This window comes from Aotus nancymaae, unplaced genomic scaffold (genome assembly GCF_030222135.1).
Source record: "Aotus nancymaae isolate 86718 unplaced genomic scaffold, 86718_ANA_hifiasm-v0.15.2.pri h1tg000022l_1, whole genome shotgun sequence".
Classification (NCBI taxonomy): domain Eukaryota; kingdom Metazoa; phylum Chordata; class Mammalia; order Primates; family Aotidae; genus Aotus; species Aotus nancymaae.
In genome coordinates, this window is record NW_026988435.1 from 44,191,142 (window position 1) to 44,262,205 (window position 71,064).

The 71,064-nt window shown below is 50.4% G+C and overlaps 1 protein-coding gene across 3 annotated transcripts; it reads right to left on the minus strand.

Moving 5' to 3' along the window:
- Positions 1–2,777: 2,777 nt before the first annotated feature.
- Positions 2,778–47,024, minus strand: TMPRSS2 (transmembrane serine protease 2). 3 transcript variants are annotated; one of them, XM_064380169.1, is made up of 14 exons: positions 46,951–47,024; positions 37,101–37,171; positions 34,019–34,241; positions 29,166–29,252; positions 28,060–28,179; positions 19,851–19,977; positions 16,125–16,235; positions 13,594–13,637; positions 11,428–11,599; positions 9,979–10,154; positions 8,819–8,914; positions 6,561–6,703; positions 5,899–6,051; positions 2,778–4,334 (listed from the first exon to the last, which is right to left on the minus strand). In XM_064380169.1, exons 2-14 carry the CDS (start codon positions 37,113–37,115, stop codon positions 4,323–4,325), a joined length of 1,479 nt encoding a protein of 492 aa, XP_064236239.1. In that variant the 5' UTR covers positions 37,116–37,171; positions 46,951–47,024; the 3' UTR covers positions 2,778–4,322. The 3 variants fall into 3 exon arrangements, with proteins under 3 accessions (XP_064236239.1, XP_064236240.1, XP_064236238.1); XM_064380170.1 differs by lacking the exon at positions 46,951–47,024 and adding an exon at positions 38,466–40,298; XM_064380168.1 differs by lacking the exon at positions 46,951–47,024 and adding an exon at positions 37,270–37,345.
- Between the last annotated feature and the right edge of the window lie 24,040 nt (positions 47,025–71,064).

Sequence of the window (71,064 nt, forward strand, 5' to 3'; positions counted from 1 at the left end):
GAGTATGTCTTTATCAGCAGCACAGAAACAGACTAATACAGTAAATTGGTACCAGTAGAGTCGGGCACTGCTGTAAAGATACTTGAAAATGTGGAAGCGATTTTGGAACTGGGTAACAGGAAGAGATTGGAACAGTTTGGAGGGTTCAGAAGAAAACAAGAAAATGTGGGAAAGTTTGGAAGTCCCTAGAGACTTGGTGAATGGCTTTTTAAAATTATTATTATTATTTTTTGAGATGAAGTCTCACTCCATTGCCCAGGCTAGAGTGCACTGACAGGATCTCAGCTCACTGGAACCTCCACCTCCTGGGTTCAAGCGATTCTCCTGCCTCAGCCTCCCAAGTAGCTGGGATTACAGGAATCTGCCATCATGTCTGGCTAACTTTTGTATTTTTGTAGAGATGGGGTTTCACTCTGTTGACCACTCTGGTCTTGAACTCTTGACCTTAGGTGATCCACGTGCCTTAGCCTCCCAAAATTCTGGGATTACAGGCACAAATCACCACAACCAGACTTTTGAATGGCTTTGACAAAAATGCTAATGATATGGACAATAAAATCCAGACTGAGGTGGTCTCAGATAGAGATGAGGAACTTGTAGGGAACTGGAGCAAAGGTGACTCTTGTTATGTTTTAGCAAAGAGACTGGTGGCATTTTTCCCTTGCCCTAGACATTTGTGGAGCCTTGAACTTGAAAGAGATGATTTAGGGTATCTGGTGTAAGAAATTTCCAAGCAGCAAAGCATTCAAGAGGTGACTGGGGTGCTGTTAAAGGCAGGTTCAAAAGGGAAACAGAGCATAAAAGTTTGGAAAATTTGCAGCCTCACAATGCAATAGAAAAGAAAATCCCATTTTCTGAGGAGAAATTCAAGTCAGCTGTAGAAATTTGCATAGTTAATAAGGAGCTGAATGTTAACTTACAAGACAGTGGGGAAAGTGTCTCCAGAACATGTCAGAGGACTTCACAGAAACCCCTCCCATCACTGGCCCAGAGGTCTAGGAGGAAAAAGTGGTTTCATGGGCCAGGCCCAGGGTCCCCATGCTGTGTGCAGCCTAGGGACTTGGTGCCCTGCATCCTAGCCACTGCAGCCATGGCTAAAAGGGCCAACATAGAGCTTGGGCTGTGGCCTCAGAGGGTGCAAGCCCCAAGCCTTGGCAGCTTCCACATGGTGTCGAGCCTGCCACTTCACAGAAGTCAAAAATTGAGGTTTGGAAACCTCCGTCTATATTTCAGAAGATGTATGGAAACACATGGATGCCCAGGCAGAAGTTTGCTGCAGAGGTGGGGCCCTCATGGAGAACCTCTGCTAGGGCAGTGCAGAAGGGAAATGTGGGGTTGGAGCCCCTACACAGAGTCCCTACTGGGGCACTGCCAGTGGAGCTGTGAGAAGAGGGCCACCATCCTCCAGACCCCAGAATGGTAGATTCACTGACTGCTTGCACCAAGTGTCTGGAAAAGCCACAGACACTCAATGCCAGCCCACGATGCAGGCAGGAGGGAGACTATACCCTGCAAAGCCACAGAGGTGGAAACGCCCAAGACCATGAGAACCCACCTCTTCCATCAGCATGACCTGGATGTGGGAGATGGAGTTAAAGGAGATCATTTTAGTGCTTTAAGATTTGACTGCCCTGCTGGATTTTGTGCAAGGGGACTGCAGCCCCTTTGTTGTGGCCAGTTTCTCCCATTTGGAATGGCTGTATTTACCCAATGCCTGTACCCTCATTGTGTCTAGGAAGTAACCAGCTTGTTGTTTTTGATTTCACAGGCTTATAGGCAGAAGGGACTTGCCTTGTGTCAGAGACTTTGGACTGCGGACTTTTGAGTTAATGCTGAAATGAGTTGAGACTTTGGGGGACAGTTGGGAAGGCATGATTTGTTTTGAAATGTGAGGACATGAGATTTGGGGGTGTAGAGGCAGAATGGTATGGCTTGGTTCTCTGTTCCCACCCAAATCTCATCTTGTAGCTCCCATAATTCCCGTGTGTTATCAGAGGGACCTGATAGGAGATGATTGAATCGTGGGTGTGGGTCTTTCCCGTGCTGTTCTTATGATAGCGAATGGGTCTCACGAGATCTGATGGTTTTAAAAATGGGAATTTCTAGCTCAGCGCAGTGACTCATGCCTGTAATCCCAGCACTCTGGGAGGCCAAGGCGGTGGGATCATCTCAGGCTGGGAGTTTGAAACTAGTCTGGGCACATGGCAAAACCCCGTCTCCACTAAAAATACAAAATTATCCAGGGTGTGGTGGTGCATGCTTGTGATCTCAGCTACTCTGGAGGCTGGGGCAGGAGAATGGCTTGATCCCAGGAGGTGGAGGTTGTGGTGAGCTGAGATCGTGCCATTGCACTCCAGCCTGGGCAACAAGAGTGCAACTCTGTCTCAAAAAAAAGGGGGGTGGGGATTTTCTGTGCACAAGCTCTCTCTTTGCCTGCTGCCATTCACGTAACATGTGACTTGCTCCTCCTTGCCTTCTGCCATGATTGTGAGGTCTCCCCAGCCATGTGGACTGTAAGTCCAATAAATCTCTTTCTTTTGTAAATTGCACAATCTCAGGTATGTCTTTATTAGGAGCATGGAAACAGACTAACACAATAATAATGAGTCATTCGAAGGACCTCTCCAATAGGACAGGCTGCAGGAACTGAGGGCACCAACCAGAGGCGTGTCAAGCCCAGCCTTGCCTCACCTTGGTCCTTTGACCAGCAGCCTCAACATCACCCCCTTCCGAGAAAACACAGGCTGGTCCTGCTTGTCTGGCAGAACCCCAAGTAATTATTTGGAAAAAATTGCATAATTTATTTGCATGATATTCATTTTCATAATTGAACTTTACAGTTTAAAAAAGATACAAAAAAGACAAACAGTTGGTCACATAAATAAAAAGGGGCAATAAAGAAGGAAGATGTTTTCACCATTACAACGCTTTTTAGGATGTGTCTTGGGGAGCAGGCACCTATGATGCCACCTGTTTCCAAGGTCCCTGGGAATGCTGCCCTCTGCAGAGGCACGTGCACAGACGGATCCTGAGGATGGGCCTGCATGACCTTCCATGTCAAGGTTAAGTCCTAGCAGTATAATCATTCATTTCATTCTTGCAAACCAGCCTACTTGGCCAAGAGGCAGAACCATGGTAGAGTCATGCTTATGGTTATGGCACTTGGCAATGCAAGAGGGACCCTTCCCCCGGTTGGAAACCCATGGCATTGGAAGGGACCACAGAGAGTCCAAAATAAAACACATGTTTCTCTTCTTCACTGCCGCCACGGGCACTATCCTTCAGCACATTCATTTATAGAACATTGTCAGGAGCCAGTCATTTCGTCAAAGTAGCTCAAATAGGCCACTGCTCATACTTGGCAAGGATGATACAGTTTCAAAGAGTTTAATGTGGGTGAACTAATTGGAGACATCAAACGCTAAGATTCCAGGAGCACTGAGGTAGCAATGTGTAGAAACATACCATTGAAACAGTGTACCTTAAACTGAACATCCTGGATTTCCCCCATGGACCTCAATTTCCAGTGACTAGCAGGCCTAAAGAGGCCAACATGGTGCCAGACTTGGCATCCTGCCAGGACCAAGGGGCATGTGCAATCTCCAGGGTGGTGGGAGCAGGGCTGGGGAGGATGAGGAGGCGCCCCACTGGATGTGCAGGTGGAGACCTGCACCAGGAGTGCTCAGGGCACGTACCTTTGCAATGGCTTCCCTTGCACCAAGGGAAGACACTGTCTACACTCTCACCCGGTAAGAACAAAGAGGTTTCTGTTCCCCTTACAAGTGACTACCGCATCACCACCCATGAGGGGCTGGTCCCTTTATTTCGGGCCACCATCTAGGGCTGCTAGGATACTAAGAACCAATCAGCAGAAGTCCCTTGTGGAGAGCTAGGCAGGGGGGTGCTACCCAAGTGGCCCCAGAGGGCAGCCGCTGCAGGTGCCACCTGGCTGTTTCCCTTCCCATGTCTTTCCTTTTCCATCTCAAGCCGTCCAGCAGCTGAGAGGCAGCACCCCCTGGAAAGGATTCCGCAGGAAGATCCCAATGGGGCAGACTCCACCCCTCTCCTCCACACTTGGCTGCCATGCCCACAACCAGCTGGCCATCACCCCTGTGGACAAGGAGTTAGGGAGAGCAGGCCGGGCAGGGGAGCCACTGCAGCCTGCACAGAATGGCAGAGAGTGCCAAAGCCAGACACGCTGACTGATTGATAAAAACGAAGTGACCTCTGAATCGTCTTGAAGAGTGAATCATGCATGTGGAAGCCAAACCAGCCCCTTTGTTTTCTTGCAGAACCGCGTCGGGGGACGAAGATGATGCGGATTAGCCGTCTGCCTGTTCAAATAGGAAAAAAAAAGTGTGTTATTTTCTTAAGACAAACAAAGGTAGAGAATATTTTTTTCCTTTAGATTCACATGAAGTGCTTAGAAACCAAATAAGCAAGTTTGATAGCACAAAGGGATCGTGTTTCTCTCCAGTGTGGAGGTCAGAGTCAGGCTGAGCATGGCGGGACAGGAGCTGTAGGAGGAGCGGGCAGCGCATGCAGAGGCAGTTTGAGGGGCATCTCTTCAGCAGAGTCTGGGCTTCCCCCTCTGCTCTCCTGCCACACAGCCCTCCCCTCCCCGCACAGCCATGGGACTCACCTGCATTCGCCAAACACACCCACTCATTTTCTAGCTCCAACCTGGCACGAGTCCGCCCCTCAGCCTAGCTGACTGTCTCAGCCCTACCAGCTTTCCTCCTGCCCTGCCGCCCCTGGGGACATCTGTTTCCAGCACTGGGCCCTGTGCCCGGTGAGGCCCAGCTGGGTCCCTGGGCATGGGAAGGCCCTGAGTCCCATGTATCATCTGAAGGAGACACAGGTCGGGCCCTAGCAGGAAATGCTCCCTGGCTCTGCTCCTCCTTCAACAGACTGGGCATCTTGGGAGACTTGAGAGGAGACAGAATAGAGCGTTTTCTTCCACTAGTAGCCCAGCCCTGGAAAGCATAGAAATCTGAGAAAACCACAGGTCCTGAGGCCCCTCAGATGAGAAGATCTGGTTCTCACCTGCTATCTGGGCAATGCCCAAGGCCGGGGCTCTGCTAAGCAGAGATGTCCATGAGGCGCACATGGAACCCCTGGGACCCCCCCTCGTGCTCGAGTCTGGAGCACCAGAGAACTCTGGGTGCTCCTGACATTGAGGGCTGCCCAGGGGCCACTCAGTAGCCCCAGAAAAGGGTGGGCATAGTCAGCTCTTTCCTCTGCTCTCTATAAATCAAAGGTTTCATGTGAGGCCAGGGGCAGTGGCTCATGCCTGTAATCCTAGCACTTTGGGAGGCCGAGGCAGGTGAATCACCTGAGGTCAGGGCTTCGAGGCCAGCCTGGCCAATATGGAGAAACACCGTCTCTACTAAAAATACAAAAGTTAGCTGGGCGTGGTGGCTCGTGCCTGTAATCCCAGCTCTTCAGGAGGCTGCGGCAGGAGAATCGCTTGAACCCGGGAGGTAAAGGTTGCAGTGAGCCAAGATCGCGCCACTACACTCCAACCTGGGCGACAGAGTTAGACTCCATCTCAAAAAAAAAAAAAAAAAGTTTGATGTGAGGTGGTCTGGGTGGAATAACTGAGTCAGCCGAGCCAGCAGTAAGTGTGGTCGGCAGAGCACAAAGGCGTTTCACACAAGCCGAGCCCAGCGCTTTCATCCAAGCACCAGGAGAAATATGCAAGTGAAGCCAGAGAGAGGCCACGGGTGATGGGTAGGCACAGGATGGGGACGGGGCTGTGGCTGGAGGAAGCAGGATTTGGTTCACGCCAACCAGTGGTCAGCAGTCAGCTTCTGGCAGCAGAACCACGCCTAACAGATGTCTGGCTTTGGCTCAAGGAACTAGAGAACACAGTCAGAAGGAGGACGGGATAGTTACCCTCATTTGTTGGTAAATCCAGTCCGTGAACACCGTCACATTCCCATACACTCCTGGTCTGTAAGCCTTGGCACAGCCAGATCCCCAGCTTGTATCCCCGATCAGCCACCAGACACTGTTCTTCAAAGTGACCAGAGGCCCTCCACTGTCACCCTGGGGGACATAGCAAGGTACGAAGAGCAGAAAATCAAGTCACAATCCATTGGACACCACTGACCAGGCCTAGAGGATGTGGGGGCGTGGGTCACAGTGTGAGTTACGAGTGATTGTGTGGGCTTCGAATCCCCACCAACAAGGGGTGACGGTAATAGAGATATAACCCCCAAAGAGACAACCCCAGCTGTGAATTTTAATCTGTACACGCTAATAGTTACTAAATAAATTGCTGTTCGTAATTTAAAATGGTCTAAATACTTGCTTCTGCTCCACTGACACTTTTGCTAACTCCGTTTTTCAGAGAGCGCGTGGCGCGCAGGCTTTGCTGGTTGTACCTGCTTCTGTCACCGAAGCGTTTGCCCTGTTTGTGGCCATTGCTTCCCATGGCTGCCCCAAGCTGGCTCCGTGTCCCTGAGAAGGCTCTGCTGACCCCAAGAATGCCCTGCCTCTCAGGGATTTCAGTAGGATCTGGCAAGGCGCAAAGTAGAATAAAAATGTTGAATGACCTGGCAGGAATCGACGGTCCCCTGCAGGAAGCCGGCACAGATCATGGCTGGCGTGATGAGGTTGTTGTAGACGTATCTGCTGTTGCATCTCTGCGGGTCAATGAGAGGCACCATGGCAGCATTCAGCACATCTGAGGTCTTCCCTAAGGACAGGGGGACTTGGTGAGCTCCCAGTGTTGGCAGCAGCTCTCTCAGGAAGAGTACGCTTCCCTCCCTGAGACCTCCACACACACTATGCAGGTGGCCACACAGCTCTCTCCAGCCCTGCCCTGCAATGGGCACACCCCTCTCTCCAGCCCTGCCCCCCGTCAGCCCATCCTAGCACCAAGCCCTCTCCTGGGGAACCTGGATTCTCCTTACCACTGGCAGTGCCTGTGTTGAGTGCAGCTCTGGAGTTTAGCTTCAGGGAATGAACTTCCCAGCTCTGAAGCTCCAGGGCTCCATCAGTGCCATGCAATCCTCCTCTCATTCACCTGATGGCTTGGTTCTACTGAACCACTTTCCTGCTCCTCACTGAACCCTACCCAGGACACACGGGCTCCTGTTTCCCCTCTGCCACACACCCTTCTGGAGCACACACGACCCTCTCTAGACCACCTGCTTCTCGGCTCCGCTGCACGTTAGAACTTCTCAAGACGCGGCCTGCGCCTGCTGCCTCCGCATCTGCTCTTGCTTTGCTGATCCCCCCGTGGGTATCTCCTGGGTACCATGGGCCTAACGTGCCAAACCAGAACCACCCATCGCACCCTCTCCCACCCTAAATTCTCACCAACCCATATTCCCTGGCTTGGAAAAGGGCACCACCCGCCACGCTGGGGCTTCAGTCACAGAGTCGAAAGCCATGGTCCCTGACTTCTCACCCTCTGTCCCACAGACATGCGACCCATCAGCAAGTCTGGTGGCTCTACCCCAAATGCACCGTCATGTCTCCACGTCCATGCCCGCACCTGCCTTCCTGCCTCAGGAAACCACAGCAATGGCCTCGTCACCGTCATCATCTCATCCATTCATCCTCACCCTTCCTGTGACTCCCTGTACAGCTGCCAGATCACGGCACTCCCCTGTTCACGACCTCCCTAACTTAAGCAGATGAGAAGTTGATGACTTCACCATAATCCATAAGTTGTGCAATCTGGCCTCAGCCCACCTCCTTGGCCCCTTGATCACCACGCCTTAAGACACATGCACTAGCCTTTTCGTTCTGTACACATCTCTGCCATTTGAGTCTCAGCTCAAATGCCACCTCTTCTGAGAAGCCCTCCTTGACCACCCCTTTAAAGTAGCCAGGTCCATGCAATCCTCACCCTCAGGTATTGGGAAGAACCTCACTCAGTTGTTTGTCTCCTGTCTGTCTGACCACACCTGCCCCTCCCCACATCCGCAAGGGACTTGAAGCTCTTGAGAGCAGAGTGTCTGTTTTACTCTGTTCACTTCTGCATTCCCGGCACCTGAGTAGCACTTAGCCCAGGCTAGGCGCAGGTGCGCACAAATATTTGCTGATATTCCTTCATCTTGGGTTCCACAAGGCCTTGCCCAGCCTGGGCTCCACTGCAGTAAGTTTCTGCTGATGAGGTGCCAGGATGCCCCCCACTACCTCCCCCGACACTCCCCCCAAATCACCCAACCTTTGTACTTTCCCCTTGTTTGAAAGGATTTGTTGTCTGTCTGGTCTGGACGCTTTTGAGAAGGATATAAACGTTGTGTAAAATGAACCTTTGTGCCTGCCGCTGGGCACTCCCAGCCCTCCATAAAAATGAAGCAGCTGGGCTCCCTTCATTTGAATGTGTCAGAGAGAAACACAGATCCCAACTGAAGGGCGCTGAGCGGGCCCCTCTCTGTGGTTATCAGGGCAGAGGACAAGGCTTAGATGTGGCCACCACAGGTCCAGGAAGCCCATCCCCACCAAGCCCACGGTCACTCAGCCGTGGAGGCTTCGGTGGGATTTCCGGGGCAGCTCTTAACTCACAACGGGTGCAACACGGGAGACCCTGCACCTCTAACCTCGTGTGACCCAGATACTTCAGAAGCCGTTCCGCATGCAGCTCCATTTGGTCGTAATAAGAACACTGTGTACTAGGTAGGCTAGGCAGGATTTCTGCCATTTAGCAGATGGAGAAACTGAGGCACAAGGAGCTGGGGAATCACCTAAAGTCATCCAATCATTGAGTAGTAGAACTGGGATTAAAACCTGGGCCTCCCACTCCCGAACCCCATGCTCCATCTGTGGCCCTGCAGACCTGCATGCGCGGGAGCCTCACCTTTCTCCTCAGTGGCCCCCCACCCGGAAATCCAGCAGGGCTGTTCTGGATCCAGATTCATGCCTGGGTTGGGCAGACACACTGGTTTTACTGCGTCTGTTTCAAGAAGAGGAAACACAGTGAGCCAGGCCGGTCTCACCCGAGGCCTCAGCCTATGTCTCCACCTGGACTTCCCACATGCGGCCGCTGGGCCTGGCACCCTGACCACCCTGCCCAGAGGACCCTGCATCCCAACAAGCCCCGCACTTTCACTTTCTGCCCCTGCCAGACCCCTCCTTCTGGCAGGCAAGAAGTTATGCTACTTATAAGTGAACTTATTTTCTAGTTCTGCCTATAAGTGGAATTATTTGCTAGCTCTGCTCCTAAAAGTACACATTTCCAGGTCACCAAGATGGAAAAGACACACAGGAGACAATAGCCAAAATGGCGATGGACTCCGCTTTCTCCCCAGAGGCCCGTGCAGGACACCACACCGTTGCTCATGCGTTTGCTTTTCTATACGTGAACCATTTCCCAATGTGAATACCGACACGTTATAGGGAGGGGTGAGGTTTTGCTGTTTCTGCATCCACATGGGTCTAGAACATTCCAGACCCTTGGATGGACCAGAGTGGGACTGAATAAGAAGCTAAGAGAAAGCATGTTTGCTCTAAATTAAGCATCTTGCTTTAAGAATGTATCTTTAAAAATCAAGGATCTTTACATATTTTAGGCCAGTCGTTCTCAACTGGAAGTGACTTTGCCTCAAGGGCGATGTTTGGCAATGCCAGCAGACAACATTGGTTGTCACAACTTGGGAGTCACTGGCCTCCAGTGGGTGGGGGCCGGGGACGCTGCTAAACATCCTACAAGGTACAAGACAGCGCCACAGCAGAGCCGCCCCGGTGCTAAGAGTGCTGCAGTGGGAAAGCCCGGCCCTAGCCTTTTCCGCATCTGGCTTGAGTCACTGCCACTCAGAACAGTACAGAACAGATGTAGCGGCTGCTGCCTCCCCCAGAACGAGGCAGGTGCTCTCGGCCTCTTCCAGCCTCTCCCATGGGTCACCCGCTGCACGCCACCCTCGCTGCTTCCCTCCCATTTAGCATAGCAAGAGTGTCATTTCCAATCGACACCTCCTAAAGACTCGGCCGACTTGCTTGCCAAGCCCGAGCCACGCGTACCACTGAAAGTCAGAGACGTCTGCAGCTTCATCAGCGCAATGTCATTGTTCTTGGTCTGGGAGTCGTAACTTGGATGAGAAATCACTTTTTCTACTCGGTGTCCACTTCCATAGAACATGAGAGATTGGCTCAAAATCCCCGCAAATGCCGTCCAATGCCGAGGATTGTTAAGAGGTCTGGAAGAGAATAAGACTCAGTATCTCAGAGCCACAAACAGGGAGCCCTCGGCGGATGAACTTCCAACATTAGAAGCTGGAGGCGAGACACCCAGAGGCAGGACGACTCACCAAAAACCACACAGGGAGACGGTGGAGGAGGGGACTCGGCCTCCCCTGCTCCCCGACACTCCCCCCGCCCAGAGTCCCTGCCTCAGCCCCCAACCTCGTCCCTCTTTCTGGCTCTTGTGTCACCTTCGAGGAATCTGCACCACTCACAATGGGGCCGACATCCTTCCCTGGGCTTTCACGGCCATCTCCAGCAGGACTGGCCCTTATTTTCCTTTATATGTCAAAGCATTTCCTGGCACAGGGTAGGTGTTTAATACATGGGTACTGATGAACAGGCTTGAACTTCACTATCAATCAAACCATTTCCTTTATCCAGGTGTTTCCCTCTTAAGAGAATCCCAGCTCCTAGAGGGCCCAGCGCACCCGGGGATGTGAAGAGGGGGAGAGGAGGGAGCACCCTTGGGTAACAGTCCTTTCTTCCTCCACCTTCACGACAGCCCGAGAGGAGGAGGGCGCACCCACCTTATGGGGCAGACGCCACGGATCAGAGACGTTGAGTGACTCGCCTAAGGCCTTGCAGCCAGAGCGGACTGGGCCGAGTCAAACCCGTTCAGCCTCTCTTTAAGGCAGAAAAATACATCCTCCGAGTGAGGCCTCCAGAGCAGCATGTGACCAAAATCATTATGTGTTAAAGAAAAAGGGGAGGGGGTGGTAGCTTCCACAAATGCTAACGCTAAAACCGCACAGGTAGTCTCACCCCTGCCTAACCCTCTGCATGAGCTGTGCTGTGGGTCAGAGCACTTCACCCCAGGGACCTTCCAGCAGGGCGGCCTGAGGCCCCTGCGCCCGTCTGAGTGTGCTGTCTCAGTCTCCTGGGACTAGCGTTTCGGAGAGAGGAGACCTCGGGGGCCGGGACTTCACTCAAGGGCAGGACAGTGGCTGGAAGGAAAGCGGGTCACGGCAACCTCGTGGAGAATGTCCCACCTGCACCTTCACCCCGCGTGCAAGGGACACACAGTGCACACGTGCTGAAGGATGACACAGCCGTGCACTGCCCAGCACGAGCGCACGTGGTGCCCCACAACTCTAGGAAGCAGGCGCAATACTCTCCCCATTTAAACACTAGGACCCCGGGCTGCAAGGGTGGAGACCCTGCTCAAGGTCACAGGGCGGCAGGAGGCCAGCCTGGAGCCCCCACCCAGCCCGCACCGCCCTGGCATACTTTTCCACGCAGTGGGCGGCCGTCACGATCCACTCGGGGGTGATGATGGAGCCTCCACACACGTGGACGTCCTGGACGTGCAGGCTGACCTGCCAGGGCCACGCCCCCTCGACGGCTCCCACACCACCCACGATCCTGCTCTGGCGGTTTGAGTTCGAGGTGACCCCGCAGGCTGAGGGTGACAAACAGGAGGCCAGTGGGGTGAGAACAGCAGAAGTCACCCAGTCACCCAGCACCCTCCCCCCTGAGGGTCTCCCCTGGTGCAAGGACAGGGCGGGTGCCAGGGGCACCACTGCTGGGGGCAGACACAGGGGTCTCTTCTTGCTTGGGGAAGGGAGGACGCCCCTCCAGCCTACCCAGACCCAGAAGCACACATCCCTGAACACTCCTGTGACCCAACAGAGCCTCCTGGGAGCCAGGTGGGGGTGTCCTGGATAATGAGGTCTTGGGGGCTCCTAGGGTCTTGGACTGACACCGCCCAGGGGCCCCAGATTCCCACACAAAGAAAAGGAGGATGGGAGGGACAGGGCTGGGAGTGAGTGAGGGGGTGAGGAGACCAGGGGTGAGTGAGAGGGTGAAGGGGTGAGTGAGTGAGGGGGTGAGGGGCTGAGGGGTGAGGGGATGACAGGGTGGGTGAGAGGGTGAAGGGGTGAGTGAGGGGTTGAGGGGCTGAGTGAGGAGGTGAGTGAGGTGAGTGAGGAGGTGAGTGAGGAGGTGAGTGGGGGTGAGTGAGGTGAGTGAGGGGGTGGGTGAGGTGAGTGAGGGGGTGAGTGAGGAGGTGGGTGAAGGGGTGAGTGAGGAGGTGGGTGAGGTGAGTGAGGGGGTGAGTGAGGAGGTGGGTGAAGGGGTGGATGAGGGGGTGAGTGAGGAGGTGGGTGAGGGGGTGAGTGAAGGGGTGAGTGAGGGGTGAGTGAGGAGGTGGGTGAAGGGGTGGGTGAGGGGGTGAGTGAGGGGTGAGTGAGGAGGTGAGTGATGGGATGAGTGAAGGGGTGAGTGAGGAGGTGAGTGAGGGGGTGAGTGAGGGAGTGAGGAGGTGAGTGAGGAGGTGAGTGGGGGTGAGTGAGGAGGTGAGTGAGGGGGTGGGTGAAGTGAGTGAGGAGGTGAGTGGGGGTGAGTGAGGAGGTGAGTGAGGGGGTGGGTAAGGTGAGTGAGGGGGTGAGTGAGGAGGTGGGTGAAGGGGTGAGTGAGGAGGTGGGTGAGGTGAGTGAGGGGGTGAGTGAGGAGGTGGGTGAGCGGGTGGGTGAGGGGGTGAGTGAGGAGGTGAGTGAGGGGGTGAGTGAGGGGGTGAGTGAGGGGGTCAGTGAGGAGGTGAGTGATGGGATGAGTGAAGGGGTGAGTGAGGGGTGAGTGAGGAGGTGAGGGGTGAGTGAGGCCTGCCACCTTCCCTGCTTCCTCTGTGTGAGTGTCTTCTCCACCGGGAGGTGGGTGCACGGGCAGAGGGCAGGGTGGGTGCCATGTGCCCTTGGGGCTGTGCTGGACCCCCACTCAGGACCTAAAGAAGACCTGAGCCCAGCCCTATAGGGAAGTGACTGTCAGCACCTTCCACCTCTTCAAATGAAAAGCTGAGCTCAGGACCACGGCCCCAGCACTGGGCCACCCCAGAGGATGAGAGGGACGGTGGCTTCCAGACTTGCAAATGGTTTAGAAACTGTAAGCACTCCAGAGATGCGGACGCCCAAATCTAAGCCCCCGTCCAAAATTCAGGAGAGAAGACACAAGAGCGTGCTTGATCTCTGGGCTCGTCCCTCCTCCCGGGTCCCACTGGCTGGTGAGTGCCTGGTGGCCACACCACGGTGCTGGACCGCAGCCCTGCAAATGCTCCAAGTCCACATTCCGCGGCTGCCAGGGCTCACTAACGCCACCCCCTTCACTCTCAGCTGCCGAGTCTCCAGCTCACAGGTGGCACAGAGCGTAGGGCCTTGTCAGCTTCCTGAGCATGCCTGACTCAGGGGGTGTCCCTTGGACCCAAGACTGAAGGTGTCTACTAGCCATCAAAATCCAAATCAGAAGCTCCTTGGACAGAGCCAGAGGCTGCCAGGCACATCCTGACCCCTGACCCCACCTCCTTCCCTCTCCATGCCCCCAGAGACACAGGGAGTCCTGTTCTGAAGGTAGAGAGTGTGTCCTAGTTAGAAGTATCAAGAGAGGGAATCCGGACGCACTTACCTATACAGCGCAGAGAAACCACTGCTTTTGAAGAACAGGCATCACTACAAAAGAACAGGGGAAATTCAGGTCACCATAGTGAGTGAGGGGTCACCTGCCTCTCACGTGCTTAGAGATCAGTCGTTTCTTCCAAACTCCCTCTCCTGTCTTCTGAGACGTAGAAGGGTCTGCTACTTACAGCTCCAATAAGGTAAGTAAATCCACAGAGGGACAGTAGCAAAGACCAGACACTGAGCCAAGGTACGTGGCTCACATCCCCGCCGTGTGACCTTGGGCAGGTTACTTAACCTCTCTTAAAACTATACCAACTCCTAGGGCGGTTCTGAGGGTCAGCATACAATAACGCTAGTTTTCATTCTTCCTCTTAGAATTGAAAATCATCTTCTAATTTTGTAAGGAAGTCACTTGGAAACTTCTGGGCTCATATGACTGCTTTACATTTGGAGTGTTGAAAGCAATGGAAGCAATAATTTGCCTGCGATTAGAAGAAAGATAAGTTACTCATTTGGGAGTCAGACATCCCAGGTCATGGATGAAGAGGAAGTAACGGATACATTCTGTCCTGCTCTGACTTTCCTGGGATCTGCTGAGAAGGAAAGACGCAGCCCCCGACACGCAGAGCTGGCCCGGCCCTGACAGCTGGACCGCGCGTTCTGCAGAATGTGAACAATTTCACTGAGCACCGCATCAGACTAGGCTGCTCCATGGCCCAGATGGGGCGAGACACCGGGAGCCTCCTCCGAAATGATGTCTTCACAGACGGAACAGGAACCTTGTCAGAACCACAAAACCACGACCTGACATCCATCTCCTCCCGTCCTGGCTAACTGGAGCGACGGACCTGTCTTTACCAATCACAGCCTTAGCCTAGCCTCATTCCAACCTCCTCCTAGAAAAAACATCATAAGGCAGCCATCACAGAATTACCCTTGCTTCCCAAGAGCAAAGTCCTGCTTCCTCCAACTGCCCCAAACCACCTCGCAGGAGCCCCAGCCTGGCAATAAGTCCTTCCTCACACCCTCTTATTGAGGCTCACCCCCCAGGTCCCCAGTGACAGTAGGTGCATTCCAGGTGGACTCTGGCTCTGGGGCAGTGACATGGCCAAGCAAAGACAAGTTCCCTTTAAGAAAAGACATTTTCTAAGAATCCTAAGGTCAGCAGAGACAGCCCTGTGTGGTCATAGCACCAGGGCACATGTGGTTATTCACAGAAGCCTGACAGGAAGGAAGCCAAGAACTCAGGCATCAAAGGGCAACTCCTGTCCAAAGAGAGGAAAAGAGGTGTCCCCGCCCCTACCGCCACCGTGGAGACAGAAGAGAACCCACCAGACAATGGCCTTCTCTTCTTTCTTCCAAGCCCTCCAGCTACCTTGTGAGTTCCCAGTGCTCTTGCCAAGGGATGGCGGCACCTCCTCCCCTCCCCCTGCCCCTGCCTGGCTGGACTTGGAGCCCTGCCTCCGTGTGTAACCCAGGAAGACAAAGAACCACTCAGCATTTACAAAGTGCCCAGGCAGCTGTGTTTAGCTTCTCCACAGAGACAAACCGCAGCCCTGCCGTTGTTACAGGTACACCTGGCTGTGCACGGCCCTCCCCACTAGGCTTGCCTCACCACATTCCCCAGGACAGCAGGCTGCAGTGGAAGTCAGGCCCCCAGACACCTCTGCCAGCGGCCCCCAGGAATGCAAACCTGCCCCAGCCTCCCACTCAGAGGAAAGGTGGCACGGGGTGATTAGTGCATCCTCCCTGAAATGCAGCACCTGGCACCTGGCAGGCAGGGAGGTGACGCCTAGACACCAGGGATGAGCTCTGCAGACCTGGGAGGCAAGGAGAACCCATGGGCAAAGGACATTGTGTATCTTTCACATCATTAAACCCTCATAACAGCAGCAATCATAGCCAGACTGCAAACGTCTTACCTATGTGCAAAGCAAAAGGAATAGCCTAAGTCCATCCCTTCGTCATCATTCATCACGTGACCTGCGTCTTGTGCCCACCTCCGCCCCCGGGACAGACCACGACTCCTTCCCAGGTCGCCAGAACGCTGCCCACCCCTGGCAGAGCACCCTCCGACACTGCTGTCCCAGGGCTGGGGCTAAGGGGACCAGCCAGCCCCTCTGCCTGGAGCAGAGCAGGAATTTCCTTGCTGGAACTGGCAAAGTCCCTGGCAAACTGGGATGAGTCAGTCGCCCTAGCTGGGACCCTGAGATATTATTCTGGATTCCTAGAGCCATGCCCCGACACAACAGGTACTCTCTAAATGTCTGAAGAAGCAAAGGGAAATAGAGTTGAATGTTGATGTTGCCATGTTATCCGCTACCAACGAGGGCACACGGTAGAGCCTGAAAATGAAATAGCAGAGAAACCTCAGCCACTTCCTACCAGTCCTGGTCAGACTTGAATCTCCTCCCCATGCAAAACCCATCCAGACGGAGCACTGCAGCTTAGAGAAATCAGACTCAGGACAGCGGTTCCCCATGGCGTCTCCTAGTCAATTTCATTCCAAAATTTTTCAAAGAAGGGACCACGTCATACCTGTGGTAGAGTTTTTTGTAGATATCAACATTGCCGGCACTCGTGTTCAGTTTCATAAAGCTTGTGGCCCCGCTGTCATCCACTATTCCTTGGCTAGAGTAAAAACTATTCCTAAAAGAGACAGAAAACTTTATCTACGGTAATGGTTAAGGCATAAACAAATACAAATCCTGTACTGTGTCATAATACCGCTCCTATCACCTTCAGAATAAGAGGGGAAAACCTTAGCATTTTCGGGGAAAAAAATCACAAGTTCTAACCAAGTGCTACAATATTGTAACGATTTTTCGATTTAATAACCCTAAAGTATCAGGTACGATTCCTCTACTGATCGTGTTTCTAATCCAGGCAAGGATCAAGAAATGGTGAGAAGGTCACAGGGATATGCGGTTGTACATACATTTAATATAATACAAGGTAGTGCTGTTAATATGTCCCCAGTTACCAATTCCACGGGTTCCTGGGCGATGATAGGGACTTTGCTGTGTCATTCACCCCTGCCATTTTGGGATGGCATAGCTAAGACACCAGCTTTCTCAGCAAGTGGTAATTCATTCTGAAAACGGGCATGTTGAATACCCTAAAACTGCACAGAAATCACCTGGGGACCTTCCCATAGAAAACAAAGTGCCAGTAGAATCCTGCCTGCCTCCCCCCAATGCCTGAGGCCTGTCCCAGCCTCCCCACAATGCCTGAGGCCTGCCCAGCCTCCCCACAATGCCTGAGGCCTGCCCAGCCTCCCCACAATGCCTGAGGCCTGCCCAGCCTCCCCACAATGCCTGAGGCCTGTCCCAGCCTCCCCTCAATGCCTGAGGCCTGCCCAGCCTCCCCATAATGCCTGAGGCCTGTCCCAGCCTCCCCACAATGCCCGAGGCCTGCCCAGCCTCCCCACAATGCCTGAGGCCTGTCCCAGCCTCCCCTCAATGCCTGAGGCCTGCCCAGCGTCCCCATAATGCCTGAGGCCTGTCCCAGCCTCCCCACAATGCCTGAGGCCTGCCCAGCCTCCCCACAATGCCTGAGGCCTGTCCCAGCCTCCCCACAATGCCTGAGGCCTGTCCCAGCCTCCCCACAATGCCCGAGGCCTGTCCCAGCCTCCCCACAATGCCTGAGGCCTGCCCAGCCTCCCCACAATGCCTGAGGCCTGCCCAGCCTCCCCACAATGCCTGAGGCCTGCCCAGCCTCCCCACAATGCCTGAGGCCTGTCCCAGCCTCCCCTCAATGCCTGAGGCCTGCCCAGCCTCCCCATAATGCCTGAGGCCTGTCCCAGCCTCCCCACAATGCCCGAGGCCTGCCCAGCCTCCCCACAATGCCTGAGGCCTGTCCCAGCCTCCCCTCAATGCCTGAGGCCTGCCCAGCCTCCCCACAATGCCTGAGGCCTGTCCCAGCCTCCCCACAATGCCTGAGGCCTGCCCAGCCTCCCCACAATGCCTGAGGCCTGCCCAGCCTACCCCCAATGCCTGAGGCCTGCCCAGCCTCCCCACAATGCCCGAGGCCTGTCCCAGCCTCCCCACAATGCCCGAGGCCTGCCCAGCCTCCCCACAATGCCCGAGGCCTGCCCAGCCTCCCCACAATGCCTGAGGCCTGTCCCAGCCTCCCCCCAATGCCTGAGGCCTGCCCAGCCTCCCCACAATGCCTGAGGCCTGTCCCAGCCTCCCCACAATGCCCGAGGCCTGTCCCAGCCTCCCCACAATGCCCGAGGCCTGCCCAGCCTCCCCACAATGCCCGAGGCCTGCCCAGCCTCCCCACAATGCCCGAGGCCTGTCCCAGCCTCCCCACAATGCCTGAGGCCTGCCCAGCCTCCCCACAATGCCTGAGGCCTGCCCAGCCTCCCCCCAATGCCTGAGGCCTGCCCAGCCTCCCCACAATGCCTGAAGCCTGTCCCAGCCTCCCCACAATGCCTGAGGCCTGCCCAGCCTCCCCACAATGCCTGAGGCCTGCCCAGCCTCCCCACAATGCCCGAGGCCTGTCCCAGCCTCCCCACAATGCCCGAGGCCTGCCCAGCCTCCCCACAATGCCCGAGGCCTGTCCCAGCCTCCCCACAATGCCTGAGGCCTGCCCAGCCTCCCCACAATGCCTGAGGCCTGCCCAGCCTCCCCAAAATGCCTGAGGCCTGTCCCAGCCTCCCCACAATGCCCGAGGCCTGCCCAGCCTCCCCACAATGCCTGAGGCCTGTCCCAGCCTCCCCTCAATGCCTGAGGCCTGCCCAGCCTCCCCATAATGCCTGAGGCCTGTCCCAGCCTCCCCACAATGCCTGAGGCCTGCCCAGCCTCCCCACAATGCCTGAGGCCTGTCCCAGCCTCCCCACAATGCCTGAGGCCTGTCCCAGCCTCCCCACAATGCCCGAGGCCTGTCCCAGCCTCCCCACAATGCCTGAGGCCTGCCCAGCCTCCCCACAATGCCTGAGGCCTGCCCAGCCTCCCCACAATGCCTGAGGCCTGCCCAGCCTCCCCACAATGCCTGAGGCCTGTCCCAGCCTCCCCTCAATGCCTGAGGCCTGCCCAGCCTCCCCATAATGCCTGAGGCCTGTCCCAGCCTCCCCACAATGCCCGAGGCCTGCCCAGCCTCCCCACAATGCCTGAGGCCTGTCCCAGCCTCCCCTCAATGCCTGAGGCCTGCCCAGCCTCCCCACAATGCCTGAGGCCTGTCCCAGCCTCCCCACAATGCCTGAGGCCTGCCCAGCCTCCCCACAATGCCTGAGGCCTGCCCAGCCTACCCCCAATGCCTGAGGCCTGCCCAGCCTCCCCACAATGCCCGAGGCCTGTCCCAGCCTCCCCACAATGCCCGAGGCCTGCCCAGCCTCCCCACAATGCCCGAGGCCTGCCCAGCCTCCCCACAATGCCTGAGGCCTGTCCCAGCCTCCCCCCAATGCCTGAGGCCTGCCCAGCCTCCCCACAATGCCTGAGGCCTGCCCAGCCTCCCCACAATGCCTGAAGCCTGTCCCAGCCTCCCCACAATGCCTGAGGCCTGCCCAGCCTCCCCACAATGCCCGAGGCCTGCCCAGCCTCCCCACAATGCCCGAGGCCTGCCCAGCCTCCCCACAATGCCTGAGGTCTGCCCAGCCTCCCCACAATGCCCGAGGCCTGCCCAGCTTCCCCGCAATGCCTGAGGCCTGCTCAGCCTCCCCAGGCAGTGCTGATAAGTGACCAGCACCCTCTGTCCCAGCTAGGAATCACCAACAGGGGACACACATCCCCTGAAGCCTTCCCACTTTCCCTCAGAGCTACAAGCAGGAATGACATTTTTAAAGTATACATCTGATTGATTGATTCTCTCCCCAGTTCAAAAGCCTTCCATGGCTCCCGAATGCAGTGAAACTGGCACAGGATTCATCTCTGCTGCTCTCCCCAGCCCAACCCTGCTTGCCGGCTGCCCTGGCCCAACCTCTACCCAGGGAGGTGAATGGACCCTGGCTGAGAGGCACCTTGGAAAAAGAGGCACCTCATACTCTCAGCCTGCACCCCTGACACAGTGACCACAGCACCGGGCACTCCCAAGCAACCAGAGGCCAAGGAGGAGGCAGGGCAGGGCGGCAGTGAGCCGAGGGCCCTATGCTGGGCACAGTCCTAGCTGGATAAGTTCCACCTGCTAGTTACAGGGCTCAGCTTTTGGAAGGTGACAACTGTCCTGAGCACTCATGTGCCGGCGCTTCCACAGGGAGGCAGAGAGAGGGCGTTCTCGTGTTTCTGCTGTCTGTCCCTGTCACTGGCGATGCTGCCCCGTACTCACTTGTAGCCCATGTCCCTGCAGGCCGCCCGCCCGTAGTTCTCGGTCCAGTCATCTTGGCACACGGGGTGCCAGGACCTCCTCTGAGATGAGTACACTTGAAGGATGAAGTTTGGTCCGTAGAGGCGAACTGCACGAGAAGGAGGAGACTCCGTGACTTTCATACAGTTGTCCCGAGTGGGTCCTACCCAAGCCCCACGCTCCCCCACGGCTCTGGGGGTGGCAGCACAGAGTTCGCTCCTCTCAAGATACTGACTGCACACAAAGGGAGACCACAGATCTATTCTTTTTCTGCTAAAAAGTGCTCTCTACACAAAATAATTGAAAACAGGCGTTGGGTTAAAAACTTGTACGAATGTTCACTGTAGCCCTCTTAAAACAGCTTAAAAAGGCGAAAACACTCCAAACGCCCACCAATGGCTGGGTGAGCGGAATAGGATATGTCCAAGTATACAATGGAATACGATCCAGCCAGAAGAGGGAATGACATTCACACACAGGCTGCCCATGAGTCCTGAAGCCATTACGCTCAGTGAAAGGAGCCAGACACATTGCATGATCCCCGCCACATGGAATCCGACTCACATTGCAGGAGTCCACACACTGCATGATCCCAGAGTAGGAAATGGAATGCCTAGAGTAGGAAATCTACAGACACAAAGTAGATGAGTGGATGCTTAGGAGGGATGGGCTGGGAGGAGGGATATGGGTGATAGTTCAAGGGTCTGGGGTTTCTTCATGAGCTGATGAAAATATCCTAAAATTGGCTGTGGTGATAGTTGCATGTATTTGTGAATATATAAAAGCCAGTGAATTCTATATTTAAATTTTATGATACATAAATTACATTTCAATAAGCTGTTTTATATGAAATAATGTATCTCATTAAGCTATTATATATATGTTTTAAATACAAAAAGCACTGAATTATATACTTGAATTTTATGGCATATAAATTATATCTCAATAAACTGTTTTTAAAAATAAATAAGATAGGTAAGGCGTGGTGGCTCACACCTGTAATCCCAGCACTTTGGGAGGCCGAGGTGGGCGGATCACCTGAAGTCAGGAGTGGGCAAATCACCAGCCTGCCCAACATGGTGAAACCCCATCTCTACTAAAATGCAAAAATTACCCCCTTGTGGTGGCACACACCTGTAATCCCAGCTACTCAGGAGGCTGAGGCAGGAGAATTGCTTGAACCTGGGAGGTGGAGGTTGCGGTGAGCTGAGATTGCATCACTGCACTCCAGCCTGGGTGACAGAGTAAAACTGTGTCTCAATAAATGAATGAATAAATAAATAATCAATAAGATAAAAGGTTTTTTAAAAGTGTTCTTTAAGAGATCACTTTGAGCAACAAATTGTCCAGGAGACTCGAAATTAATCAATATTCTGCTAAAATGATCTCAGCTCTTTTATTTCAAGAAACAAAACATTATAAACACCATTGAAGCCACTCCCTATTCCCGATCCCTTCCCTCCCTCCCTAGAAGTAACCACCATCCAGAGTTTTGGGGAACTTTTGGCTGGGCAGGATAATACATGGGTTGGACGTATCCACAGAACAGAATCCCATGCAGCTCAGGCATCATGAACAGGAAGAAGCTTGAAAACGTGCTGCAGGAAAGAGAGCAAGTGCTAAATGATGCGTTCCGTATGACGTGATTCATGCAAAGCAGAAAAGCACGGAAACAATGCTGTGTGGTTTGGGAGAAATATACAAGGGCTTAAAGTATAAAGTGAGGACGTGGTTGTGCTCTGGCCTCTCTTCTCACTTCCTGCTGGCAGTCTGACTCACTGGACAGTCTGGTACCTGTGGGCTTGTTCCCCCATGAAATGACTTGGGTCTGATTATTTTCTAATGCCTCGGTGGTGAGTGATTCCACATCCTACCTGTGAGTTGGTCACAGGTTACACGAATGGATAAACATGGTGCTACATCTGGACAATGGAATGTTATTCAGTGCTAAAAAGAAATGAGCTATTGGCCGGGCACAGTGGCTCACGCCTGTAATCCCAGCACTTTAAGAAGCCTAGGCGGGAGGATCACAAGGTCAGGAATTCAAGACCAGCCTGGCCAATATGGTGAAGCTCAGTCTCTACTAAGAATACAAAAAAGCTGGGCACAGTGGCTCACGCCTGTAATCCCAGCACTTTGGGAGACCGAGGCGGGTGGATCACGAGGTCAAGAGATCGAGACCATCCTGGTCAACATGGTGAAACCCCGTTTCTACTAAAAATACAAAAAATTAGCTGGGCACGGTGGCACGTGCCTGTAATCCCAGCTACTCAGGAGGCTGAGGCAGGAGAATTGCCTGAACCCAGGAGGCGGAGGTTGCGGTGAGCCGAGATCGCGCCATTGCACTCCAGCCTGGGTAACAAGAGCGAAACTCCATCTCAAAAAAAAAAAAAAAAGAATACAAAAAAAAAAATTAGCCAGGCATGGTGGCACATGCTTGTAATCCCAGCTACTTAGGAGGCTGAGGCAGGAGAATTACTTGAACCCAGGAGGCGGAGGTTGCAGTGAGCCAAGATCACGCCACTGCACTCAAGCCTGGGTGACAAAGCGAGACTCCATCACAAAAAAAGAAAAGAAAAAAGAAATGAGCTATCAAGCCGTGAAAAGACATGGAGGAAGCTTGAGTGCATATTACTAAGTGAAGGAAGCCAGCTAAGTGAAGGAACGTGTGTGCAGTGAAGGCTACATACTCCGTGGTTCCAACACGACAACCTTCTGAGGAGGCCAGAACGGCGGAGGCACTAACAAGATCAGTGATAGCGGGGGTGAGTGGGGAGGGAGGAACAGGGGCAATGCAAGAGATTTTACTCCGGATGTTACCATCGCGGTGGCCGTACAGCATCACGCATTTGTCAAATCCCACAGAACTGTACAAGAGAAAGGGTGAAGTCCATGACTGTGGTTCATCATGATGTACGCGTCTGGCTCATCAGTGTTAATGAACGTTCTGCACTGATGTGAGATGTCAATCACAGGGCAACTGTGTGCTGGGGAGGAGTACGCGGAGCTCGCCACACTGTCTGCTTCATTTCCTGTCAACCTAAAACTGCCCTAAAAAATAGTCTGTTCACTTTTTTAAAAGTAACTGAAATGAAATACACTTCTATGCTTAAAAACAAAACTGCCACTGTGGCTCAGTAAAGAGAAGGGAGACACTTCCTTCTTGGTTTGTGGGTAATTTTAGGGACTGTCTTTCCCTTCCAGCTATCTGCATTCAAATGCTCTCAGGAAGAGATGGCAGCTGATAAGCCAGAGAGCTGGAAAACGTCTCAAGCTGGTCCTTTCCTGGTGCCGTGGCTCATGGCTGTCATCTCAGCATTTTGGAAAGGGGAGGCAGGAGGATCACTTGAGCTCAGAGTTCGAGACCAGCCTGGGCAACATGGCAAAACCCCATCTCTACCAAAAAAAAAAAAAAAAGTTAGCCTGGCATGGTGGTGCACGCCTGTAATCCCCAGATTTTCAGGAGGCTGAGGGTAAAGGATGGATTGAGCCCAGGAGGTTGAGGCTGCAGTGAGCCATGATTGAGCCACTGCACTCCAGACTGAGCAACAGAAGGAGATCTTGTCTCAGACAAAACCAATTGCACACGTTTTAGGTGTACAGTGTGATGATTTGATATCTGCTGTGAAATTCTCACCATAAAACAGCTCATTAACATATCCACCATCACCTCACATAATTACCATTTTCTTTTCTCTTTTATGGTGAGAATGCTTAAAATCTGCCCTTCTAGCAATTTCCAAGTATATAGGGCAGTATTGTTAACTAGAGTGAACAACTTAGTTTTTCTTCTGAGATTTTGAGAAAGAGTCACAGAAAGGATAGCTTCAGAAGTAGAAAGTGAATTAATGTTAAAATATGCACACACACACCCCCTCGGGAAGAAAGCTCTACACACATTTTTGAACGTTCTCCATGGAATGGGTAGTATTCTTCAGTCTCCTAAGTGCACATCTCAGCAAAAACAGCATCTACTCTACTAAATGGACAAATTAAAAGCACACTGTATGCCTGTTCTGTCTAATATAGAATACCTGCACAACGTTATGTTCGTCTGTTTCACTTTATATGAATAATCGACATGGAAACTGGATAAAAGCGAACTGAAGAGGGTCTCGGTCTGTCAAGTTACAGATCCACACACCCTCTGACCTAGCAATTCTACTCCTGGAAGCGTCTCCTACTAAGCTCACACAGTTGGAGCAGTGCGTGTTGTAGCAAAAGGTGGAAAAAAAACATAAAGTCCAAAAGAAGAGACTGGGGCAATAATGGTGCGTCCATGCAAAGGACCAACTGGGCCACGGTGGGAAAACACAGGGGCTCATTTCCCTAAGAAATGCTGTCCAGGATGGTGTGCAGTGCAGGAGAGTGAGCTGGCTAGGAACCACTGGGAAGTGGAACCATGACAGAGCAGACTATGTGTGCTTCTTTATGCAAAAACTCTCTGGGAAGAGAAGCAACTCATATGAGTTATGATACAAGTCGCCCCAAGAAATGTGATTGGCTGGTAAACAGGGGGGCGTGTGTGTGCATGTGTGCGTGTAGGCGTGTGTGTGGGCATGTGTGTGCACGTGTGTGTGTGTGCGTGTGCGTGTGTCTGTGTGTGTGTATCTGGGGTGTGTGTGTGTGCGTCTGTGTGTGTATCTGGGGTGTGTGTGTCTGTGTGTGTGTGCGTGTGCGTGCGTGTGTGTCTGTGTGTGTCTGTGTGCATGTGTCTGTGTGTATCTGGGGTGTGTGTGTCTGTGTGTGTGTGCGTGTGTGCATGCATGTGTGTGCATGTGTGTCTGTATGTGTCTGTATGTGTGTATCTGGGGTGTGTGTGTCTGTGTGCATGTGACTGTGTGTATCTGGGGTGTGTGTGTCTGTGTGCGTGTGTCTGTGTGTGTATCTGGGGTGTGTGTGTCTGTGTGCGTGTGTGCGTGTGTGTGTGTATCTGGGGTGTGTGGCAGGGGTGGGGGATAGGTAAGTAAGCAGAGCAAGGAAGATGAGATTTTTCACCACATACCCTTTTGTACTTCCTTGATTTTGACCTATCTGGGTGTATAACTATTAAAGTATTTAAATAAATACAACTTAAATATTAAGAAGAGAGAGACTGTTCAGGTAACATAAGGACTTTGCTGGTGTTTATTCACCGACATGTGCACATAGGAGAACATGAAAAGCCATTCCAGGCCAGGCGCAGTGGCTCACACCTGTAATCCCAGCAGTTTGGGAGGCCAAGACGGGAGGATTGCTTGAGGTCAGGAGTTCGAGACCAGCCTGGGCAATACCAAAGAAACCCCATTTCTACAAAAAATATGAAAATTAGCCAGGCACGGTGGCGAGCACCTGTAGTCCCAGCTACTTGCGGGGCTGAGGCTGGGAGGTTGCTTGAGCCCAGGAGGTTGAAGTTTCAGTGAGCCATGGTCATACCACTACCCTCCAGCCTAAGCAACAGAGTGAAACTCTGTCCCCTCCCCCTGCCAAAAAGAAAGAAGCCATTCATGTGCTATCTTAACCAGGCATTACTCAACCTCAAAAACTCCCACTTTATTTAAGAAACTCACTCAATAAAGCACAACAACTGTTTAATCAGCAAATGCGTCATTTTCAAGTGCAGACCCTCTCCTGGGAGGCAAGGCCGTGCTTAAAGGCACCAAGAACACGGAACACTCGAGCCGGCTTAAGGCGGGCACAAGGGCCGAGCTCCAAGGGCCAAGTGCTCCTCACCAGGAAATTCCACAGCCAGGACCAGGCGGCCAGGACTGACAGTGAGGGCTGACAGGAAACCTGTCCCCACCAAGGATGGCCCTTAGGAGATGGGGGATTACTTTAATACGGAAAACTCTTTTTCTAGAATTCTCAGCCAGCTCTGAGGCTTCTGGTTTCTACAGAAAACCCCAGGAGGTTAGGAGGTCACTTGAGGGAGGGAAGAACTGTCTGAGATTTCTGGTGAGTCCTCTGACTCTACAGTTCTGAAATTTCTATTTCTAGAAAAAAAAAAAAAAACAACGGTTCTAGTGTAAACATGTCAGAGTGTGCTGAGCGGGAAGTAAGATGTGAGCGGGCACACCACCAGCAACGCTGATCCACGGGCCTGGGGTACCTGGCTGTGGTTGGGAAATAAGGTTTTGTTGTTGTTGTTGTTTTTCTGTTTATGTTTTCTTTTTGCTTTCTTTTTTGAGATGGAGTCTCATTCTGTTCCCTAGGCTGGAGTGCAGTAGTGTGATCTCAGCTCATCGCAACCTCCGTCTCCTGGGTTCAAGCAATTCTCCTGTCTCAGCCTCCTGAGTAGCTGGGATTACAGGTGCATGCCATCATGCCCAGCTAATTTTTGTATTTTTAGTATAGATGGGGTTTTGCCATGTTGGTTAGGCTGGTCTCGAACACCTGACCTTGTGATCCCAAAGTGCTGGGATTACAGAATTGAGTCACTGCGCCTGGCCGGGAAATAAGTCTTAAAGGAAAAGGAAAAAAGTAAAAGGCGGCCCTTAAGGAGAAACAAGCCAGCTCCATGCCAGCTGTGGAGCCCAGTTCTGTACACAGCGGGCAGGATGGGGATGATTAGCACAGCCCTTATCCTCAGCCACTGTTTCCCTGTTACAGCCACTAACTACCCTTGAAATCACCCTCAAAGATTAATGAAAAATAGAAAGAAAAATGCCAATGAAAACCACAATGAGGTATCCTCTCATACTTCTTAGAATGGCTGCCATCAAAAAGATGGAAACTGACAGGTGTTGGTGAGGAGGTAGAGGGAGCAACGGAACCCTTGCGCCCTCGGGGTAGGAGTGGACACTGGCCTGGCCATTATGGAAAACAGTATGGAGTTTCCTCTGAAAATCAGAAACAGAACTGCCAGATGATCCAGCAATCCCACTTCTGGGTTTATAACCAAAGGAAAGGAAATCCGCGTGTTGAAGAGAGGCCTGCACTCCCATGCTCACTGCGGCACTGTTCACAACAGCCAAGAAATGACATCGACCTCAGGGTCCGTCAGTGAACGAAAGGAGAAAGAAAACGTTGTGTATATGCACAATGCAATACTATTCAGCCATAAGAAAGAAGGAAACCCTGACATTCGATGACAAATGAAACTGGAGGACATCGCTCTAAGTGAGCAAGCCAGAGACAGAGACACGAACACTGCATGAGGTCACTTACATGTGGAAAGTAAAAGCATCAAACTCATAGAAGCAGAGAGTAGAATGGCAGCTACCAGAGGCTAGGGGGGTGACAACATGGTCAGAGGTCACAAACCCTTAACTAAACAGGAGGAATTAGTCCGAGAGATCTATTGTACATCACAGTGGCTACAGTTAATAACTATATATCGTGTATTTGAAAATCACTACAAGAGTAGGTTTTATGTGTTCCTAATAAGACGTGTATATGAGCTAATGCCCATGTTCTAGCTTGACGTAGCCATGCCACAGGCATACGCGCATCCAAACCTGTGGTACGCCATAAACGTGTGCAATGCTTCCCTGATCGTTAAAATAAACAGATAAACCACGGAAAATAAAATAGGTGAGCCCACTCTGTAACAAGAGATAGACCTTTAAAGGCAGCTTATTACAACATAGCGCATCTCCAACTCCACTTTTATTTTGTTTATTTATTTTTGAGACAGTCTGGCTCTGTTGCCCAGGCTGGAGTGCAGTGGCACAATCTCAGCTCACTGAAACCTCTGCTTCCCAGAATCAAGTGATTCTCCTGCCTCAGCCTCCTGAGTCGGCTGGGATTACCACCACCTGGCTAATCTTTTTGGTTTTTTTGTATTTTTAGTAGAGACAGGGTTTCACCATGTTGGTCAGGCTGGTCTGAAACTCCTGACCTCAGGCGAGCCACCTGCCTTGGCCTCTCAAAGTGCCGGGATTACAGGCGTGAGCCACCGTGCCTGGCCTGCATCTCCAACTTTGTAAACAGTTTGCTCATCTTAACTGACATCCTGTGGCAGTTCAGCACACACGTGGCTCCCATGACGCAGTCCTCAGTGACCCTTTCTCTCCCTACCACCTGCTGTGTGAGGTTGGGCTGGAAACACAACCCCTCCGAGCCTCAGGGCTCAGCCTGGAACAGGGATTCAATGATATCATGTGTCAGCATGCTGGACGCGGGCCAGGCCCAGTCACCCAAAGGGCCACAGACCAGGCTGCTGTCTCTAAGGTAGGCAGAGCAGTTCCTTCCCAAGGCAGGACTGACTCACCACACTGGTTCTCGTCCTCCCCGCTGGGGCAGTGTGACACGCCGTCGCACCAGTTGGAGGGGCTGACGCAGGTGCCTGAGGAGCCGCACTCTATCCCAGAGGCGGAGCACTTGCTCTCCGCTTGCAGAGAAAACAGAAGGGAGGTGCCCGTCAGGCTGAGGAACCAAATCAGCCTCACGGAGTGAGGAACACGGTGGCATGATTGCAGCTCTCTGCCACCTTCAACTCCTGGCCCCACTTTTTTTTTTTTTTGAGACCAAGTCTTGCTCTGTCACCCAGGCTGGAGTACAGAGGCACGATCTTGGCTCACTGCAACCTCCACCTCCTGAGTTCAGGTGATTCTCCTGCCTCAGCCTCCCAAGTAGCTGGGATTACAGGCGTTTGCCAACATGCCTGGCTAAGTTTTTGTATTTTTAGTAGAGATAGAGTTTTGACATGTTGGCCAGGCTGATCTCGAACTCCTGACCTCAGGTGGTCCACCTGCCTTGGCCTCTTAAAGTGCTGGGATTATGGGCATGAGCCACCGTACCCAGCCAATACCCCACTTTAATCAGGAGGAGAAGTGTCCTCACCACCAGCAAGTATAAGCAAAATTAGCAATGGGGCACCTTACTTTCGTGGGGCCAGTGGGAAAGACCCTCTCTGTGTGTGGGTTTGGACGGCACTCACACGTCCTCTCTGCCACACTTCAAGGTAACTTTAAGGATCCACAATGATGCATGGGTCTGCACCACCCCAGGCTGATGGGAAAGGCTCAGGCTGCAGCTGCAGGAGGTGGGACAGGGAGGGGCGGGCCTGGCCCCCAACAGCCACTGCTATGCAGTGAGATACAGGTAACCGGGTGTGGCCTCGAGGTAGGAGAACCTGTGATCACAGTGCTGGGCGGCACCAAGCACCCCAAAGCACTGGGCACATTCTACATGCTTCTCCCATGATGTGTCAATACCATAGCTAAACAAGAGAAGGGAAGAGAGACAGCCTCGTTATGTAAGAGAGAAGCCTCACGGCGGGCCTCGGGAGGTCTCAATAGCCCAGAGAGCGGGGTCTGTCTCAGCGCACCGGGGACTGACAGAGCATATGGCAGAAGTGAGGCTCCTTGCACTTACTGAACTTCCAGAGCAGGCCAGCGGCCAGCGCACCTCCTGCGAGGACGGTCCCCAGGGCCAAGGTGATACACAGCGCTTTCTTAGTCTCTGGAAGAAGGAGGGGAGCGCACCATTCAGACCAGAGTTGTTTAGAAGTCATGCTCTCAAATGTTTTCCATTATTTTTATAGAACACCATATTAAGGAATAATTATTTCATATGCACTTAAAAATGTGACTTTTAATTTTAAGAAATATCACGGGCGATCCTACCTCTCCCATAACACTAAACCTTACCTCATGCTTTTTGAAGACCAGCAGGAGGAAGCTGTGATCCTCAGTAAAGCACACGGAGGTTAGCCCTTTCAAAAAGTGTGGTGTGCTTGGCCGGGCGTGGTGACTCATGTCTGTAACCCTAACGCTTCAGGAGGCCAAGGCGGGTGGATCACCTGAGGTCAAGAGTTCGAGACCAGCCTGGCCAACATGGTGAAACCCCGTCTCTACTAAAAATACAAAAATTAGCCAGGCGTAGTGGTGGGTGCCTGTAATCCCAGCTACTTGGGAGGCTGAAGTAGGAGAATCACTTGAACCAAGGAAAAAGAGGTTGAAGTGAGCCGAGATTACACCACTGCACTCCAGCCTGGGCGACAGAGCAAAAACTCTGTCTCAGAAAAAAAAAAAACTATGGTATGCTAAAAGAAGGTCTTAAAATAGGCAGATGATTAGTGTAAAAAAAAGGAGGACTAAGACATCATCTTGGTAATTACAGGCATAAGCAAAATAATAATACTGTCCTCAAAACTATCATCACTCTCAGTGGTACTCAGAGCAGAATAAATTGTCTCGCCCAAGGCTGTTTAGCGAATAGATGCTATAAACAAGCCCCCAGTGTCCCATTCAGACAGCCGCTAGCTGCATGTGGCTATTTAATTAACATTCCACGAAATTCAGTAAAATGACGTAAATTCAAGTGTTCGGCCATCACATGTGGCCAGTGGCTACCATGTCAGACAGTGCAGCTGCAGAAGCTTCCCATGGCTGCCCTAAGTCCTGCTGGACAGCGCCAGCACAGCCCTTTGGTCCAAGGGCAGAAATATCAAATTCAGAGGAAAGGCGCATTTCAGAAAAAAATAAAGGAATTTGGAAAAGGTCACTGATTGTCTCTAGCCAGACATAGCATAGCATTGTCGGTCCAAGGGTTAGCCAAAAGTCACACAGAGTTCAGAAGATAGCTACAGGGACCACAGAGGCATGGCAGAGTCAGACGCTGCGCTCAGCCAGCTCACGGGCTAGGAGCGAGGGCGTCCATCCCTATCACCCCAGTGATGCCCAGCAGCCCCAGGTCCAGGAGCTCCCAGGAGCTTTCCCTGAAGAAAGGTGGAGAGGTGGAGGAGAGGGGAGGGGAAGGCATTTGAACAGACCCTCCCAGGCTGGAGAGGTGGCGTGACAGCTGGGAACTCCCTACCTGGCCACGCCTGTGCCTCTGGAGGTCTGCCAGGGTGAGAAGCTCAGAGCTGACCCATCTGCTGAGGGCTCAACGCCACACCTCTCACTTGGTGACAACATTCTGATAATTCTACAATCACTCTCAAACTGTTACAGGCTTAAAAATTACCTGGGGAATGTGGTGGTTCGCATCACCAGAGGTTCTATTTCAGTTGGGGGTCAGGCACGAATCTGCATTGCGCTTGTTTTCTTTCTTTCTTTTCTTTTTTTGAGACAGAGTCTTGCTTGTTGCCCAGGCTGGAGTGCAATGGCACAATCATGGCTTACTGTGGCCTCCGACTCCTACGCTCAAGCCATCCTCCCACTTCAGCCTCTCGAGTAGCTGGGACCACAGATGTGCACCACTATGCCTGGCTAATTTTTGGCAGATGAGGTTTCACCATGTTGCCCAGGCTGGTCTCGAACTCCTAGGCTCAAGTGATCCACTCGCCTCAGCCTCTGGGATTACAGGTGTGAGCCACCACACCTGACCTGAATCTGAATTTCCAACAGGCTCACAGGTGAGGCCAGCACCACGGGTCTGAGGGCCGTGCCCAGGCACGCAGCGTTCTCGTAACTCAGCTGCAATGATTATATGTGATGAAGGCAGGCTGGAGCCAAGGTTGTTCACGGGAGAAACTCCAGATGGCCTCTCTGAGGCCAAGGACGCTTTCCTCCGTAGATGACTTCCCAAGTGCCATTTTATCCAAGATAAAATAACTGGTCTGCTGAGTTGAGGGCTATTCCATTAGGTATCCTGAACCTCACATGGAGCATGTGGTGATCTGCAGGGTTCTCACCAGGAGCGTGTGCAAAGCAGGAAGCCCCCAAGTTTATTTTGCTGGACAGGCATTTGGAGCCAATGCATGGTCAGTACAGACATCACTGGGTCCTGGTTGATCATGGCTGCTGTTGCAGAGTTTAATTACAACTCACCAGCCTGGCATGGTGGCTCACATCTGTAATCCCAGCACTTTCACATCTGTAATCCCAGCACTTTGGGAGGCCGAGGCAGGGGGATCACCTGAGGTCAGGAGTTCAAGACCAGCCTGGCCAACATGGCAAAAGCCCCATCTCTACTAAAAATACAAAAATTCGCTGGACATGGCGGTGCACCTGTAGTTCCAGCTACTTGGGATGCTGAGGCAGAAGAATTGCTTGACCCTGAGAGGCAGAGGTTACAGTGAGCCAAGATAGTGCCACTACACTCCAGCCTGGGTGACAGAGCAAGACTCCATATCAAATGCACACATGCACACATGCACACACACACAACTCACTATCTATTTCCCTCCATCATGACCAACTTACGGCCGTCAACTCAGCCCTGAGGTTTCCCGTGTCCACTGTTTGCTTCACGTGCACATTTGAAGGACTATTGACCTTCGATCCTCCAAAGCCTAAGCTTTCAGCTGTGTATTCGCTCCTATTCCATCATCAACCTTCTATGGCTGTTGCTAAAGCAAGTAACTACATTAAGTCTAGAGAAAGTTCCTTATGCTCCTGATGGGTGCTTCCGAATCTGTGCTACTGAATGACTGGTAGAAGAGCTTCAAAGCCAAACATTACACTCCAAATGTATACATTTCTGTATATTAGATGCCAAGTGTGTTCTTAAAAATAATACCAAGGTAAGTTCAATTAAATTACTAAATTGTTTTGAGTTTATGAGTTTTATAATGCAAAATCATACATGCAGGTTCATATCCTTCCCTTATAAAAGCAACTGAGAAGGGACTCATCTATCCCCATCCGACGCTCTGTCATCATCTAGTCTTTCCTAGGAGAAGTGGAAATGTGTCCTTCAGGTGTGCCAGGAGTTCCTTCGCCCTCCTGGTTTGGCTGTCACCAGCGGGAACACCCCCATCTAGAGGTGCTGACTTCAGGAGAGGACTTTCACTGCCATTTCTTTGGGAGGTAGCTCACACATAGGTCCTTAACCCTTTCACCTTGGCTTCCTTCCATCCCCACAATGGACAAAGACCGGGAGTTTGCAATCTCGACACTAAGCGGTATTTTGCCTGGAGGATTCTTTGCTGTCGGTGGGTGAGGAAGCTGTCTTGTGCACTGCAGGAGGTTGGGCAGTATCCCAGGTGCCTACCTGGGAGCAGCACCCCCTCCCCATCTGTAACCACCCACACTGTCTCCAGACACTGCCAATTGTCTCTGGGGGTCCAGACTGTCCTGACTGAGAACCACTGGCCTTGACCTACCCAACCACCCCCAGAAGAACATCAGTGCAAACACAAGTATCTGTTTGGTGGGGAACATCGGAAGGAGGGAAAGAGAGAAACAGAGAAGGGAGAGGAGGAGGGATGATTAGGAAGGAAGGCTCATGAAGGGGTAGAAAACTCAGAGAGAGGAGGTGGCAGGAGAGGAGCAGGCAGAAGAGCCATTTGTGAAGGGCGAGGGGGTGAGAGGAGGGGCAGAAACTCCAGAGCAACAGCACTTTCCCTGAGTGGGAGAGAGGTAGGGGCAGACAGACGGGGCTTCACAGAGCACTGGCATTGACCACGTCAGTGACTGATGATGTGACGTGGACACATGGAAACTCACATTCTGACGAGTCTCTAACTGTGCAAGTTGTATAGACAGGATACACAGTTTGCAAAATAAAATTAAAACACTATCAATTAAAGGATCAATTTAAAAGACCTTTGGCATAGCCATTGCTGTGCAAGTCCCACCTGGGCGATTCTTAGCACTGAAACCAGCCTGAATTCAAAGCTGGGAGGGAGCGCAAGAGGGAGCGGTCTGGAAAGACATGAGACCACATGAAATGGCAAAGAAAGGAGATGAATGGGAGGGTGAGGAAGAGGAAGGACTGAAGTGACAGCAGAGATAATTTAACCTGCAGTCCTCCCAGGCTCACTCCAGCCACCCGCAGGACCGTGAAGCCCGCTGGGACAGCACAGGCACTTCTGTGCTGCAAACACACCAGCCAGGACACTCAGTGAACATGAAGTAACACGGAGCACCTTAAACATGACCTGTCACATTCAGGGGACAAAGAAAGGCAAGGTCGTTGATTTCTCCTCTTGGAAGCTTGCCATTTATTCAAGAGGATACATCCATAAACCACACAGCCAAGAAGCCCAGAGAAGGTGATCACGAAAGCCTACGCCGAGTGGAACACCAGAGCTGTACAGGAGAGTTACGGAAGACAGAGGTCTCTGCAGGCCCTGGGCAAGAGGACAGACCTGGCGGCAACAGCTTGGCCCAGCAGGAAGAGAGTGGAAAGGCGTGAAGACGGACTGGCTCCAGCAGATGGAGGAGCAGGGTCAGACCAGGAGAGCTGGCGACAGAGCTGGTGGGAGCAGAGGGCCCGCTGGGGAGGCAGACCCAGGACCTCGGGTTTATCATAGGAAATAAACACAAAGAGAATCCTACTTGAGGTGCACACCCTCCCCGATGGGGATTTGGGCTGCGTGCTGACGACAGGGTTGGAAGCATACGTCTGGACCCTCGGGGCGTACTGGGGTAGCGGGGACGGGTAGTACTGAGCCGGATACCCCGTGTAGACATTGGGAGCCACAGCGGGCTGTGCGAGATAGGGGTTTTCCGGTTGGTATCCATGGTTTTCATAGTAAGGTCCAACGCCTGGCGGTGACCCCTAAACAATTGAAAAGAAGATGAATAAGATAAAACTCTCATTTGCACTAAAGGGTTAAATATAAAATATCACATCATCTCACAGCTATATCAATGATCTTTTAAGTTGATAATGTTTTTATTTTACTTTGTGAAATGTGCATCCTGTCTGTATAGCTTATACAGTTAGAGATTAACAACAAAGTGACAAGACACTGAAAAGGCACCATAGATTCTCCCCAGGTGCCTACAACTACGTCACACATTGAACTTATTCAGAATAAAAACTAACCACAACTTTCAATTACCAAAGCTTTTTTGTTTCATTTTGTTTTTTACTATTCGTTCGTTTTTTCTTACATGTCCATTTATTAAACAGGAGTTCCTTCATGACAATTTAATACAATATTTATTAACAATTAAAGCCGATATATACAAAAATACAGATTTGTCTGGGTGCAGTGGCTCATGCCTGTAATCTCAGCACTTTGGGAGGCTGAGGTGGGTGGATCATGCAAGGTCAGGAGTTCGAGAACAGCCAGGTCAACATGGTGAAGCCCCATCTCTACTAAAAATACAAAAATAACCAGGCATGGTGGCACCCGCCTGTAGTTCCAGCTACTTGGGAGGCTGAGGTGGGAGAATCACTTGAACCCAGGATGCAGAGGTTGCAGTGAGCAGAGATCATGCCACTACACCCCAGCCTGGGTGACAAGAGAGAAACTCCTTCTCAAAAAAAAAAGTACAGATTTGAACACTATAAAAACAATCAAGACAAGTACCATGAAAAATCTGTCCTTCAAAAGAAAGAAAGAGGGAAAATTGAGGTCAATGAGAGGCCTGTCTGCTGTGGGGGACGAATCAACACAGCAAAGCTCTGGGGCCCCTGACCCACTCCAGATGTACAGACCCAAACCTGAGGGCCACCCAAGCCAGGGAGATCCACCCTAGGGCTTCTGTGTCCACTGAAAAGGCAAACACACAAACTCAAGTTTGCACAATGGGCTATTTATTCTTTGAAATAATTTTTAAAAAGTGGCTGACATTGGGATTTAGTAAAAGATAGTAATAATTTTAAAAAGTTGTGTAGAGGTCTGGGGTTAGAATCCATTAAGCCAATATTCTATACTTTGAATTCCTCCCATCTTCTCCTTGAATATTGATATACAAAATTACGGACTAGCAATATCAGAATTAGAATGAGAAGAATAATAGCTTAACATTGGAGAACTCACCGGCCGCCAGGCCCCTGTACTTACAATCTCCTTCAACACTGACCCTAAACTGGCAGAGGCACGAATTAATACAACCATGCTGCCAGGAAAAGACTGAGTTAAGAAATCTGCCTAAAGGAGCATACTCTCCGTGTTACCTGCAAATACCTCTCCACGTCCTCTCCTGTGTAAGGAATGGACCGTCACTTACTCACCGTCTCTTATTACTGGACATTTAAGTGGCTCACAGTGTGGGCTATTAGCAGCTCTGCTGCGATAAACGTCTTTACACAGCACGTGCATTTTTGTGCAGAGGATAGAAACGTGTAGCTACATCCCTTTAAATGAAATTTCTGGGTCAGAGTGTGGCCATCATCAATGTGAAAGGAACTGCCTGGACGTCACATTTTATTCTCTGCTCTATCCTTCAGCTGCTGCCTCTCTTCCTAGAATGCCCGTCTCTCCTTCCTCAGCCTACTTCAAAATCGCCTTCCCAAGGCGTGCCCTGTCAAGACTCACCCCGAACAGGCTGCTCTGGGCCCCACCAGCTCATATCTTCCCCTTCTTCCAGCTCTGCCCAGTCGCCTGTTGGCTCGGCCACTCTGGGAGGCCACGTTTTTCCTCCTATCTGTATCTAAGGGCCCCCATGCGAAACTTTTTCCCATTCATTAATTCCTGCCCCGTGTCTCTGATTGACCTCAGAGAACGACAGCAAGTTTGTCCTCATCGGACAGGTGTTCTGAGCAGAGGCAGCCCAGCCCTTAGAACTGCAAATGGGGCCTCCGGGGAAGTTGATTATAACTGGATGAGCCAAGCAAGGCTCCCAGAGTTCCCCTCCACTTAGTAACTCACTCATGCTATCTTCAAAAGTCCGAAGACTACAACTCTGAACCAGAACAGCGCACAGAGGGAAAACACAAGGTAATCTCTCATCTAAATGAGGGAGCCAGAGGCTGCAATCTCGGTCATCTAAGACCTTACCGTCCACCAGCCAGGCTGCAGTAGCGAGGCGGTTTGTCCCTGAAAATTCCTGAGCAGTGGACTTGAAATTAAACGCAGACCCAGTAAAAAATGAATATCGTAACAAATCAAGGGGAAAACACGGTCTAGTTTCCAGATATAGAATCTAAGAAGTGTTTAAAACTCTTTACTAAATGCATTTATGTTAGGTACAAGGCAAATTGATCAGTTACAATGGGAAGCAGAGATTAACCATATTTGTCTCCAAAGGGTGTGGGCTCCAGGGAGAGGGCGGCTCGCCAATGCTTCATGCAGTTGTGACTTTTCCCAGATTCTCAGCTGGGCACCGATGGGACCCCACAGGGGTCTCTTCTCTGGGACATACCCCTGTTATTGCCATCTTGCTTCACCTGTCCCCACACCTCTTCCCTGCCCCCTGTCCTGCAAAGCAGAAAGGGACGGGGTGAAGGTGAAGATGTACATCACCCACATCTACCTGACAGCCACGGCATTTGCGACTCACCTGGACAGCTGTGTGGCTGCACCCCTGACTCACTCTTTCTAGAGGACGCCTTGAACAGCATCAGCCTGGCCCACCCTTCCCTACAAATAGCCCTGGCAGTTACTGACCCACAAACACTGTTGGGAATAACAGAAGGGACAAGGGAACAAAGAGAAGGCCAGGAAGGTAATGATTAACCACTTACTGAGTTCAAAGCCATCCTGATTTTATCAACGGCATCGAGTAATGATAGGTATCTGGAATGTTCAATCTGACCTAGAAGAAAGAATTACAGGACTGTAATATCTCCATACCAGTTAGTTTTTAGAAGATAAATCTGGAAAGAACCAGAAGAATCTCTGGGTGAAGGTTACCTAGAACAAGCAGCAGCATTTCCTGCTGACCTTTGGCCTGCATCTTCACCAAATCCTTCCATTTGGACTTTGGGACCCACTCATACCTCAGAGGTTATAGCAGAAGCACTCTCCTCTGGGATCAGAGTGGGTAGGAGGATGGGGTGCAATTGTAAGTGCTGCGGCCAGGACAGCCTGACCAGAGAGAAGAAGGAACAGACTCAATGGCTCAGACATCCATCGGGAAGGGCTCTCAGGGGACTGCCTGGGGCTTATGGCCACTCACACCTCCACCACCATCAAGCCCAGGCATCCTGCTGGACTTAACCTGGTTCTCAGCAGGCAGCTGGGATCTCCCCTTTACAGAACATCTCCCCAAGGGAGACTCCATGGGGTAAAAACACTGAAGAAATGACAAGGTAACTAAACCCATCAAGGTCGGCAGAGGTTAAGGACAGGATGGACCCAGGAGGCAAAGACCTGGGCCAGTTCCTGGCAGGACAGCTCCCTGGAAGTGTCAATGGTGAGTTACTGAACCTTGCTGAAATATCAGGGTCCTCATGGGAAAACAGACAGAGCAATCACCACAGCTGTGTTAAGCTGAGGGTTCCAGGAGAGTGCAGAAGGAGTGCCTCGTGGTGCCAGGAACTGAGAAACAGCAGGTGCAATCACAGCAGGTGCAATCAGACCGTCTCTCCCCGAACGTCCACAGGTGTTGCCGGGAGCCCCAAGCCGCCCAGCAGGTGGTCCAGAGCTCAGCGCCAGAAATATGTAGTTCACAGTTGACTTTTTTAAGTGGGCCATGTGGGCCCTCCCAATTTTTAATAGATACATATATTTAAAAATTCATAAAACACATCGATGACCACTCCACTTACTATCCCAAACCCAAAAAAGAAAGAAATTCAGAGCCAACCAATTCGACCATTTCTAAGATTAGCAGTAATAAAAAGAAGGCTCTGGGCCATTTCGTTTGTTGCCGTTTGTGAACAGTTAACAATAATAGCTAGAGATGCCAACAACGTGAAATGCTTTATAGTAAAGCCTCATTCTGACATCACTCCCCATGGACAAAGGTTCTTTGCTTGATCAAGCTTAGGCTCCTGAAGCTTCCAGGCCATCTGTGCATTTCCTTGTAAAATCCAGTTTTAACAAAAAACCTTGCTCAGTCAGTTTAGCCAGAACCTCCCACACTCGTATCTGATGACTTCCAATACCTGATCGGGTTCCTCAGCCTCCACCGTGCCACAGGTGATGTCTGATCGCCCAGCCTGTTTTCAGCAAGAATCCTGTTCGGTTGGTTTAGGCAGAATCCCCCTTACCCTCGATGTTTTCTCTTAGTGATTTTTCCACTCATACCAACCCCACCCTGAGCCTTGGTTATAAATTAACTCCCACTTGCCCATGCTGTACTCAAGTGGATCCCAATCTCTCTCTCCCACTGCAGAATCTGCTAGCTTTGGTCCCTGTACCTGTCTCCACGGTCCTGAATAAACTCCGCCTCACCACCTTTAGCAAGTGTCATTGAATGATTTTTTTTCTTTGACACGCACTTCGTGAGCTAATAAAGGGCTTTTTTCCACCCCTTCTCGCTTGGCTTTAAATGACCAAAGAATATTCTAAGAAACGGTGTTCAAGATTATCCATCCATGAGACCACATTCCCAATGAGGGAACAAGAGCTTAGAGGAACTCTGGGCTTTGGGGCTGGCCAGACCAGGGTCTGCTGCCTGTGACATGCCCAGAGAAGAATATTTCCCATCTGCTGGTACACAGCAGGTGCTCAAAGCACAGCAGACAGCACCGGGCAGGGGTTCAGCCCCTGACCTCTGTGAATAGACTCTGGATCCAAACTCAGCCTCAGCCATTCACTATCCATGACCTGGAGGAAGCTATCCACTCTTCTGTGCCTCAGTTTCCCCATCTGCAAATGCAGAAAATAGGAACACCTACCTCCAGGGCATTAAATGAGTTAATCCTAATGAAGTGCTTTGTGCTTAGCATAAAATGAGTGCTACATAAATTTTCATTAAATAAGGGGAATTATAAAGCTGACACACATTTAACAACCTGCTGAAGGAAAAGAGGGCTGTCTTGCGACATTTGCAGATTTGCATTCGGTAAGTACTCCCGGGCGACCAGCATGAAGCCCACCACGGAGCCACGTGCAGTGGGGCCAGCATCAGCACACCGTCGCTTTCCCATGTCCTTGGCGGAACCAGTTCCTGAATCACTAAACTGAAAAACCCAGCAACCTGCCATGAATGAAAACGAGTATGGCTTTCTAGTCCTGAGAAACCTCACCAAACAGGTTGCAACAAACACGCACACATCATTTATTTACTCTTCGCGTACAGATAAAAATATAAGAACCAGGTCATGTCATAGCTTCGAGACTTTTTTTTAGGATTAAAACTAAAGTTCACACCTTCCTGGGTATGAGGAAAGAAAAGTGACTAATATACAGGTGGGAAAGATCACCATTTAAAATGTATCGAAAACACTTAAGCCTTTTAGTCACATCACATAATAGACCTTGCCTATGTCTGCTTTGCGAAGACAGAGGATCCTCAGGCCTGACCAACACAATAAATCCCGCGTTCTTGTCTCATAAGCAGGAAAGAACTCAGTACCGTCCTAAGATTGCTTTCAAAGAGTCCTGCCTAACCAAACACATTCTCACGCCTCTGGTTTCTCGGCTCTCCTATCTCCCCAGTTATAGGTTTGGTTGAAGTTTCAGGAAGTGAAAATTCGATCCCATTGGCGGCTCTCCCAGCTCAGAAGCCCTCTGAAAGGAATAATGAATCAATGCTCAAAACCCACATTTGCTATTCATTCACGATCCCTAACAAGGAAGCCAGGGAAGGAACACCGGGAGCCACTGCTGTGAACTGTCAAATAAAAGCCACGGGACCCAGAGGCAGTCCCGGGATAATCCTCTCTCTTCCAGCAACCCCGCAACCCACAGAACATGATAAACAAAAATATTAAGTGTGCCCGAATGAGCTACTATGGACTTTGGAATGGAAGACCAATCACATTCTCCAGCTGAGCCAGGCACCGTGGCTCACGCCTGTAATCCCAGCACTTTGGGAGGCCAAGGCAAGCAGATCACCTGAGGTCAGGAGTTCAAGACCAGCCTGGCAAACATGGTGAAACCTCATCTCTACTAAAAATACAAAAATTAGCCGGGTGTGGTGGCAGGTGCCTGTAGTCCCAGCTACTTGGGAGGCTGAGGCAGGAAAATCACTTGAGCCCAGGAGGGAGAGGTTGCAGTGAGCCGAGATCAGGCCCCTGCACTCCAGCCTGGGTGACAGAGAGAGACTCCGTCTCAAAAAAGAAAGAAAAAAAGAAAAGAAAAAAAAAACTATTCTCCAGCTGAGAAGGAAAGAAGGCAGGAAATACCCCTCCCTGGCATTAGATCTGAAAGGGGAAGCACAACTGTCCCCAAGAGACCAGGACATCACACTCAGCCCTGTCCATCTTCAAAACGCGCCTTTCCTCGCCCTCACAAGCTTGTACATCTCGTTAACTGGTCTCTGAAAGGAGCAAGAGGAGGAGCATCAAGAGGAGGATGAGGAGAGCCCACGCTGCGTAGCAGACGTTCTCTCCTGCCTTTTAAACCGGGACGATGCTTCTCAATTCTGGAAAGCCAGCCGCCATGAACACTTTGGGAAATTTTCCTTTACGTGCAGAAGCGCAACAGTGGGTGGCACTCAGGCCCCACTCCTGGCTGGCAGGGAGCGCCAGGTAGTGTCAGCCACCTGAATCTCACGATGGCACGCAGCTGTTCTCGGGCTGTTTTGGTCCCTCCTGGACTGAGAGCTGAGTCAGCCCGTGAGTCACCTGCCTGGCCACCACACAGCAGGACGACGCTGTGGCATCGTATCAGTGTCTCCTGACATGACGAAGTTACTGCCAAAACAAGAATCATTTCTCCTAGCTTCTCTCCTCTGGAGATCTCAGGACACGTTTGCCAGAGACTTACTTTCCAAACAACCAAGTCAATGCGAATGAAGTCAGGCTCATAGACACTGACTCCCACCCACTCTCTTCAGTGAAGAGAATACAGACTCCACCGGCCACCACTGTGCACGGACCTGCTCCTTCCCAAAGCCCCCACGTGTGACCTGTACTGTTCGAGGTGCTGGAGGAGTGAGATGAAACAGGCCAGGCGCTGACCCAGGACCTCTTCTTCAAACTCCTGACAACACTACCACCATCCACCATCACATCCCAGTCAATGACCAAATGATCAAAAAGAGCCCCTTACGCCAACATAACTGCACCAACACCACATTACACAATGAGATGTCCTGTCCTCTCAAGGAAAGAAACGCGACTAAATGAAAGTTAACCGACAGTGGATTTACGTGGCAGTTCAGCAGACACTCATTTATGTATAATCAGGTAAATTGCGCACACAGTGATTGGCACAAGGGTTCTGCTGAGAGAGAGAGGTTGAGTGAGAAGCAGAGAGATCACCTCGGGAGAGGATTGCCTGCATCATCCAAGTTTCCTTTTCTGTGAATGACTCACTGTCCCCAAGAGATTACAAACTTTTTAGGGCAAAAATCAGGTCTGGTTCTTTCTCTCTCTCTCTCTCTCTCTCTCTCTCTCTCTCTCTCTCTCTCTCTCTCTCTCTCCCCCCCTGTTTTTCTAAATCTAGCTTTGTAGTTTACAAAGACAGAATTTAAATATTTTTGAGTTCCTACCACCCACCCAAATCTGTTGTGTTTTTATATACCAACAGCAGATCATTGGAAATGTAAATTTGAAATACAATACAATTCACAGAAAAAAAATTTTTTTTTAGTTCCACAGGCCAAATGAGTAAGATGAAATTTAGCAGAGAGAGATGAGATTCCCATACCTAGACAACACCAGCACCTCAAGTCAGGACAGTGGGTGACCTCCCGGGGTCCAAGTGCACAAAGCTGAGTGCAGCCTGACATGACAGGCAGGCAGCAGCAGAGGCCCCCAGGTCACTCCAGGAGGAGACTTCAACACTGCACACAAGCCACTGGCTAAGCTGTAAAGAACTTGTCCAAGTCAATCTGTAAAATGGGGACGAAACAGAAGCAGGGTTGTCTCAAGGACCCTGAGTGAGAAAACAAGCCCCCAGCTCAGTGCCCAACCCATGACGAGCACTCAATAATATGATGGCAGATAAGATTTATCTTCCAACACCTAAGAGCTGGCTACGTGGAAAAGGAATTCAATTTATTCTGCGTACATTCAAAGGAGAATACCAGGGTCACGATCAGAATTGTCAGAAGGGCAGGCTTGGATTCCATCTGGGGAAACCAAGCTTTCAACAATTAAAAAGTTCAAATACGGCCTGGAGCTACCTTAGAAAGTACCACATTCCTCAAACCTAAAAACGTGTGTTTCAAAATTGGAAGATCATTTCCCCAACATATTCCCAAACAGAATCACGCTTGAGCATCGAGATCAGACATGGTGATCTTTCAACACTGCTCCCAACTCCTTATAAACGCATCATCAACAGTGAACTTGAAAATGTCAGTGAATTCTCTGTCATCAGAATCTCGCAGAAAGAACTCCAAACCCATCGTCCCTAGAAAGCACGGTCTCCCGTGCCCCCTGGGCTGTGCTGCCGTGGGGTCAGGCTGAGTGCCCTGCCAGCACAGCCCCTTGGAAAGCGGTGGCCTTAAAGGGAATTTGACACTGCACTGTGCACCTTGTACAAACAAGCAATCATAAAAAGCCTCAGCTTAGCTCCAGCTGCCAAGTCAGACCTCGCTTGAAAGTATTTTTCTAACAAATCCAATCATCACAGCCTCCATTCCGAGTTCCACTTGAGAGCCCCAATTTTTCCGCCTAGTCTGCCCTTGAGCAAACTTCCAGACTTCAGCTGCCACGACCACAAACCAAGGTGCCCTTCAAACACTTCCTGCTTTCTTATCACAAGTCTGTGCCCTCAGCCCCTCCTTCCATGGATGCCCGATGGCTCAGCGCTGTCCACATACAGATGTCCGCGCCCTCGCCTCCTTCTCCCGACCTCACCTCCAGGAGGGTGAAAAGCATGTCTTTGAGTTGCCTGCCTTCTCAAACTCCACTCTGTTTACAGCAAAAGTAACCACCCACACCCCTGGTGGAAAATCAGCCTTGACTCCCAACCAGCACATCTTCCATGCATTCAATTCCTCTCTCCTGACCACTGCTGAGTCCCAGGAATAATCAAGTCCCAAGTCAGGCTCTGCCTTCTCCTGGAGCCCAGCCTCTGTTCTAGGTCATCCTGAATAGCTGCCTGTGTGCTCAACCAAGCTGCTACTCTGCCGCAGGTCCCACTTTTGCTCCTCCCTGGGTGTCCACAGGCTAGGCGGGGCCAGGATGGTCAATGGCCATGGGGACATCATAAGCCCCTCCTTCACACCCAAACCCATACCCCTGCTGCTTGCAAGGCAGGGCTTCCCAAATCAGCTTTAGGGCCAGAAGGCACCCCACAAAGGCTGACCCCATACAGACCTCAGCTCTCAGGTACATAATGCTCCTACACCCCAATCCTGAGGCCACCCAAGGCATCCAGTATTGGGGGATCCCCTGGCATGTATCCTGGAAAGTAAGGAGGGGCCAGGAAGAGCAGCAAAGGCCTGGCGACTGTGGGATGAGGGATACCCAGGAAGTGCAGAGCAGGAGGGACCAGAGAGCAGAAAAGCACCTGCGCCTTCAATGCCTCTGGGCTCTCTGGCTCCCTGCGGGGAGCTCTCTCTGGCCTCACTCTCCCCACCAGCAAGGCCACTTCCCAAGTCTTCAGCAAGCAAAACTGAACAACCACTCCACTGAGCACTCACCTTTCCTTTCTGCCACAGTGCCCAAGGCTTAGTTCTGATCAGTGCTTCCCAAACCCAGAATTTTCAAGAGGGCTTAGAAAATAATCATAGTAATAAGATGCCTGGGCCCCATTTTCAGAGTCGGATGCAGCAATTGGAACCAAGGCAATGACCCATATTATTACAAAGCTCCCCTAGGGAATCCTGCCACAGATTCAGGTGGAAAAGAGTAAGACTTTTACCAGCCAGACTTCTGGTTTACACTTCCTGGTAGGGCCCTCACCCTTAGGTTGGGCCCAGAGTAGGGAGCAACACACTCATGTGGTGGTGGTGCTGGTGGTGGTGCTGGTGGTGGTGGTGGGTACTGGCATGATGTGCTGCATGCATCTACCTTTTCACCTACAGGACATTTGCACCAGCGTCTTGTCACTCAATGTCCCCATGACCCAGGAGGTCAGCCCTCCACAGTCCCCCTTTTGGAGTTCCAAGCCCTCTGGCCTTGTCATACTGCTGGAGGGGGAGCCCAGGTGGGGCTGTGGGCAGGGGCTGGGCTCTATCAGGTCGCGGGGAATCACAGCCTGGCCCAGGAACAAGCCCTTTCCAGTCAGGATTCCAGGCACCTGGTTTTCAGCTTCCTTCCCTCCTTTCCTTCACTTGCTGGTTACATTCCGACCTCCCGAAGGGAGGACCCAGGGAAGGAGCAAAAGGAATCGATACTGTGCCGATGGTCACCAAAGTCCCTTCTAAGCATCCTGTGTCTCCAACTCAGAACCCGACACTGGAAGCACTGACCTATGGAGCCAGACAGGCCGTGTTTACCCCCAGTTCTGCCCCTTACAGGTTACAAGACCTTAGACAAGCTACCCAACCTCTCTTCCCCCACGTCCTTACAATTGAGTTAAGTATGTTATAAAGGGTTTGCAATGATGCCTGGCTGAAAAAAGAAAGTGCCGCATCAACGTCTGTGGTTATTATTATAACAAAATTGCACAGATGTACTCCTATGATTAAGGTGACTTAGTTGAAGATAGGAGGACCATAGCAACCTGGGAGGCTCTGCCCGCAGCTTCAGCAACAGCACAAGCTTGCTGTTAGAAGGTTGTTCTTGCTGGGTGTGAATAAGGGCAGTTGCTGGGGACCAAGCAAATGTCCAAGCAGAGAACAAAGGCCCAGCCAGCTCACCAGCTGATAATTTAAAAAAAACAGAGGCCAAGGTAGACCACCGTCTCCAGGCAGAGGTCTCAGCCCACAGGAGGCACCCCTCGCAACTTTCCAGCCTAGTGCATTCTTACTCGAGGGTGTTACTAGGTTTCATTCTAACCTCATATGTCCAGTAGTTCTGCAGGGGTAGTGGGGCAGATCCCACTTCTTCAAAAGAACTCAGTAAAGGTGGAGAAGTCGTGAGCAACCTCCAGTGACTTCCTGGGGGAGCTCCTGGCTACCTGACCCACCAGGCCCTCCCTTCACAGCGGCCGCTAAGGAGCCAGGACTGACTTAGCTCCCCGTGTCCCCAAGTCCCTTTACCCTGGAAAACTCTCCTTGCTACACTCCCAGCCCCCAGCCTTCCTGCAAGGGAGGCTGGCTCCATCCCCACTTCCTGGAGTACCTTCCCGGACCTCCCAGGGCAGGTCAACAACCCTAGTCTCACTTTAGGTTTTCCAAACACCTTGTTACTAGGCTGCCTAGTTTTGGTAATTTTCCATTATTTGGGGGGTTCTCATGACTGGGAGCTCCATGAGGTCAGGCATGGCCTAGGGCGCGATGCGCTCATCTTCCCCACCGGACCACCGCACAGGTTCACACGGAGGGGAGGGCAGCGCAGCCTCAAAGCCGAACCCTGGGTGCCCCCTGCCCACCAGGCGCAACTCGGGCCGCCCTGCTATCCTCTCCTTCTCAAACAAGCCACCAGGATTCCTCGTGACCAGGCCTGCCACCTGGGCGTTCTGAACAGGATTCGGGGCCACCGCGCTGTGCCCTGAGGCAGCGGGGCTGGCAGGGCTCTTGACGCACAAACTTTCTGGCCATAGAGCAGTTTTTCAGTTGGGTCCATGCTCGAGCAGAGCGCCCACTGCCAGGCTGGAGCACTTGACCACTCAGGATGCCACTGTCCCGAGCCCGGCTGGACAGGATGAGGTGGACCGAAGCGCCCAGGTGCTGGGCCTTCCCCGCAATCCGGCAAGGAGCGCAAGCCCAGCGGCCAGACCCGCTCCTCCCGGATGGGTTCCTGCGGGTGCCGGGTGCCCAGGCGGCCCTGGCCCTGATCGCCGTCAGCGGGTCGCCGCCACGGGGCCTGAGTCGAGAGCAGTCCCTCCCCGGGACTGACGGGCGGTTCGCGCCTCTCCCGGGGGCCCTCTCGTAGCCTGGCCCAGCGGTCCCCGCCGCGCCGGCCGTATCGTTCCCGGCATCTCAGTGAGTTTCCAGTTTCTCCCTACCTCAGTAGGGAACCAAGAAGCAGAAGGAGTTCAGGTAACACTGCGGAACTGCAGAGATTTCCCACAAACAAAGAAGCCGACCGACAGTGCTCCGGGTCCTCGCCCCAAAGAGCAAAGACGCACCGGTGCTCCCAGGTGGGGGCCCCAGAGGGCAGGCGGACCAGGAGCCCGCTCCGGACGACCCCGCCCAGAGGCACCCCGGGGGCCCTCCTCCACCAACAGGGGCGCCCAGGGGTGCCGGCCGCGTGCCAGAGGTCCCAGGCTCCCAGAACTCTCCCAGCACCCCCGGAGGCACCCTGCCGGGCTTGCCCCAGCGCTCGGCCCTCGGGCGCACTCACCTGCCGCGCCGCGCTCCCCACAGCCGCTTTCACCTCCGGGCGGGGGTGGGGGCAGGGGCCCCCGCGGGTCCCAGGCTCCCGGGTTCTCCTGCCCAGCCCGACCCCGCGCAGGGACCCCGGCACGCGCGCCGCTCACCTGCCGCGCTCCCGGGCGCTCCCCGCCCCTCGCCTTCCTTCTCCGCCTCCTGCTTGGCTCGCGCCTTCTCGGCCCGGCGCCCGGTCCCCGACCTGCCCTGGCTCTCGCTTAAATCTCAGGAGGCGGTGTCCCAGGGCCCAGGGCGACACCCCCAAGCGCGGGTCCCGGGTCACCCCGGGCGGGAGGGGGCGGGTGCGGCGGGAGGAGGCGTTTCCCGGGGAAAGCCCGGGACTCGCTCCAGGCCCGACCCAACCCCGACTGCGGCGGGACCCAGGTGCGACTCTGGGGCACTTCCCGGGCCAGCCCAGCGGCCAGCCTGCTCCTCTCGGGTCCAGGGCGCAGCTCTGTCCGAGGGCTCGAGTTTGGGTTAAGGAGGAGGATTCCTGGGAGCGCTCCTCGAGTCCTGGGTGAGCCCCCGGAGCTGCCACTTCACGAGCTCCTGCAGGCGGCCGGTCCTGTCCTCAGGGGAACCACTGTGGCCTCTGGGCAAGGACCCAGGAGTCGGCCTTTTGGGGCCGCTGACCCGAGCACGAGTGGTGGGGACGCAGCGCCGGGCGCCAAAGACCCTCCCCAGTCCTCCTAGACTGGCCTTTCTTGGCCCCTGCCAGCGTCCCGTCCCGTGGAAAGGGGTCCCCAGGAGGTCCCAGTTCTCCCTACACGACTGGCCAGGGCGGGAGTGAGGAATCGTGGGATATACCTAAGCCCGAAGACTTGGCTGTTCGCGGGCGCTTTAGACGTTCTTTCCAGTGTCTGCAACTGTGGGGGCTCGGAATTCACCGGAATTTAATAGGACCGGAGGAGACCAGAATCCGCCACCTCCAAACAGCCCTCTCTGGCATATTGATGATTTGGAACTGGTTATGTTGAGAAACTGCAGGCACAAGGTTACCTCTGAGAAACCACTTTTGTAAAGGAAATTTGCACCTATAAAGGAAATGGTCGTTAGTCAACATATCTGAACCGGGAAGAGAGCTGTTCCTGGACACTTTTATCACCTGGGAAACTTTTATCTGCCTCCCACGGCAACCTGTGTCACCAGACACCTCCTCCCCTCACTCTCCCCTCACTCCTCCATAGCTCCCCAGAAGCCTCAAACCCCCATTCCTTTCTGTCACTCAAAGTAACACATAAGCCGCAATCATCTGACTGCTGTTCCTTTTCTTTTTTCAGAAGGAGTCTCACTCTGTTGTCCAGGCTGGAGTGCGGTGGCTCAGTCATGGCTTATCGCAGCTTTGCCCTCCCAGGCACAAGTAATCCTCCCACCTCACGGTCCCCAGCAGCTGGGACTAGAGGCATGTGCTACCACGCCCAGCTAATCTAATTTTTTGTAGAGATGGGGGTCTCCCTATGTTGCCCGCGCTGGTCTCGAACCTCTGGGCTCAAGCGATCCACCTGCCTTGGCCTCTCAAAGTGCTGGGATTACAGGTGTGAAGCCCCTCACTAGACACCTCACTCATCTATGTCTCATATACTTGTGGGATTCCCATCTGTGAGTACATACATTAAAACAGCTTTTCTCCTGTTCATCTGTTTGATGTCAATTTAATTTGTAACTGAAGAATCTAGAAGGGTAGAGGGGCAGCATGTTTTCTCCTCCCCTGCATAATATACAAATCAACAGGATTTGCTTTAAAATGAGGTGGAAGTAGAAGAAAGCCCCATTCGGTTCCATCCCAGGCTGCCTCGGCACAGTGCTCCCTTCCCGGGAAGCTCTCCTGGAGCCTCCTGACTGATAGGACTTTCCTAGGAAGGCCTTCCCTCCCACCCCCTCTTTTGGCTCCTTTTGAGGTCTGCTGGCAGCCCCAGCGCTCCCCAGCCCCTACACTGCTCTGCCCTCCAGCGCCAGTGGGAGACCCTGAAAGACCCTCCCAGCACACAGGTCGGGTCTGGTCTTTCTCGGTGGCAACCCGCTTACTTCTGCTTTGACAGTGTGTTTGATGCCTCCTAATTCCACCCAGAAACCAAGGAGTATGTGCGGCTGTAGTCTCAGCCTCTTGTAGTGGTTGTTCATTCACCATTTATTTTTCCTTTTATATTAATAATCAGGGTTCTCCAGAGAAACAGAAGCAATAGGAGATGTGCAAACATATACACACACATATATATGTGCATATGCATGTATATACACACATCTAGATTTCTATATATTATTTATAAATAGTATAAACATGTTACATATTATAAATATTTACACATTAATATATACATAAACATGCAAAATATAATACAGATAGGATATATATTCTATATAATTTATATGTAATAAACAATATTTATCATATATATAAAGATTTGTTATGAAAAATTGTCTCATACAATTATGGAGACTGAGAAGCTCTACAATCTGCCATCTACAGACTAGAGACCCAGGAAAGCTGGTGGTGTAGCTTTCAAAGTCCTGAGAACCAGAGAGCTAGAGAATCGATGGAACAGATTCCAGTCCAGGTCTGAAGGCCTGAGAACCAGGAGTGCTGAGGGCGGGAGAGGATCAAAGTCCAGCTCACACCGTCAGGCAGAGAGCAAATTCAACCTTCCTCCTCTTCTTTGTTCTATTCAGGCTTTCAATGGGTTGCCCAAATTGAGGGCAATCATCGTTACACAGTCTATCTATTCAAACATTAATCTCTTCCAAAAACACCCTCACACACACCCAGAAATAATGTTTAACCAGTTACCTGAGCATTCCATGGCCAAGTCAGCTTGACACATAAAATTAACCAAGGCTGGATGCATTGGCTCCCACCTGTAATCCCAGCACTTAGAAGACGGAGGTGGGAGGATCTCTTGAGCCCAGGAGTTTGAGACTAGCCTGGAGAACATAGCAAGATCTTGTCTCTACAAAAAGTTTTTTAAAAATTAGCCGAGTGTGGTGGTGCACACCTGTAGCCCCAGCTACTTGGGAGGCTCAAGTGAGAGGATCAGTTGAGCGCAGGAGTTTGAGGCTGTAGTGAGCTCTGATTGTGCCACCGCACTCCAGCCTGGATGACAGAATGAGACCTTAATTTTATCTAAGTGTGAAAAATATATATATATATAGCCATAAGTTGACCCCTGTCAACTGTGCACCCACACATCTCCTTATACCATACTTCATCTCTAAAGACACTAGCAAAGTAATAACCTGCCTGTTGTGATACAACTCTTCTGCTACAACCAAAAAATGCACTAAGCCCTTCCCCAAAAGTGGATGTAAAATTCTCAAGTGTTTACACTTCTCCTTGGTATTTCATAACCTAAATACTGTAATGTAAAATTAACAATACTTAATACAATGATATAAAGTCAATACACCTTAAATTATATGATAATAGAATGTAAGAGAAAATAAAACAAAGATATATACTGTATATACAAATAATTGCACAAAGGTATTCAGAAAAAAGTAATGAGAAAATACTTGTGACTACTGAAGTCTTTATAACAGGTTGCACGGGCAGTCACTGGTGTTTATAACTGCCTTCTTCCACTACCCACTCTGCGTTCCCTCTGCCTTCAGTAAGCATGGCAGCTGGTTGGTTCTTAGCCTGATGGATGGACCCTTCATTCCTCAAGGGTCTGGGCCGTTAGTAACCCTGCCTGGATTGTGCTGTAGTTTTCCATTGACCTTAAGCACAAGCATGGTAACACTAAAAGATGCCCTGAGGAATTGCTGTATTCCAGACACACTCTTCCTTACCTTCCTGGTGGGGCAGTAGTAGTCTAGTTTCTCCTTGGTAGTCCAGATCGGTCTCCCCAGCCAATACCATAACTCTCTCTTTGCCTGTTGATTCAGAGGCATGTGGAGCTTGAAGTGGCCAGGTGGCAGTCGTAAATTCTAGTTTAATGGAATCACCGTTGTGTCTCCTACTGGCAGCATTCCTCCCTCTGGAAGTAAGACCTCTAGGTCAGCAGAGGGTAAAGTCACAGAAACAGGAAGCAAAATTGTTGTGAGTGGGTCACTGGGAGGAATAGCGTGTGGTGCCACTTCCATTTCTACCCCTCGATTCCTGCACCTGTGGATCCTGGCTGTGGGAGAAACAGCACCACATGTTGGGTGCTGATTCAGAGCATACACGGCCTTCTGGAGAAACTTGCCCCAGCCTGCAAAGCGTTGTCACCTAGCTGGCACTATCACTGCATCTTCAAAAGGCTATTCCACCATTCTATCAAATCAACTGCTTCAGGGTGGTGGGGAACACGGGAAGATCAGTCGATTCCATGAACATAAGCCTATTGCCATGCTTCCTTGGGAAGTCTGTTCCTTGGTCAAAAGCAATGCTGTGTGGAATTGGAATTGGAATTGGAATCCACCGTGATGGTGGATAAAGCATTCTGTGAGTTCCAGCAGAAGCACTATGTGCAGAGAAGACAAATCTGTATCCAGACTCTCTATTCCAGTAAGGACAAAATGCTGCCCCTTCCACGATGAAAGTGGTCCAATGGAAGGTTCTCCAGGGTGATCAGGGAGCCAGGTACCTGCCTGATCACCCTGGAGAACTGTGCCATATCAGAGCCTTGGTGCTGGTCTCTGCTGCTGGCAGATGGGCACTCAGTTGTGGCTATACCAGTTCGGCCTTGGTCAGTGGGAGTCCGTGTTGCTGAGCCCATGCACAATCTCCATCCCTGCCACTGAGGCCACTTTGTCCATGAGCCCATTGGGTGATAAGAGGAGTGGCTGGGGAAAGTCTGACTGGTATCTACAGAATGGGTCATTCTATCCACTTGATTTTTTTTTTCAGACAGAGTCTCACTCTGTTGCCCAGGCTGGAGTGCAATGGCACAATCTTGGTTCACTCACAAGCAGGTACACTGCCCTAAGTTCTACCCACTGGGAAGATTTCCCTTTGCCACGATCCTTCAGAGGTGTCCCAGAAAGAAGCTGTCATGCTGCAGCTGTGCACTGCTGGGTGATGCCTGCATATGGTGCAGAATCATCTGTAAACCAGGCCTGGGTTTTCTCTTCCTCTGTAACCTGATCATAGAGAACTTCCCATGTGGTGAGGGTGCAAACTGGGGGAGAGAAGGCAGTGTAGCAGGAGTGGAGACCCTGAACATGGGGTCACTTCTTTATACAGTCTACTTAAGCTTTCAGGACCTGATCAGGCCTGACCACATATAGACCACTTCCATTCGATGATGGAGCGCTGCTGTGCATCCTCAGATTGATGGCGTGGTGGGGCAGATAATATCCAATCCATGACGGGGGCTCAGGTAACTTGGTAACTTGTAGGCCCATGGGCAAGTCTTCGGCCTCTACTAAGGCCTGGTAGCTGTGAAAGAGCTGTTTCTCAAAAGGAAAGTATTTATCGGTGGAGGATGGCAGGGCTTTGCTTCAAATCCTAAGGGTCTGTGCTGCAATTCACCCCCAGGGCCAGCCAACAGCTCCCTATCACATCTCTCTCTGTCACTGAAACTTCAAGCACCACTGGATCTGCTGAGTCCTGTGGCCCAGGTGTCAGAGCAGCTTGCACAGAAGCCTGGCCTGCTGTCGAGCCTTCTCCTGTTCTGGGGCCTGCTCAAAACTAGCATCTTTTCAGGTGACTCAGCAAGTGGGCCACAGTAAAACATGCAACTGTGTTGCCTCCAAAATCCAAAGACGCCCACTAAGCACTGTGCCTCTGTTTCAGATGTAGGAGGGGCCAGATGTGGCAACTTTTCCTTCACCTTAGAAAAGGCAACTCAATAGGCCCCACACCACTGGATCCCTAGAAATTTCACTCAAGTAGAAGGTCCCTGCAGTTTTTCAGATTTACTTCCCACCCTCTGACATGCAAACATCTTAGTAATAAATCTAGAGCAGTCACTACTTCTCTCTCACACGTGCCAATCAGCCTAATGTCCTCACTGTAATGCACCATTGCAATATCTTGTGGAAAAGAAATGCAATCAAGTTTCCTGTGAACAAAATCATGGCATAGGACTGGAGAGAGGATGGACCCCGGAGGTAAGACAGTGAAGGTGTATTGCCAGCCTTGCCAGCTGAAAGCAAACTGCTTCTGGTGTGTCTCATGGTATTTGCCAGGTGAATAGCTGCATACCAGGTACCAGGAGATGAGTTAATTGGCTCAAGCTGATGCAGCAGCTGCAATTGGAGTTACCACCTGGTTAAGCCTACAATAATCCACTATCCTTTCCCAGAATCTATCTATCTTCTGCGCAGGCTAAACAGGAGAGTTGAATGGGGATGTGGTGGGAATCACCACACCTGTGTCTTTCAAGTTCTTGATGGTGGCACTAACCTCTGAAATCCCTGCAGGGGTGCAATATTGGTTTTGATTTACTATTTTTCTAGGTAGAGGCAATTCCAGTGACTTGTACTTGGTGTTTCCCTCATTCCACGAGTCAAGGACCCAAGCGGGGATTCTGTCAGCTGCTATGTATGTCTATTCCAACCAGGCATCTGGAACCAGGAAATCACCATAGGATGAGTTTGGGAACCAATGGACCCGCTGTAAGTTGGAGATGAGCTGAGACTCCATTAATCACCTGGCCTCCATAAGACCCTACTCTGATTGAAGGGCCACACTGACATTTTTAGTCTCCTGGAATTAATGCCAGTTCAGAGGCAATGTCCAGTAGTCCCCAGAAGGTCTGATTATTTCCTTTTCCGTGATGCACAGTCACTCTGGTAAAAGGCCAGAGATCCCTTTGGGAGAGGATGCGAGAAAGACTAACAGTATACATTTTCAGTAGTCGTGGGATCCTTTCTTAAGGGGACCCAGTCTGCCCTTCACTCAAAGGGTTCTGGCTTGTAATCTGGCTCAAGCCTGGGGATTAATTGAGGGGCATGAATCTCTGCTTTCATGATTCAGGTTAGGCTTGTTCATTTGCCCTAGAACTTTCTTTTATGCAAATCAAGTAAAAGTTTAGTAGGCTTCCCATCTGTTTCCTATCTCGGAACACCGTGGATCCCATGAGTCAGACTCTTCTGATTTTTGCTTTCTATCCACTGTCCGTTACAGTGACCACGCCCACCTTGCCTTTGGCAGGTGAGTCCTTCCACGTGGCTCCCCCACCTTGGGATCCAACTCCTCTTACTGCAGTTAGGTTTCCCAATTCAGTGACGGCATTTCTCACTGTAAAGTCTGGCTTCACAGAGCTCCTTAAGGATGCTGAGGCTCCTCTTACAAACTTATTTCGCAAAGCCTGGTGAAAATAAGATATGCTGGCCCCTCCCAGTGTGGGTAGGTAGGTCTTAAATCACAAATCCACCCTTACATTTCAATCTTCCTAAGTATTTGAATCCCTTTCTCTATATTAAACCAAGGCAAGTCCAGCATTTTCAATGCACCGGCCGTGGGTCACCTTTTGATCCATGTTTTACCCACCCTACCAAACTGTTGGAGCCCTCTCTAACTCCCTGAGCCCCAACATTAAATGCAGAGTCCTTGCTTAGCAAGCCCATTTCAAGGAATTCGGCTTGATCCAATGTTGTGTTCCTTCCACCGTTATCCCACACCTTTGCTATCCATTTCCACACATGTTCCCTGGATTTCTGTTTGTATAAAGTGGAAAACTCAAGTAGTTCTATTGGAATGCAGCACACTTCTGTATGGGTCACACTCACCTTTAGGAGCCTGTTATAACTTGAGTTAAGTTACAGGTCTAGAGTGAAGGGTGGTAGGATGGGTCCTCAGGGGAATCAGGATTGTTTAAAATTACCTGGCAGAATTGCAGAGAAAAAAACTAAAGAGAACTTCTAGAAATAGAAAGCTGAAAGGTTTCAATAGCTGAAGAGAGAATCAGTGGCATGGAATAGAGACTGGAAGAAATTATTCAAAATTTATCTAGAAAGATAAAGTTTTTTTTTTTAATATGAGAAAGAGTTAAGTGGTGTGGAGAACAGAGTAAAAAGAGCTAAAATATGTCTGATTAGTTTTTTGGAAAGTGATCACTGAGAGAATAAGGAGAATCAATATTTAAAATAATAAATGATCAGACATTTTCCAAAACTGATAAAAGTCAGAAAGTCTTAGATTACTGAAGCACAGCAAGTCCCAAGCAGAAGAGGAACCTGCAGAAATACATCCTAGTGAAATTGCAGAATCCCTGAAGTGAAGAAAAGAACTAAAAAGCATTATGGGCCCAGTGCAGTGGCACACCTGTAATCCCAGCTACTCAGGAGTCTGAGGCACGAGAATCCCTCAAACCCTGGAGGCAGAGGCTGCAGTGAGCTGAGATCATGCCATTGCACTCCAACTTGGGCAACAGGGTGAGACTCCATCTCAAAAAAATAAATACATAGAAATAAAAAGCATTATAAAACAAAAAACTTGACAACATTCAAATGAAAGCTAGAATATAGTGGAGTAAAATATTTAAAGTCTTGGGGAAAAGTGGCTGTCAACATAAATTTTTTTTTTTTTTTTTTGAGACAGTCTGACTCTGTCACTCAGGCTCCAGGGCAGTGGCTCAATCTCGGCTCACTGCAGCCTCTGCCTCCCAGGTTCAAGGGATTCTCCTGCCTCAGCCTCCTGAGTAGCTGGGATTATAGGTGCCTGCCACCAAGCCCAGCTAATTTTTGTATTTTTAGTAGCAGGGTTTCACCATATTGGCCAGGGTGGTCACAAACTCCTGACCTCTAGTGATCTGCCCACCTCAACCTCCCGAAGTGCTGGGTTTACAGGCATGAGCCACCACACCAGGCTACATAGAATTTTATATCCTGCAAAATATCCTTCAAGCTAGGGAAAAGACATGTATAGGCAAAAACGAAACAGTGTTGACCACAACAAAAAAAACTTCTAAAGGATATAGCTCAAGAAGAAGGAAAATAATCCCAGGAGAAAGCCTGACATGCAAGAGAAAACGGTAAACCATGAAAATCCTGCAAATGTGGGTAAATCTAAGCTAATATTTACAGCACAGAGCAACTCCAGCAATAATGTTTAATCTGTAAGAGCAACAACACAAAGATGGAAGTGAAGTATTAGAAAATCATGCATGAAAGCCTGTAGTGAAACGAACACCATTAAAGCGAGTACAACTAAAGTCTTTTAATGATTGTATTCTTCTGGTGGAAAAAAAGATTTACTCATTGCCTTTAGGCTTTGTTGAGTATGCTTACTAAAAGCATAATTACAAAAGAACAAAAATAGCCAGGCATGGTGACTCTCACCAGTAATTCCAGCTACTTGGGAGGCTGCGGTAGGATCACTTGAGGCCAGGAGTTTGAGATCAGCCTGGGCAACATAGCAAAACGTTGTCTCTAAAATAAATAATAATAATAATAATATGATTAGTATCCAAACCCAAATAATTAAAAAAGGGGATGAGAGGAGTGGGGAGGAGATGACTCAATGAAACCAAGCAAATAAAGCAAAGAATGCCTAAACTACGGCTGTTCTACCTTCCTCTGGATCTTCCCACAGCTTGTCGATTCCAGGGCCAGGTGTGTATGTTCAAGATGATGAGCCCCCGCCCAGCCCCCACCTTGACCCTCTTGTCATTGTCATAGGCAATGGTCTGGCCCTGTGGGCTCCAGTTCATGCTCATTTGTTCCAGCTTGTCCTTGTTCTTCCTCATTTTATAACCTCCTTTCCTTCCCGAATGCTTACCTTGTGGACTTCAAGTCCCAGCATCAGATGCAAAGACGAGCCATTGAGAGTCGAGTGAGGCATACTCAACGAAGCTTAAAGTTAATGAGTAAGTCTTTTTTCCACCAGAAGAATACAATCATTAAAAGGCTTTAATTGTGTTCATCACACTATTGGCTTTCATGGTATGATTTTCCAATACTTCGGTTCTATCTTTGTGGTGGTGTTGTGGTTGCTCCTTTGCACTATCTTTGTGGTGGTGGTGTGGTTGCTCTTTTGCACTATCTTTGTGGTGGTGTTGTGGTTGCTCTTTTGCACTATCTTTGTGGTGGTGTTGTGGTTGCTCTTTTGCACTATCTTTGTGGTGGTGGTGTGGTTGCTCTTTTGCATGCTGTAATGTCGAAGATCCCACAGTTTGACCACAGGGCCAAATCCTCTAGGCAGTCCCTTTTAAACACACACACACACACACACACACACACACTGACACACACATCCTTCTAGCAAGTGGGACACAAAACCAAATGAGTGCTCAGCATGGAGGAACCTTGAGGACACCATGCTCATTGAAATATGCCAGCCACGAAAAGACAAGTACTGCATGACCCCACTGATAGGAGGTCCCTAGAGGAGTAGAATGACAGGTGCCAGGGGCTAAGGTGTGGAGGTGGGAGGTTGGGAGTTAGTGCTTAATGGGGAGAGAATTTCAGTTTGGGAAGATGAGAGAGTTCTGAGAATAGATGGTGGTAATGATTGCATGACAGCGTGAATGTTCTTAATGCCACTGACCTGTACACTGAAAAATGGTTATAGCATAAATTTTATGTTATGTACATATATTGCCACAATTTTAGAATGAGTTACCATTTTATACACACCAGACTGGCAAAAGTTAAAATTGCTCAATATTATGTATGGTCAAAACTGGGAATCTGCAGGGTACAGAGGGAATGAGAGGAGCATATAAACTGGTACGACCACTTTGAAAACCTTTTCGGTATCATGCTATAATGTTGAAGATATGAAAATCTTTCACCCGGAAATTCCGCTGCTAAGTATGTGCTCTCAAGAAACTCTTGCAACATACCAAAAACCTTCACATGTTCAGAGAAGCACTATTTCTACTGTAAAACCTGGAGAAAACGAAAACAAACACTGATAGGAAATTCTGTCAGTTTCCACTGACAGGAAGAAAGATAAATGTGCAGTGGTGTACGTGTGTGATGCAATGCCCTACAACAGTAACGATGGTGAACTACCGTTGTCTCTGCTACGGATAACTCTCAGAAGCAAATACTAGGCAAGAAAACCAGTTGCAGATCTCATTTGCATAAAGTTCATAAACAACCGAAGCTAAATTTTGTATAGTTAGAAATATATATCTATATACTAAATCTGTGAAAAAGGGAAAGAAATTGATAAACTCAAAATTCAGTAGGGTGATTTCCCCTAGTGGGAATGAATGGCTGTTCAATGGGCATAGGGGTTAAGGGTACAAACTGGGGAACTCGTCAAAGTAGTGCTGGCAATAACCTGCTTCTTAACTAGATGAGAAACTAGGTAAATACATGGGTGTTCACTTCGTTTTTTCTATATTCCTTTTCTTGCATTATATCTATCTTCTTGTATGTATGGAATATTTCCATTTGAAAAGTGACATTTGATTCATCATTAATGGATTTTAAAATGTGTGTACCTGAAAAGAAATAATGCAGCTACTCATGATCTGTTAGCAATAAAACAATATTTGTCCCAGTTTTGATAATATGAAGAAGATAATTCTGTACTTTAGTTTTGATGTGAACCAGCTCTAGGATTCTCACAGGTACTTATAGTCAGAAGGTGACACAGAGAATTAATGAGTTCCTTATAAAGGCAGGATGTGTAGAATGCTATAGATGGGGTGAACAGCACTTTTAAGAGCCAGGTGAAGCAAATCTCCGGTGTGCTGAGGACCTTTGGCCATGTTCTCAAGGGATGAATGAGGTCCCTTGTTTAGTAAAAAAGACTGTCTTAGTCTGTTTTGTGCTGCTGTTACAGAATACCACAGACTGGGTGATTTATAAACAATAGAAGTTTGTTTGGCTCATGGTTCTCGAGGCTGGGAAGTCCAAGATCGAGGGGCTGCATCTGGCGAGGGTCTTCATGCTGCATCATAACATGGCAGAAGGCATCCCATGGGGAGACAGCAAGAGCTGGAACACATAGACTCAAACCCTCAAACCTTCTAAATGATCATTAATCCATTCCTAACAGTGAAGCCTCATGACTTAAACACCTCCCATTAGGCCCCACCCCCCAATACTGTTGCATCAGGGATTCAGTTTCCAACACATGCTTTGGGGGGACACATTCATACCACAGCAAAGACCTTCATGGCTCTCTTCCTACAACCACCATGCTTTCAGCAGGTTCTTCAGATGAATTCCCGATGCCCGTTGTTCAAACAAGGAAAAGGTTGTTTAATATTTGTTGTTTGTCATGGTTGAAGCAAGTTATAAGGCTCAGCCCCAAGGCTCACTGTGTATGCTGTAAAAACAACAATTACCTTTTACCGAATATTTGCTGTGCCAGTCACCACACTCAAGTTTACATTACCTCAGTGCAAGATGGGTACACTGATTTCCCCATTTTATAGCTGAGAATGCCAGGGTTCAGAGAGGGCACATGACTTGGCTGCACCACTCAGCCCCTAGGAGATGGGCAGCTGAGTTGGAATCAGGGGCTGGGGTTCCTGTGGACAGGGTTTGGAAGGGACCCCTGTTGGTGGGGCTGTTCTGCTCCCATCTGTCCCCAGGGGCCCCAAGTCCTGTAGGCTGCCTTAGCTCCAGAACCCAGAGGGAGGCAGTTGCAGGGGGAAGGGTGTTTGGGAGAGTGAGGGGAGGGCAGCAGCAGCTGAGGGTGAGAAGACACCTGGTCTGCTCCCCTTTCCTCTCGGGTCTCCTTCTCCTCCTACCTCACTGCTGTCACCTCCACGGGAAACCCCTGTGTCTAGGATGGGTCACCAGCTGCTGAGAAGTCCTCTCACTGGGTAGGCAGGTCTTTAGCGGGCAGCTCTGGAACCTCGGTCATAACTCTAACTGGTCCCAACTCAGCCCATTTACAATGATGGGGGGACACAGGATCATTGCGATAATAACTTCCCCCATGAAAAAGGTGAGGAGGCTTATACATCACTCTGAGTGACGAAAAAGGAATGGGGGTTTGAGGCCTCTGGGGAGCCCCTTCTGGTCTGCTCCAATCCTATTAAATCCTGGTGAATTCTGGTCTCCTACAGTCCTATTAAATCCTGGAAAATTCTGAGCCCTCACAATCGCAAACATTGTAAAGAGCCTCTGAAGCGCTTGGGAAAAACCATGTCTTCCGGGCCAAGGTGGTCTCACCACTTCCTCATCTCCCCCTAATCAGTGATGCAGGGAGACCTGGGCCCCCAAATGGAGTGCACTATCCTTTTACTGTGTGAAAAACGTTTTCGTCATCCACGACCAACATCTTCATTACATTGTTCCATGCCAACATTTTTAGACAACAAATGGCAGCCTGGTGAAGTGCAGACGCTAATCAGATACGAGTACCTGCCATACCCTTTAAAGCTTTTAATAGACGCAGCACTAGCTCCAACAATAAGAGTTTATGATTAAACAAACTTCATTAAAGGTCAGCTTCCAGATTACATTTCAAGCTCACATGCTGGGCTTTTTGAAAAGCACTATTTTTGAATGAAAGGCTATATATGTCAAGGATGGGTGAAGTATTACAATGATTTTTTTAAAAGGGCCTACAAGGTAAAATCACTGTCCCAAATCCTTTCCAGAAAGGCAGCACCTGCTTTCCACGGTTTAAAAAGTTATTCAAAGACCCTTGTTAAAGATGGGAAGGCAGACTATCCAGGACCATGGCAACAGGATTTTGCAGGCTGGGAGAGATTGGGCTCCACTCTGAATACAGCACGGGCAAGTGGGAATTGAGAGCCCAGGAGCAGAGTGGAGTTCGTGGATGGAAAATCACTAAGAGGAAACATCAGGAATGAGGGAAATCCTGGCTAAACTGACCTTGCTGAGGACAGGCCAGGGTGATCAGACATCACCTGGGGGATGGCAGAGAGTGAGAAACCTCATTGGATATCGAGGGTGGAGTTCTCACCAAACTGAGTCAGCAAGGTTATTTGCTGGAGCTGGATTTTAGAAGGAAGTGCACATATGGGTCCAAAAAAAGCTCAGGAGCTTGACTAAAGTTCCATCAAGCAGAGAATCTTTTTTTTTTAATGTTTAAGTTCTGGGGTACCCCTGCAGGATGTGCAGGTTTGTTACATAGGCAAAAGTGTGTCATGGTGGTTTGCTGTAGTATCAACCCATCACCTAGGTATTAAGCCCAGCATGCATTAGCTGTTTATCCTGATGCTCTCTCTCCCTACGTTCCACCCCACAGCAGGCCCCAGCGTGTGTTGTTTCCGTCCCTGCGACCATGTGTTCTCATTGTTCAGCCGCCATTTATAAGTGAGAACATGCAGTATTTGGTTTTCTGTTCCTGCATCAGTTTGCGAAGGATAATGTCTTCTAGCTCCATCCACGTCCCTGCAAAGAACATGATCTTGTTTCTTTTTATAACTGCATAGTTTTCAATGGTGTGTATGTACCACATTTTCCTTATCCAGGCTATCATTGATGAGCATTTGGGTCGATTCCATGTCTTTGCTATTGTGAATAGTGCTGCAGTGAACATACACACGCATATATCTTTGTAAAAGAATGACTGATAATCCTTTGGGTATATACCCAGTAATGGGATTGCTGGGTCAAATCAAGCACAGCGTCTTTGGCATCATCTTGTCCCTTGGGAATTCTCCCCAGTTTGGGAGTCCCTTGAGCTAGGAAGGGACGAGGAAAGGCAGCCCGGGGCTCCAGTATGGGGCAGAGGGAGCTTGGAGGAGCTGCTTCTCCCTCCCCAGAACAGGAACGCTGGTACCTAGCTCTGCCTGCAGCAAGGGGCACGGCAGTCCCACAGCAGTGGGGAGGGGATGCCCGGGGTGGAGGCCAAGGGAGGGCAGGCACCAGCAGTCTGAACACCCTCTCTTATCCAGCTCAGCTGGGGCCCATTTTGCAGAGGGTGTGCAAGATTTTATCTACAGAATGCAGGCTGCTGCTTTCAAAGGTTTGAAACTTGCTGCTGTTGGAGGAGGAGGCAGGGATGGGTGAGACCCTGGTGGCATCGCAGACTCATCCAAAGAGCTGAGTTCCACCTCAGTGAGAGGGCATCCTTGAAGGGTTCAAGAGGGAAGTGACAAGTGACTTCTTTCATCAACGTATGGAAATTGAATGTGCACATCTGATTTCTCCTGCCCCCTCCCACCTTCTGCCCACCCCAGCCAGGTTCCGAGTAGGCAGGGGCACCTGCCTGTGTTCTGGGGGCTAAGATGTCAGTGTGCTTGGAAGCCCAGGAAACAAGTTTTAAAGCTTCATTTGCATAGAAAACAATCTACTCTTCCTATGTTTTTAACATTTTACTAAAATTCGTTTCTAAATGCATAGCACAGTTTTTATTACCTGTTTCAGAACACGTCACCTATGGTCTGTTAAGAGAAAATAAGTGTATTCGTTGCCAAATGCAATTTTATTTTTGGAAAGGTTTTTAGAGCCGTAGCTACTATAGAGAATCTGTTATTTAAGAAACAAGAACCTGGCCAGGTGCAGTGGCTCACGCCTGTAATCCCAGCACTTAGGGACGCCAAAGTGGGTGGTTGACTTGAGGTCAGGAGCTTGAAACCAGCCTGGCCAATATGGTGAAACCCTGTCTCTACTAAAAACACAAAAATTAGTCAAGCATGGTGGTACACACCTGTAATCCCAGCTACTTGGGAGGCTGAAACAGGAGAATCTTTAAACCCTGGAGGCTGAGGTTGCCGTGAGCCAAGACTGCATCACTGCACTCCAGCCTGGGCGACAGAGTGAGACTATATCTCAAAAAAAAAAAAATGAGAACTTAAACCACCTGTGCCCCACACCCCAAACAGCTCCCTGCGCAATTAAGGAGAGACTTTGCTCTTCCACTGTTCCATTCATGTGACTGGCAAAGTCATTCCAGGAGGCAAATTGCTCGTGGAAACCTCTGGAAAGACATCAGCTCCTCAATGCGAAGCAGCAATTTTGTGCCCTAAGATTCTTTGAATCTCTCACCTTAAACCCCTTGCCTGGCTGTTCCCACCAAGCCTGGGCTGGTGTAACATGGTCCACACCCACTGGTCATCAACCACTGGATCCCCAGACAGGGAAAGTCCCACCTTATCCCAGCTCCAGCCTTCAGGGGTTCCAGCCTTGCCCTCCTGCCTCCCAGGCACTGTGAGGCTTCCTTATCACTGTGACTAATAAACTGGCTTTGTCTTGGCATGTTAGGGATCTGGAAAACCTGGGTCTGACAGTAACCAATGTCGAGTGTAAATATGCAGTGATAAACCACTCAATGAAACTAACAAAGAAAACACAACAGTGGCTATGTTCCTGGTTGTAAAAGTCTTCCAATCATGGGAACAAAATGTCTGCTGTAAAACAGTAAAGAATTCTGCTATAAAAAGAAAGGTGGGGCGGGGCGAGCTACGTCTTTCTTTACCAACTATGTCCTTCAAAACTCATCTGCAATCCCTTAGACTAATGGCAGTTTGAAAAGTGTTGTTTTAATATCTGAGATCCTAAAAGGTCAGGAGTTTCCAGGTTCCTGCACAAGGTGAGTTAGACCCTTTAGGTGATGAGGTTGTCACAGGTGACAAGAGGTCACAGGCATGTGACTATGTCCTCCTCCTGGGTGTCGCCCAGCCCTGTGTGTGAGATGCTCATGGGCGGTGAAAGCATCTGTGAGCCAGCTCAGCCAGACATTTAACTGCTCGCTGGAACACGGGTTCCCAGTCACCCCAGGCAGTACACCGGGAGGGACTGGGGCTCACCTCCAGGGTGGCCTGTGGGTGCTGGGGGGGAGGTGAGGTTACCTACCCACCCGCCCAAAGGATAAGGAAGATGTGCCCAGTCATGCAGGGTGGAGCATCTGCTTCAGGGACCCCTTAGGTCAGAGCGCAGACTCGCCCTTCGCTGTACCTGGAACTCCTCCTGTAATCTCATAGACAAATTGCTTAGCTTCCCTGAGAATTACTTCCTTTATCCATAAAATAGGCATAATAACCTATTTCTGAGTCATGGGGGATTCAATTAACCAAAGAATAGGGAGAGGCTTGTGAACTACAAAGAGCTAGGCAAATGCAAGGTGTATTTTCCCAGAAGCAGAGAATTGAGAGAACTTGCAAAGCAGTCTAGGGCTGGAATGGGCTGGACAGAGACATCCATACCTAGGGTTGCCATGTGTAGTTGTTCAGGTCGTATACTGCACAAATGTAGAGACGACTTTCACATTTGTAGTCATGAGGGATATGTATATTTAACATGACATCTTTCCTGCAGACACCTTAAAGTGTCTTATGGAGAGGATGATATATTCTAATTCATAAGAAAATGTCGAACAAGTTCATGGTGAGGTTATCAGTCCATGCCGTATTTTGTAAGATGAAAGAAATTAAACCTTAAGGCTGAGCTCTCGTCTACATGGATTGTAACACTGAATCACAGTCTTGTATCTGATTTGTTTTTTGACTTACCTATGTGGCTGGAGGCCAGAAATAAAGGTATCAACTTTTAAAAATGCATCAATCAACTTTAGATTGATCCAGAACAAAGCCGTCAGTTGATTGGGGTGAGCCAAACCAGGTACAACGTGTCTTACTAGAAACACAAAAGTTTATAAACATTCGAACTGACATTTTAAAACTAGGAGACTTCACATAAAATTCGGCTTTCTGGCTTCTCCTTAAAACATGGAAGACCTGGCTCACTGGGCCACATTTTAGAGGAGTGGGGAGGAGCTCTGCAGTCCTGCTGGCATCTAAGTGGCAGCCCTGTAGGGAACTGAAATTCCACTGTTCTAAGCTGTTCCAGGAGGCGCTGGGGTCTTGTCAACCCCTGATGCCCGGCAGTGAGTTCCAGAGACCCTGTCTCCCTGCAGGATGGAGGTAAGAGGCTGCTTGGAAGCATCCTGGCTTCCCTCTGTGCACCCTCTTCGCTTCCTAACTTCCCTAGCTTAGAAACAGTGAGGAAAATGATGGGGGCCCCCACACCTGCACCCCTGCATCTGCTCTGCGGGGCGATTGCAAACACTGCCCACCTGTGCCCGGAAGTTCAAAGAGCAGAGCGTGCGGCTCCCTGCAGCTCCTGTCCCACCAGGAAAGGCAGAGGGAAACAAATAACGAATGTGTAGTGCCAGCACTAAAAAGAACGTAATAAAGTAAAGCCAGGATAAGGGACCAGCCTGACCATCAGAGGGGCTCCATCTCCAGCAGGAGTCGGGAGGGTGCCCGTGTGGCAGGAGAAGCAGCAGGCGCCTCTGCTTGCGGAAAGAGCTTCCAGGAGGGTGGGGAGAGTGCTTTATGGAAGGCCCGGAAGACTGCAGGAAGGATTCGGAATTGTACTCCGGATAACTGGGACCAGAGAAATTACATACCCTGGTTGACGCTTCAGAAGAAACAGCCTGCTCTCTGCTGCGTTACAAATGAAGTACCATACTGGCAGCAGTGCCAAGGAGGGGAGGTCCCAGCAGAAGGCTCGTTCAATAATGCCCGAGACATCCCAGAGCCGGGATGGGAGTGGAGGACTAGCAAATGGGGCGCGGGGGATGAGGGGAACTGGGCAGTCAGAGGTGACCCCGGGGAGTTTAGTCTGAACAGCGGGAGGGATGGAGCCATCACTGACGGAGACCGGGAAAGCGGATGTGCAGGATGAAACCAAGAACTTGGCCTTGGACATGTTCAGCCTGAGGTGCCGGTTAAACCTTGAAGGGCAGGTGGTGGCAGGCAGTCAGAGCTCAGGGGATGGAGACGTGAACCTGGGGGCTGCCAGCAGGGAGGTGCTGCTTAGAGCCAGGGCCCCAGAGGAGCTACCCAGGGAGGGAGGATTGGCCCATGGACCGAGCTCTGGGACTGTCCGTGAGTGGCAGAACGGGGATTCCAGGAAAGATATGAATGAGCAAGAAGCCGTGAAAACGATTTACGTCCACCTGAAAAACGTGTGCAGCACAGACACGAAAGGAAAGGAATGAGATCAGTATTAAAGTATGAAAATCTCACGTACTTAAGACAGTTACAATAAATAAAAATAAGCCCAGTGTTGCCAGCGATGTGAGCAATAGAACATTATTTCTTTTGCAGAAGGGGCACTAAAAACAGATTTAATCTTGGAGAGCAATCACAAACGTGCAGCAGGAGTTATAAAATTCTATAGACCATCCTAGTTAACATGGTGAAACCCCATCTCTACTAAAAATACAAAAAATTAGCTGGGCACGGTGGCACGTGCCTGTAATCCCAGCTACTCAGGAGGCTGAGGCAGGAGAATTGCCTGAACCCAGGAGGTGGAGGTTGCGGTGAGCCGAGATCGCGCCATTGCACTCCAACCTGGGTAACAAGAGCGAAACTCCGTCTCAAAAAAAAAAAAAAAATTCTATCCCCAGAAACATTCTCTAAGCGGGGAGGTGGAAACCTCAAAAAGAAATGAACAGTAAAGCCTTCTCAAAGCTCTGAAGCACGGCTTTCACACCGGGCAAAGGCGGGCCTCCCCTCAGTGCCCTGTAGCAGGGGACCCCTGAGCAGGCAGAGGCTGGCTCTCACCAGGTGGGCATCTCAGTCCGCAGATGCAGGGGAGCCGGTGGCCTTCGGTCCCACAGCTCAACACAACTCTGACTCCAAGCTCCCATGCCACCCAGCTGGCCAAGGAAAAGCCAGAAAGACCCACAGGTCACTGTCTCCTGCTGCCACCTCCTTCTCCTCAGAAATAAAGTCAGCAGCCAGCTCCAGTCTGCCCAAGGGAGAGAAAAGGGAAAAATGAAAGAAAAAGATGCAAATTATTATCCAAAAATAACTGGACACATAGAAAACCATGAATAATGTCATAGCATAGGACCGGACGTGATCATAGGACATGATCTTGCCTATAGCGTGAGATTAAGCAAAATAAAAGAATAATAGTAGTGGATGAGCGAGGTGGCTTACACCTGTAATCCCAGCACTTTGGGAGGCCGAGGCAGGTGGATCACCTGAGGTCAGGAGTCCAAGACCAGCCTGACCAACACAGAGAAACTCCCTCTCTACTAAAAACACAAAATTAGCCAGATGTGGTGGCGCATGCCTGTAATCTCAGCTACTCAGGAGGCCGAAGAAGGAGAATCTCTTGAACCCAGGAGGCAGAGGTTGCGGTGAGCTGAGATCATGCCATTGCACCCCAGCCTGGGCAACAAGAGCGAAACTCCATCTCAATTAAAAAAAAAAAAAGAATTAGTAATAATAGTATTTGTAGTTCTAGATGGAGTAACAAGGATGTTGCCCCGAAAGTTGAAAGTCAGCTTCCTGACAATAAAACTGCAAAGGAACTCACACAGGATCAGAGCTCAGGAATTCAAGGTCAGGTGTAAAGGAAAAAAATAGCTTAATACCAGCGAGATCTTATCTTCATGGATCGAAAGTACGCATACCACTAAACACACAAACAAAACCTGAAGAATGTGCCACTGACAAGCAGGGTTAGCTGCCCAGGGAAGGTTAGGAAATGCCATCACGGAGGTCGCTGCTGGCCCGGCCAGCTGTCAGTGAGGGAGAGGAGGAGACCCAGATGGGAAGCAGGGGTCCTCTGGCCAGGGCAGCTGTGACTGGAGACAGAAGCACCTCATATAAAAGACAGAATGCTCAGCGTTCTGATCAGAACATTCACATGTGTGTGTGTATGCATGTGTGTGTGTGTATGCGTGTGTGTGTGCATGCGTGCACATGTGTGTTAGGGTGTATATGTAATATCTCCAGTGATTCTCAAATTTAATTTCATATAAGAGTTATTGAGAAAGCCAAACTATTAAAAAATGCAAGTTTCCAGGCCTTGCCTTTAGCAAGGCACGTGTTATTGGGGATTAAGGTGAAGCTAAGTCCAGTGGTCCAGATCCCACTTGCTCCCCCTCCCGGTGGCCTCCAGGCTTGGGGACCCTGAGGCGGTCCTCTTTTTGCCTCTGGTGGGCTGAGAAGTCAGATCTAGGCCTGGAAGGGTGAGGACCAGCTCTGCTCTGTGACTTCTGGGGGGTGCCCCTGTCCTCTAAGAAAGCCTACCTGGGCAGCAGGCCAAGGCCACCCCTCCCCATGCAGCCAGCCCTAGATGCCTCTGCCTGCAGGTCACCCCGTGTGAGATGGCCTGTGAGCCCCCTGCACCTACTTCTTTTGCTTCTTTGGTTGATCAATGCATAAAACGTGACCATATGTCAATGAAAAGAGTGAAACATTATAAAATATTTGAAGAGATTTATTCTGAGCCAAATCTGAGAGACCTTGGCCCGTGACACAGCCCTCGGGAGGTCCTGAGAACAGGTGCCCAGTGTGGTTGGGGTGCAGCTTGGTTTTATATATTTCAGTGAGGCATGAGACATCAATCAAATACATTTATGAAATACATTAGTTTGGTCCAGAAAAGCAGGACAACTCAAAGCTGGAAGGAGCAGGGGTGTGCTTCCGGGCTATAGGTGAATTTAAACATTTTCCAGTTGACAACTGGTTGTTTGTCTAAAGACCTGGGATCCATAGAAAGGAAATACTCAAGTTAAGATAAAAGATTGTGGGGGCCAAGGTTCTTTTGAGATCTTATAGTAGCTGCCCTTACAGATAATCAATGATAAATGTTTCCTATTCAGTCTTTTAAAAGTGCTAGACTCTCAGTTAATATCTTCAGGATTGGGAGGGCCTGGAAGAAAAAAAAGATTTAGCTATGCAAATTTTCTCCCACAAAGGACATCTTTGCAGGGCATTTCAAAATATGCCAAAGAAACATGTTTTGGGGTAAAATATTTTTATTTTCTTCATTGTCACATACTGTTATGCCAGAGTCAGATTGGAAAGAAAGTCACGATAAACAAGGTTAAATAAAACCCATCTGATGAAAATTTACGGTTTGTAGGAAATGACTTCCTAGACCCCTTAGATAGGAATTTGGGCAAGATAAAAAATTAGAGTTTAGTCCTTTGCCCACCAAAGATGAAGAGTTTGTAACTTAATGTTACCTTTCCTTTTTAAAGTCATCTGAGTTAATCGGCTGTAAAAGTAACCTTACCCCACGGGCTACTGGCTCCTTCTTAGACCTGGACACAGCGCCCCATGTCCAAGGCTGAAATGGGTTAGAAACACGACGTTAAGGAAAGACAGGGACTCCAGTGACAGCTACTGAGTCCACGGAAATGCAGGGAGGGGTCCTGGGTGAGAGAGAATGGAATTAGCTGGAGGAATTAAAATGCCGAGGGCCAGGACTCGGGAAAGAAGCCTGTGCCTTGATCCTGCACATTTTCTACTTTTTTTCCCCTAAATTTTTTGTGGGTTTTTTTGTTTGTTTGCGTGTTTGTTTGTTTTGAGATGGAGTTTTGCTCTTGTTGCCCAGGCTGGCGTGCAATGGCACAATCTCGGCTCACTGCAACATCCGCCTCCTGGATTCAAGTGATTCTCCTGCCTCAGCCTCTCAAGTAGCTGGGATGACAGGCGTCTGCTGCTACATCCTGCTAATTTTTTGTATTTCTAGTAGAGACGGGGTTTCGCCATGTTGGCCAGGCTGGTCTCGAACTCCTCACCTCAGGTGATTCACCTGCGTCAGCCTCCCAAACTGCTGGGATTACAAGTGTAAGCCTTCTTTTCTGTTTGTTTGTTTGTTTTCAGAGATAGAGTCTTGCTCTGTCACCCAGGCTGGGTGCAGTGGAGAAATCATAGCTCACTGCAGCCTCAAACTCCTGGCCTTAAGTGATCCTCCCGCCTCAGCCTCCTGAGTAGCTGGGACTATAGGCATGTGCCACCACACCCAGCTAGGTTTTTCCAAATTATTTTTTGTAGAGACAGGGTCTTGATATGTTGCTCAGGCTGGTCTTGAACTCCTGGGCTCAAATAATCCTTCTACCTTGGCTTCCCAAAGGGCTGGGATTACAGGTGTGAGCCACTGTACCCAGCCCTGTTTCTAAATTTTAAATTCATTAGCTGGACACGGTGGCTCATGCCTGTAATCCCAGCACTTTGGGAGGCCAAGGTGGGTGGATCACTAGAGATCAGAAGTTCAAGACAAGCCTGGCCAACATTATAAAACCCTGTCTCTACTAAAAATACAAGAATTAGCCAGGTGTGGTGGTGCATACCTGTAATCCCAGCTATTCTAGAGGCTGAGGCAGAAGAATCACTTGAGCCTGGAATGTGGGGGTTTCAGTGAGCTCAGATCAGGCCTCTGCGCTCCAGCCTGGGTGACAGAGACTCTTTCAAAAATATATAAATAAATAAATAAATTTAAAGCTCATAATTTCACTCATAGCATCAATGATGGAGACATGGAGCTGGACCCCCACCCAGCGATAGCTTGATCTCTGTATGGAAAATGCCTTCCACGTCCTGAAATTCGACAAAGAGAAAGTGACAGAACCACGTACATTTATTGTTTTTACAGATCCTAGACTAATATAATTTCTTCAAGAAAGGTATTAGCTGAGTGCCATTTATCAGGGAGGAGTTGGGAGGATGCGTGGATTTCATCATGCCACGTCAGTTCCGGTTTTGTGGCAATCAATAAAAGATATCCAGAGCAACAGGAACGATGCCACAGAAGGGAGAGCTTATGGTCAATACTTCTGATACGTATAACCTACGATACCTACTATATAGAGTAATTACAATAAATATTCAAATTTAAAATTTTAATCATTCATAAAAGAACTGCAATCAAATAGGTTTGATTTTTAAGTGATATGTCATGGGTCCGGTATTTTGACAAATGCTTCCTGAATATTCTCTCATTCCATCCTTGGAATAACACTAGGAGGTGCAGTTAGTAGCCCTGTTTTCCAGATGAAGCACAGGGTCTGAGCGCGTTGTTCAATGCTGCCTGGTATTCAGGGGCTGGGCCAAATTTGGAAAGGGGAGGGGACAGGGCTGTGTCTACCTTCAGTGTAGTCAGGCTGGCTACTGTGGAGCCAGGGACTGTGCAGTCAAAGTGGGTAGGATGCGGAGAAGCCACCAGCCAGGCCAGTGCCACCCTGAGTGGGTGCCAGCAGACTTGTGTCCGGGCATGAGCCCTAGGGACGATCCACCTGCACCCAGACAACTCAGCATGGTGGGACGGGGGTCCCCAAAACTCCAGCTTTATTTTTGTGTCCAGGAGGAAGCACTGGCCAGGGGTAAGGTTGTTGGAAGAGCATCCCCCTCCCACGTGGGAGTTGCATCGGTGGCCAGGGGCGAGCTGAGAAGCTGGGAAAGCTGGCAGGAACAGGGGCCTCAGCGAGGAAGTGGCAGAACAGAGACCCAAGTGAGTCCTGACCCGTGCTCTGCCTGCGCCTGCGTGCTGTGCATCCACTGCCCTGGGGATCCAGGTGATGGCCCTGTACCGGCCCCAGGATCAGCTTCTGTCATTCCCCCAGCTGGGATTGCAGGGTTTGTCCGCTTGTTGAGCGATTCAGCATCGTTTTCTTCTTCTTTTCTTACTACCTGCCTGAAAACACTTGTCTTCCCCGGTCAGCC

Bases quoted from the DNA above. Each gene is read 5' to 3' on its own strand.
- TMPRSS2 (XM_064380168.1), bottom strand. From the start codon at position 37,312: ATGCAGGCCAAAGGTCAGCAGGAAATGCTGCTGCTTGTTCTAG. The intron at 19,978-28,059 runs GTGAGTCAGTCC...CTTCTCGTGCAG, and splicing joins GGAGGACGAGAACCAGTGTG to TTCGCCTCTACGGACCAAAC. The intron at 16,236-19,850 runs GTGAGTACGGGG...TGTCTCTTTTAG, and splicing joins TGCAGGGACATGGGCTACAA to GAATAGTTTTTACTCTAGCC.